General features: G+C 43.6%; 1 protein-coding gene across 3 annotated transcripts; it reads right to left on the bottom strand.

The window, feature by feature from the left end:
- Positions 1–45,133: 45,133 nt before the first annotated feature.
- pdgfab (platelet-derived growth factor alpha polypeptide b) lies at positions 45,134–66,284 on the bottom strand. 3 transcript variants are annotated; one of them, XR_004107332.2, is made up of 7 exons: positions 65,610–66,284; positions 64,222–64,318; positions 59,702–59,836; positions 58,143–58,330; positions 49,283–49,409; positions 48,094–48,218; positions 45,134–47,435 (listed from the first exon to the last, which is right to left on the bottom strand). XR_004107332.2 is itself a non-coding variant. In XM_031312725.2 (6 exons), exons 1-6 carry the CDS (start codon positions 65,670–65,672, stop codon positions 47,422–47,424), a joined length of 627 nt encoding a protein of 208 aa, XP_031168585.1. In that variant the 5' UTR covers positions 65,673–66,278; the 3' UTR covers positions 45,134–47,421. The 3 variants fall into 3 exon arrangements, 1 of the variants encoding a protein (XP_031168585.1); XR_004107331.2 differs by having other exon boundaries at positions 58,143–58,333; positions 65,610–66,279; XM_031312725.2 differs by lacking the exon at positions 48,094–48,218 and having other exon boundaries at positions 58,143–58,333; positions 65,610–66,278.
- Between the last annotated feature and the right edge of the window lie 5,805 nt (positions 66,285–72,089).

Genomic DNA, 72,089 nt, shown 5'->3' with positions numbered 1-72,089 from the left:
GCTGGCTGGCGTCTGAGGCCACATTCACCCAGCTGACAAGAGCGGGCTTGGCTGCTCTCAAGGTGATGGTGCCAGGGTGTCTTGCCTGCTGCTACCCACGGCTACCCTGCTCAGCTGTGAAGTGCTCCACAACCACTACAGTTTAGTCAGGTCAGCATTTCCCATCTTTATCTGTTCATCTTAGAACTAACGTTTGGTCTTTGCAAATCTGGGTCCAACTTTGTTGCATTGCTGTCAGGAAAGGGATTGAAATGTGATGACAGAGGTTACCGTGTGGTTTAGATGAGATTTAAATGTTATCCAGTTTGTCCTGTTATCTACGATTGCACATGTAAACGATATTGGAAAACTGACCTCCCCCTTTAGAGTCCGATAATAGTTTTAGGATTTGACTCTGTCTAAACTCTCTCGCACTCGCCACTCGCCTCCATCTTGTTGAGAGAGAGGGCATCTCTGTTCACTTACGTGCTCTCTTAAACAGTCTAACTCACCCCAATCTCCACTCCAATCCTCTGTATAGGGTCATGCATTTGTTTTGATAACACAGCAGAAAGGTTTTACTGTGCCAGCCTGCCCAGGTGCTGGTGAATAGGGAGCTGCGACAATGGGCCATCAACTGAATGGAGCATCAAAGCCGCCACTGATGATTTGATGATGATTGAAGGTCCCTGCATGAGGGTAGGGCCTCCTGTTTCAGAGAGCTGTTTGTGAACGGAATGCACCATCATACAGGTTCACCCTGCCTTTGATTTGAGTCCTTCGCAAAGTGCCATAGTGGCGCTGATGTCAGCTGCATCTCACTGATCATTCTGCCGCAGGGACAAAGGGTTGTGTTAACCAGGTGTATTGTCCTGATCTTAATGGCAAACACAGGCAAGCGCTGACTGGGGATTTTGGTTGAAATTTTACTGGAGAACAGAAGAGCTGTAGATAAAAGCGAAAAGAATATAAAGCTGGTTTCTTTTTCTTTTTTCTTTCAGTCAGTGAACTAAACACTCAATCCAGGCACATGACTACCGTAGCTTGCCACCTGTTTTGTGGGAAAGCAATGTTCAAGACAAGTTCTCAAATCCGAGGGGGGATAAAGAGAGTAAAGAAATAAAAAAAGAATGGAAAAGCATTTAGTTTGAGCATGCTGGGCGCATACCGAGGCTCAGCTCGCAGATTCCAAAGACAAGCTGATGGAAGAGAGCCAGGCCGCCTCACACGGGAGGGGAGCAGATATGAAAGAGAGGACAGAAGAAGATGGAGTAAGAGGGGAAGAGAGTATGAGAGGCGGTTTGCTGGTTGGAGGCATTAAAGAGCTATTCTCTTTAATCAGGAAACTGCAGGACGCTGATGGACAAGGGACAGTGAGTGATGGAGAGAGAAGGTGAGAGGGTAGGCAGGGGGTGACAAAGATAAAGGGGAGTAGCTTGAAGAACACTACAGATGGAGTACCTCAACACCCCCCACCCCAATAACCCCTACCTGCCTTCTGTTTGCCCCCAACCCCGGAAATAAATGTCTTCTGGCCAACACCCCAATATGTACTGACGGAAAGAAAAAGATGAATGCAGCAGGGATGCTCCATGAATTGTTGACCCCAGCCGTTTACTGACAGAGAGGCTTTAAGAGAGGACAGTGGCCAAGCAGGGCCCTGCAAGAATGAATAGTTCAGGGAGATGCAATGAGACAACCATGCCACAAGTGGTTTGTCATGTTCTCACTACAGTTTCTCCCACCATATCTTTATCCCACACACACACACACACACACATCACAGACCCGACTCCAGGATCCCAGACTCCGAGCTCTTAGACCAGACTCAGTGTATGTGTAGAGAACAAGTGAGCCTCTTTGTTCAATGACACCACCATCCTTCAATCCAGAGATAACTCACTGACAGACTGTTCAGTCGCTATAAGAGAGATGGATGAAGACACTTTGTACCTTGAAGAGAGAGGGAGGGGAAATGGACTGATTTGACCAATAGTGGAAAAGGATTTGTGATTTGTTTCCGATAGTGGAAAAGGATTTGTTATTATCAGTAAAGCGGTAAAAGAACGGAGATAAGGGATAATATCAGAGAAGACAGAGAAGAGAGAGCACAGCAGAAAAGACCCAACATTAATTTGGATTTGTTAAGTTCAGGCCAAAGCAATAGGAGCTGCATCCTCCTGAGACACAGCGGCATCACAGGCCAGATTACTGTCTCCACTGTCTCTCAGCTGGACCTCCCTGACAACCAATCCCCATCCAGGAAGCTTTGTAACCCAGGCCATGAGAGGGTGGGGCAGGGTCAGGGGTTGGGAGTTATAGAGCTGACAGACAAGAGAGATTGATGCCCGTTGACAAAACTTGAGCCCTACTCGGTCTCAGCAGCAGCCCTGCCTGCTCCCCAGGGGCCAGAGGGGGGATCAGAGATACAGATACAATCCCCCATCCCCTTCTCATCCCCATGGAGGGACACACACTTTGACTGCCCCCAACTCGCATACACTTAAATGCTATCCCACTTTCCTGTTCTGTCTTGTTTGATCATGTCCTGAACTGTAAGAGGAAGCAGCCAAAAAGGCCTCAGTAAAAGGAGAGCTCTGACATATATTTTGTTTCATCCAGCCGTGAATTCCTGCGGGGGTGCATGCGGCATTACTTTATGTGTGTCCATCAGCTAGAGGAGAGCATGGTGTTACTGGGAGAAGGTAAGATGGAGCTAGTGGGTGGAGGTGTTGTAGAAGTAAACTAATGCAGCATTAACTGTCAGATAGAGTTACATGGGGGACCAATTCCTTAGACCAAAACAGGCTGTTAAACTCACAAATGGCTTTTCACAGATATTGTTACACACGACAAACTGGCTCAGTGAGGGAAGAGGGGTTGGTAAAAACAAAAAAAAGTAGACAGGTTATGCTTTATTGTTTGTTGTGACGTTAGATTGTTGTAGCACTTCCGCTTGTAGAAAAGAGTCAGCAAGAAGAGCAGAACATGCAACATGGACCCCGGCTGTGTGAGTGCAGATCATTTACTCTCTCCCTCTCTCTCGTCTCCCGTTACATGAAGTCATTCATGAGGAACGTGAATAGCGATGTCCGGCCCTCTGCTCTCTGCGGAGAGAATGTGAGATGCTGGATATATACTGTTAGCAGAATAGGTACGAAGTTGTAAAATTTTATCTGCAGGGGTGACCGAAGAAATAGAGCTGTGTGTGTGTGTGTGTGTGTGTGTGTGTGTGAGTGTGAGTGTGAGTGTGAGTGTGTGTGTGTGTGTGTGTGTGTGTGTGTGTGTGTGTGTGTGTGTGTGTGTGTATTTGTGTGAATGTGTATTTGTGTGCCCTGACACATGGTGAAGATCTGAATGGGAGCCAATAAAGAGTCTGGCTATGCAGTCATAAAGAAATCTGGTATTATGCAACACACATACTTTATTTACACAAACTGAGAATCAAAATAAGATTTTACCTCAGTTGCTTGATTTCCTCACATTAATCACTGTCATCAAACTATTTTTTTTCGGTAAGACTTTATTTGAAGCGGTATGCATAAGACTGACATGATGCTGTCATAACCATGACATGATGCCAGTCATGAACATGAAGGAGTCTGTTTATGACTGTTGTCAATAAGTGTCATTCAATAAATTATTTTAAGCATTGTTTGAGATGTTTTTGTTATGACAACTTTACATTAACAAAGACAATAATAAGTAAAGTGTTTTTCTTATTATATTCTATCGACAGAGCAGTCCACACTTGAACAGTGCTAAAAATATAACATAAACATATACTTTTTAGATTAGCACTCTATGTATTTTGTATATGACAGAAGCTAAAACATAGAATAGTTATAATTATACATAGACATTGTACTTTATATACTTTCTATTCATATATTAAAGGTGCTCTAGGCGATGTCAAGCGTTTTTTAGGATACAACATTTTTTGTCACATACAGCAAACATCTCCTCACTATCCACTAGCTGCCTGTCCCCTGAACACACTGTAAAAAACGTGGACTCTGTAGACAGCTCAGGCTCCACAAACAGCAACAAAAACAAACTGCGCCAACCTGCACCACGAAACATAACAAACAGTGTTCCAGCCAATAACCGACAAGAAGGATTTGGGGGTGGGGGTTGGGGGGTTAGTGTGCGGAAGGGAGGGGGAGGGGACGGGATGAGGAGGAGGGAGGGGCAAGCTAGCCTCCGTTTTGTTTGACAATACTTTGAACGTCAACAAGAAGTGACGTCACCCAACATCGCTTAGAGCACCTTTAAGCATATAATTGCACACATATAATTCTTCTTTATTTTGTATGGGTTGATTAATATAGATTTTTATAATGAGTCAAACAAAATCTTTTTAAATGAAAATGCAGTTATAATATTGAAACAGAGGACTATGAAATATGGAGCAGTATGGGACATGTGAAAATAGATTGTAAAGGTTAGAAGAGCTTAAACACCTAGTTGATTAGTCAACTAGGTTTTCCAAGTAAAAATGACAAACACCCCCCTGTTAAAGCTCCTTAGTAACTGTATGACGATTTTCAGCTTTTTTTTTTAAACTGAATATGTTTTGGTTTCGGATTGCTGGTAGAGGGAAACCTAGAAATTTGATGGCATAACCTTGGGCTTTAGGAAATTTTCTAATAAAATGTCATTTTATTATATTAATCGTGAAAATAATAGGTAAAACCAATCAATAAAGAAAACAATCTTTAGTTGCAACCTTAAAGGATAAGATAAGACATCTAAAGTGTAATGTAATGTAAAGCAGCTCTGAAAATTACATAATACATCATATATTCCACAGTTAAATAAATATATGCTGTGTGCTTAGATGTTTGTTCAGATTTTTATGGCTTTACATGTTTATATATACACATGTGAATGTTTCCAAAAACTGATGTCTGATGTACCAAAAAATAAATTGATTTGCATTTATGACAAGCACAATTAGCTCATCCACCTAGCAAAAGTGTTTGGCAGTTTTGAGAGAAAGCTGCAATTAGATGGATACTTTTTGCAGAATTGTCAGTTTTGAACTAGCTGACCTTTCTCCATCTCTGGCTGTGCTTACCCGATCAGAAGAACAAGGTGAGTACTGGGTGTAAACAGAGAATCACTGGGTGTTTGAAGCCAACCAGGAGTTCATGTTCACGGCCCCGTCCACTTCCCCCCTGTTTCCTCCATTGATTGGAAATGTTTATCACATTAGAGAGAGGTCAAGGAGGGGGTCAAGTCAGAGAGGGGCTAGTGGGCTGTCACCCAGCGGTCTGGCTTTTGATACTGTCCAGAACCTGACCACAGACACGAAAACCTGTTGAGTAGGATTTAGGGGATTTCACTGGTATATTTTCACTGTGATTGATTGAGGTTGATGAAAGATGGTAGGTTTTGAAAAACAAGCAGATGAAGAAAAGCAACAAGAAGCTTATTCAATTTCCATTACCAAGTGATTCCAGTTTTTCTGTCCACTGGCTCACTAAAAACCTATTTACATCTACCTGTAAACATCCTCATTCCACCATTAACCTACCCATTTTCAACTCCTCTGTATCATCGGCCTGGTCTCAGATCAGCCAGACACTCACATGAAGCTTTAATCTCCAGACAGAGGCCTAGTTCAGGGCCTTTCCCTGTGACCTGGGCCTTGCCTTGGCTAAGCCTGGGGCACAAAGACATCCCTTTCATGAATGACAGGGCTGGGACCTCCCCTGCCTCCCTATTTGACCCTCTTGTTGGCCTAATTGTGTGTAATGCCAGGGCCATGCCCCACTCTATCCCAGTAGGCCCCCCCGGGCCGCCGTAGTGAGGCCCAGAGGCTGCGGAGGGCAATTATTTCCTTATTGTTGACACAGACAACCTGACAGTCTCCCTCCCACATAACTTCTGTCCGCTCATGTACTTGTGTGTCTCTGTCTCCCTCTCTTCCCATCTTTTTCAGGACCACCTAGGTGTTTGCAGGGCCTAATGCACAAGGGCCCGGGGTTTTTTTTCATGCTGTGTTGGCAGGATCCTCTCTGTTCTGCTCACGTTCTCTGCATACCAGCAGAGAGAGCCATTAACAATGCCGCCTCAAGGCACAACCGTGACGGGAGGGTGTGAGGGGGTTAAAGGTCACCTGCTGGAGAGCCAAAGTCATTTGTTTATATCTTGACCCAGAAAAGTTTCACTGAGAAAAGTTGAATATATATATAATTAAACTTTAACTAGCAGTAGACAGACAAACACTCATGTCTACATTTAACGATTACAAGCTTTGCTAAGTTAGGGCATTTATCTTCCATTCCATTTTCATCTTCTATTTTCAGTTAATGAGCAATGTCATAAATGATAACCACCAATCACAAAGACACCCAAAATGTCCACAAAGAGACAAAAAACAAACACAAAAAGACTACAAGGAGAGGCACAAAATGACTACAAATAAGTCATTTGTAGTTTTGTGTCTCTTTCTGTCTGGGTGTCTTGCTCCTACGTAGGAGGAATGGGGGACCTTTTATGTTTGTGTCCAGGGGTCTGTTGTCTCAATCTGTCCATGGCTGTATGCTATTTGAATTAAAAACAGCCGCTATTGTATATGTTGATATTATTTCATATTATAATGTTTAAAGTTGTTTATTTGATATTAATTTATCAAATAAAATAAATAGTGTAACTATTAATAATGTACAGTTCAAAAGTTTCTGAAGACAACAGGAATGAAAACACAAGTCCTGCCGTCCTTGCAGCCCTTTTTCATCTTGAGGCCTGCATGGATGCCAGCCAAATTGTGGGCAGAAGACAAGACTATGAGTGAGTGTATTTGTGTGTATGTGAGTTATGATCTGCACCTTTCTGCAAGTTGTCAGGTATGGCACTGGCCAAGGGACAGAAACGAAAGAGAACTTCATGATCACACTTTGATGAGAATGAGGGGGTTTGCTAAGCACCGATGGCCCAGAGGGAGGGTTTGACTGTGTGTGTTTGTGTGAGTGTGTGCACAAAACGTGTAAATGTGAGTGCACAGCTCTTTGAACACATATATACCTGTTATAAACTTCCCTACCAGGTAAGCTGAAGCAGGCCACACCTATACAGTTAACAGCTGTGATCATACCTCAGTCCTCTCCCTCCTTGTCGTGTCTTCTCTCTCCTGTTAAGAGCTTGTGGCAGAGCTTGATGGTATTCGGAGCACAGCGCATCTTAACAAAGCTGCCTTTATGTAGACCCACGCAATGTGGTTTTGACCCGTAACTACCTCTGCTGTCAGTCCAAGATGGAGTGTGCGTGCATATGCCATACGGTGTGGTATTTCGGATTTGATCTCTCTCTCTGTTCTCCAGCCTAAAATGTTCACTCCACTTCTCAGTGTCCACACAATATCCAGTATGTGACAGTTATTGTTCTACTGGGATACAAGTCCCACCAGGTGTGTATGATGTGTGTGACGGACTAGTGATTTAGCACCACAGGTCTGTGCTTTTTAACGAGTTAGAGGAGACTGCACAGACGGATGGATAAGTTGGACCCATGGGAGCCATACAGGCTCCTATAGAGAGGTCCCTGGGCCGCCTGACTCCGCCCCAGAGACAGTGCTGCGACCGGGGTGTCCATCCAGGCTGGTGTGAGCTAGGGCCGGCCTGTGGTGTGACGAATGGGACACCTGAGCCAAACTGTAACACCACCAGCGTGGTGGGTCCCCCTAATCACTCTGGCTGCCCAACTTCCAGCATCGGGTTTCAGATTCCAGGGGGTGTGATGGTAGAGCTCCGGCCCAGTGGGGCTGAGGTGTCTGGTTTGCTTTAACAACAAACATTTACTGACACTCCTGGACTTACCACTCAGTGCCCTTTAATGCTTATACACAAACCCAAAAACACACAGATGAACAAATTAACACATGCTTTCACACATGCAAACAACACATGCACCTCACACCCAAGGCTCATGAGCCATGTAACTGTGATGAAGTTAAAGAGCCAATCACAGCCAACCTGGGTCTTAGATTGGATCAGGATCACAGTTTACAAGCCTAAGTCTCACCCAGCAGATGGCAGACAACTGGAATTTTGTGAAATATGATCACTTATATGCTAGATGATGCCCCTCTAATAAAGTGTAATATTTGGAGAGAATATACCAGCTGTTCATCTCCATTCAAATCTTTTGCCAGGCCACTTTAAAGCCCCCATGCAATAACAACTTTTAGGAAGTAGTATTATTAGTCCCTTGCATACACAGCATTCTCATGATCAAATAAACCTTGGCAGAAAATGAAATGGCCAGTGAATAAACACTTCTCTAAATTTGTCATTGACAGTTCAAGTCGGCCTATTTCGTGGTTTAAAGGGGGGTTTCAGATAGAGGGGGGCAGAACTTGATGCTTGTGATACAGTGCTTTGTTGACATGACAAACTATCAGTTGACCATGTTAATTGAACACCTAATAGCCTACACAGAACAGTTGGCCTGAGGTGAAACATGTCCTCCTCTTTGGGTTTTATTTCTGGATCAGCTGTAGGAGGTGGGGTGAGAAGGAGGCAGAGGACGGTCTCTGTGCCGAGGACTAAAGCCTCCCTGTTTGGGCACACGAGACCCACTCCTCCCCTCATCTTTGTCGACATCCACCACGTCCAAATTTAGGTAAGGGGAAAACTATGCAGGGAGATATTTCAGTAAACTGCGTGTCAATATTGATCTGTGCCAAACCAAACTCCATTTGCACTTGTTTCTCTCCTTAATCGCTCATCTAAACAAGCTTGAGGGTTGGTGGGAAAGGAGGAAGAAGGGCAAGGGAGCGGGAGGTGGAAAGGTGAGGAGGCAAGAAAGAAGGAGTGGACGAGGGTTTGCCAAAATAAATGCATGAATGCTGTCTTTGACTGACTGGCATCTTTGAAGTGAGCTATAATTGCAGGCCTCTTGTCCAGCAGTGGAGCCTGTGGCAAGCCAGGCCCTGGCCAAGCTGAGATGTCTGGCTGCAGCACTGAGGAAACGTCATGGCTTAACAATAAACAAAGTCAAGAGACCTCACTTCAGCGTGATACATGCTTTGGTAGCAGCAAAGTGGAACCACACAAAAGAAATTATTATTGCGGCATTCATTTGTTGAGATTCTGATAAATGTGGCTGTGTATAACCTTCCACTGCAGAATCATTGCACTGATAGGAAACCAGTGTAGTTCCACATTGGGTGTGCCACTCAGAAATCCCCCCTGACTAAGAGATGACGGCATGTATAACGAGGTAAGTACCGAAGCACTATGAGGGCTGAAGAGGATCCTCACAAAGCTCCTTTCACAGCAGCACATATCCAGTCATTTGGTAACACTTGAGTCTTCAGCCCGCTCAGAACAGCGCTACCTGTGTGTACTGTACTATGCTGCTCTCCGAGAACGCACTAAATGTGTAAGCGTGTGTTTATCTGTTTATGCATGTACGTGTACATGGGAATATATGCATCAGAGGGGGTGAACTGGGGGAACTGAGACATGAGAGCCGGACGTGGTGGGGTAAAACTCTTTCTGACCACGCTGATGTTTTTTCCAGCGGGGGGGAAATGTGACAGGGTTACATGGGCTGTGATTAATACACGGCTCCTTGATGTCTTATTTAGAAAATAAACCCACCCAACACTGTGATTATTAGACTGAACTCCCTGAAGAATACCTTACACAATGCACCTTTCAGCTACTCTTTTTGAGCTGATTTTTTTTGCTAAGGGTGTGTTGTCTGGGCTTTTTTTTTTTTTTTTTTAAATGTTCCACTGCAGCACTTGTGAAAGGGGAAAACCCAGCATGCTATTGCCTTACAATACCCCTCGGTGTGTGCACATGTAACTTTGTACTACTTTTTTAAAAGTGGAAAAGTAAATGGTGGAGGGATCAGTTAGGTGTTGCAGGGAGCAAAACTGTACTTGTCAGGGCAGGGCTTAAAATGGCTGCTAGGCCTTTCTTGTCCTTGGTTTCGTTTTCTAATGATGAGGATCCTCGACAGCTCAGCTAGTGTGATATGAAGATGGACAGGATGATCACCTTGATGCAACTATTTGATGTTTTTTCTGAATTTGGGCACCGTGCCAAACACACATTCCAAGTCCTGCACATACAGTGTCCCTCTTTTCACAGCACTGAGTAATGTAAATCTGTTACTATCAAACCTGGTTTAATGAGTAGCCCAGTATCAACACTTTTGGGGCTCAAACAGCACAAAGGTTACAACTATCTTTGATGGTTATTCAACATTCCTGGCCACTCATATAAGTGGTCATCTCTACAGTACATCTGGTCCTTTCTGCAACATGCATCCTCTCTCTGCATATTCCCTTCTTGCATGCAAACCCTGCTGCTGACTGGAGGAATCCAGGCCCCAGGTGGGGGGTTGGCGAGTGAACCTGGCAACCATCCAAAGGCTAACCCTCCCACCACCACCATCAGTCACACACACAGCCCCTTTTCTCAGAGTACACACACCTGTGCCTGGGTCTGGGCCTCTTGGTTGCCAGTCTGAACCCCAGGAACCCCAGAGTTATTCTGCTGTTTGATCCAACAATATCTGAGGTTTTTTCTCACCTTCAGGTGTCACACAAAACACACACCTGCACTAATGGTTAAACATAAATGCACCCATACATACATTAATATATTGTGCATTCATGTTGGGAATTCATTCACACCACAGATGGCGACTTGAATCTGCGCGCTGCACTAAAGTTGCCTAAACACTGATGCTGAACTTGATTTGGACTCTGTAACTGACGAAACTATAGTTATTTGTGTGTGTGTGTGTGCCACCACCTGTTCTCCTCTCGGTCATCAAGAAAACAATATATGATATGAAGTAATCTGCTACGAGGCATTTTAAAGAAGCTAGTCATCCAATTGCAGGTGGTGACGATCAAAAACTACTAAGATTAGAATCCAAATTTTCTATATGAGAACACTATACCCAGACGGTCTTTACGAGGAACTGTCTTTAACTTGTTTTCTGTTGTCCATCTAGTGAATTACGCTGCTGCCTTTAGTTCAAATGTCTTATTATGGGGACATATTGGTGTATGCAGAAAACATCAACTACAACCAGGTCGCTCTTACCTCACTTCTCCTGATTGGTTATTGCTGTAAATCAGACAGCTTATTTATGTCTCTAGGATTACATGGTCTGTAAATTGTTGCAAATGGTCCTTTAACTGAAGCTTTTTGTCACATTTTTTTTAACATTGTGTTACCTTTTGGGCATGGAAATAATTGATTGATTTTGCATCTTAAGAGACTCTTCTACTTTTTCTGTCAGTGTTCAGGCAATTTTTCTATTAAATGACTATTGATTTAGGATTCTGGATTCAAGAGTGCAAACCCTTTCACTATTCTTTGAGGCTACAGTATTACATTAAAATGTCAGTGGAGAACATCTGCAAATTGCAGTACACGCAGAGGAATACAAAGAATGCTGGACCACTGGTTTAAAACTTGTTTTTGTGTCTAGAAATATATACACATACATGACATGCATGCCAGTGCTGCATGCAGGACAGAAACATGGACTCAGGCACACTGCAGACATAAATATAGCTGATGTGCTCTGCACTCTCAGCACCCATGTTTCACGCCTTGTTCGATGCAAACCACATTCTGCGGGTGTCGGCGGGGTGGGGTGAAGTTAAGGATTAGCGATGTGGTCTCAAAGCATAACAAAAAGTAATGAATGCCCCTTCTCATCTCTATCCCTCCCCTTATCACAGAACCAGGCTCACCTTCCCACTCCCACTGGCCGACTCTGATGGAAAGGCTGAAATTACAGCAGTGCAGGCTCCAAATCTCCATTCTCCACACATGCCAGACAGAGGGGAGGAAAGAAAAACAGGCTTTACTGCCTTTTGCCTTTCTCCCTGCCCAGGCCTATGGCTTAGCCTCACCAACAGATAATCATTACAGCTCCAAAAGACATAGAGGAAAGGAGGCAAATGTAAAGGGAGGAAGACAAAAATACTGCACTGAGTTGAAGATGGGAGGACAGAAACAAGGAACTGTAAGCAGAAAAATTATGTAGGGCAGAAGTAGGAGTCTGAAAATGAAAACAAGTTGAAAGGTTGAGGAGAAAATCAGGAGAAATTGCAGCATAAAAAGCTAAGATAGATGTAGTTTATTGAAAAGAAAAGAACACCCACAACTGATTATGACCAGAAAAAATTAAAGAAGGATGAAGAAAGATAACTGTAGAGAGGAATAACAGAGGAACCAATACAAGTAAGATATGAGAGACTGCAGTGGAGATATGGAATAAAAATACAGGCTGACTAACATATCAAACACAGGAATAAAAGCAGAAAATGTTGACAGAAGACAGACCTGGATCATATCCAAGTCAAATGAAAAACACACTTAAGCTGCATGCTGATCCCACACACCTAGTGCGTCTCTCTGGGTCTCTTTCATCTGCAGCTCTGAAGAAACAGCCAGCACACATGAAAATTGTTCAGGTAATATAAGTGTGGAGGGGTAGTCCCCCAAGTCATCCTCAGCCCGCAGACAGTGTGCAGACAGATATAGAGCCTGCGTGTGCAGGGCGAAGATGTCATACCTGGATGGAAAGCGAGTGGAGACAGGATGAGAAGAAAATGAAAAAAGTAAAGCAAAGGACCCATGACAGAAGAACATATTGGGTTAGGAAAGCACAGAGTTTATTCAAGATTAATGAGCACATCAATCTGTCCTGACATAGAAGAAAGACATGTCAGGGTAAATGAGGTTTTCTAACCTACACAATATAACTCCTACTAATGCAGAATATAACTCATAAAAATGCATACAAAGTTTTTACCATGATCCCTCTCAAATGTTGACATGTCATGCTGTGCCCCATTTTTTAAGTGTACCTAAACCAATTTTTTTTTCAATACTTAGTTGTGGATAGCACTAGCATTACTGCAATATAAAAAATACTCCATTACAATCCTGCATTAGTATTGTTTAGAAAAAAGGAATTCAACAGTATCTACAGTAAAAGTACTTATGATGCAGAAGTATTCTCTGCGAGTCTCTGTACTATTAAATATTATATTGTTGGATTATTATTAGTGTTGTATTCATTTATAATTTTCATTTTACTGCTGTAGTTAGTTGAGATGGAGCTTATTTAAACTAAATCACATACTGTTGTGTTGGGTAGTTGAATCTATAACAGTGCATCATGTTTTATAAGCTTATCATATACTTTTGTATGTCAAATTATTATTTGTATACTAAGTAGTAAAATAAAATTAAGTGTATAAAGTGCAATATTTCCCCTCTGGGTTATAGTGGAGTAAAAATAAAGTAGCAGTTGTTCTTTGGTATAGTACTGTCTAAATGTACTTAGTTACATTCCATCACTGGAGATTCTCGATATTTTTTCAAAATATTTTTGCATCCACACACACACCAGGACAAAGACACCTTTTAGCCTCCGGTTTGCTGTCATCACAAAACAACATCAATCTCATTTTTGAAGTATGATGCACTACCTGCAGTAATCTCCAACAGGCTTATCTAATGTCTACAGCAGCACTTTTGTACTTGTGCGATGACACAGACATAGAGAGAGAGAGAGAGAGACATAGAGAGAGAGAGAGAGAGAGAGAGAGAGAGAGAGAGAGAGAGAGAGAGAGAGAGAGAGAGAGAGAGAGAGAGAGACAGTATCCGTGAGTGGAGAGGTGGCTCAAGGCTGTAGCGTGAGTCCAGAGATGTGTTTTGCTGATGTTATCTCGAGAGCTGTAAACAATTCTTACTCAGAACAGAGTGGCAGAGACACTGCTACACGCTGATTGTAAACTAAAACATACTACGAGCCTGAAAAAACCTGGCAGACACACACACTCTTTATCTGCCTTTTAATACTTTTGTTTTGGTGATTTGGTCCACACTGTTATTTTTATCTGCCCTCTATCCTCTACCTCTCTCTTGCATTCTCTGTCATCGTCATCCCTTTTTCTCAATTTGTTACACACTTCTCGTATCTGCTGTGGATGTTATCGCACCTATCGCATTCCCTCTTCTTCTTGTCTTTCTCCTTTTTTCAGCTTGTCTTTCTGTGTTGGTCACAGCTTATTGCCACTCCATCACACGCACTCCCATCATACCTCTGTCCCTGCTGTCTTTTTGGTGAAAATATACCATGCTTTTGCCTGGTCTCATCCATTCTCAAATGTCAGCAAGAAACTCCAGTAGTGAAACCTAACCGCAGCCACAACATACAATCCACTGCAAATAGCATTTTGATTTTTATTGCAGGGCTGGTAGGTGCATTGGAAACCACCAAAGTCTTGTCACACACCATAGTGCATCCATAGCAGTCTTATGGCTCTTGGATTAATCTATGGATTGCATTGAGGAAGCTCTGTCCATCTATCCTAACCAGACCCTGGATGTGTAAGCCTTGTGTTTCTTGAAGGACTTCTGTTTCAAAAAGTCACAAAACTTACTTTTCTACTTATGTGTTGTCTATAATGATCTATAAAGACTCTTCTAAACACACACTTAAGGGAGCAACAATTTTCTTCTATTAGTTATAAGTTATTTCTTCTATTCACAATGTTTATGTCTATTAGCAGATGGCTTAACTAACAACACATCTGCACAGGTCTGCCATCTGAATTCAATCAGTGATTCAGACAATTAATATTCCTACCCAGACATTTACAATGAGTAATTTATGGAAATGTCCTCCTCAACCTTGTGTGTGTGTGTGTGTGTGTGTGTGTGTGTGTGTGTGTGTGTGTGTGTGTGTGTGTGTGTGTGTGTGTGTGTGTGTGTGGATCCATCTGTACAGTATCTGTGTTCTTGCAATTGATAGGTGTTGACTAATATCTTGGAGCGGATTAGGATGCGTTAGCAGGTTTCTGCACAGTACCGACATTCCTCAGTGTGTCTGTGTTCCTCCTGTGTCATATAGTTTGTTCAGAGTAGGTCAGCATGTTTGCCTCACTGTAGGCTAGCCTGAATCAGAAAAGCTTTATTGCCAAGTATGTTTTTTTTTCACATACAAGGAATTTGTTTTTGTGTTGTAGGTGCATGTCACACATTCTCTAAAATAAGAGGTTAAACAGAACAAAACAATATATATATATATATATATATATATATATATATACATACATACACACACACACATACACACACACACACACACACACACACACACATATACATACATATACAGTATGTATTAAAAATAAGAGAATATGTAGAGCCAGAGGTGGAGTGTGGAGAGAGTCAGGGTGGGTTCCGGGCCTTGTTAATAAGGCTAGTGGCGGATAGGAAAAAACTGTTCTTGTGGCGTGTGGTTTTGGTCCTGATGGACCTCAGCCTCTTGCCAGAAGGCGGGTACTCTGTTGAAGTTTAAAACTATTGGATCTGCCCAGAGCCACTCTGGATTTGCCATAACCAATTGCTAATGTTTGGTCATGACGTCGGCTTAGCATCGCTAGCGTTCACCTTAGCCACTCCTTCACCACTAACGGAGCAAGCTGGAAAATCAAACTTTTCCCGAACCCCGTGGGGAGGAGGGCCACAACATCATGGCCACCAACAAAACTCAGCAAAGATTGTTCTTGCTCGGGCTTTAACTTCTGGATATTTGGCAGCGTTGCCACAACGGACCAAATGGCTTTTGCTTCGCTCGCATCTATCTCCGCCGCCATGATGGAACTACAACTCAAACTAACACACAGCCTCAACATCATCGTTCTCAGCCACTCCCTCTGTTTGCTGATTGGACCGCCAAAAATTTAGAATATACCGCAAACCCAGACATAGTACTGAAGGCAAATGAAAATTGAGCGTAAGCACGTAGGAGGGCGGAGCCAGGCTAACTGTAGGCCTACAGTTTTCCTTTCAAACTGGAGCAATGAGCTACCAAAACAAAAGACGGGAGATACTCCTGAATATTGCAAGCATTTGTCATTCAGAAGAGGAAGAAAACACTTATTTGAGCACCTGGAAACAATGACTGCAGTGTGGTGAATATATTATATTGTCACTGTCAGGCAGAAACCTTTTATCTCCATATATCAATCAATGCTATTGGTCATCCTTTACGTCTGGCTGTGGGTTTTTACAAATATTTAAACAGTGACAAGCCAGTTTTTATCGTAGTTTGTCGAAGGTAAATAGCTCATTATAATGTTTTCAAATTAGCATTTTTTATTTCCTGAAATGGAATGGTTTTGGACATACAAGGTTTTTGCCCGACAGCAACCATATTCATGAGAGTGCAAGTTAAACCAACATTGGGTTTCAGTAGTTCCTGACTGGGACCATGTTCAATAATCACAGCACATAGACATGAATGGAGAGAGCAGCATAAGTCAAAGCAGCAAATAGCAAGTGAGGGAGGGAGAGAATATCATGTAATGTGACTGGTAAAGTGATAAAAGAAGAGAGTGTGGGAGGAAGCAGAGGCATGGGAAGAGAAGAGAGAAGGGAGGTGTAGAGGAGGGTGTGTGTATGGTTGTTCTGCTTGCGGATGTTGTAGACGGTAATATTATACCTCCTCTGTGTTTTGACATTTAAAGACTAATGGAATAGTTTCATACCAACAAAAAGCCAGACGTTTATTAGGCCTCTTTTCTAGACAAAAATAAAGAGCGCAGAGGCCTCATTTTCCCATGGAGACACTGGTGCCTTTGTACCTGATATCCCTGGCTATTTATTCAGATTATTATCACGAATATCTTTATAATTGTTTCATTTATACTTTTGTTCCTCCATTGCATCCTCGTGTGGTATAAAAGTAAGAAAAACAACTCTGTGGTGCAGCATGAGAGGGAAATCTTCAGTGTTTGGTCCAAATAAGAAACAGATAGATAGACATTGAGTTGTTCCTTAGAGGAAACGCTGTCTGCATAATTTGGATGGGATCCATATGGGATAGAGAGAGGGCTGGGAGTTTGTGGGATGGGAATGTGAAAAACATATCCAACCATTCACATCATCAATAATGTGTTATGCTGTGAGTGTGACCTTAAGTGATCCTGAGATGGATCAGGTAATACCCCAAGTGTAAAAAATGTACTTCTGCACAAAATTGTGTGTTCATGAAGAACATCATTCACTTTGTTGTAAAACAGGTTCTCAGTGCTTTAAAAAGGTAATGGTCATTTTTAAATCCTCCAAACTACAAAACAATAAACATAATTTTACTTCCAAAATGAGCCATATGACCAATCTCTAATCTGCCACCTCTTTGGTTTAAAGGGGCTGCAGATATACAGAACAGTAATATAGCAGTAATACTTTGCTATGTAAAGATATAGTGGGATAATGGCATCCTGAGCAGAGAATTAAGTCACATTTCCTCTGTGTGTGTTGTAATCTGAGCTTCTCTGTTCTTTGTTTTGGTAGCCAGTCTGGCCACACGTGCATGTTAGTGCATTTGAGTCCCTCCCATTGGCATTGGTATTTGACAGGGATTGAGAACAGGTTTCTTGAAACTGTTGGCCTCTCCCTTCGTGCTTATGTCAATCGGCAATAGTGCTCCCACTGCAGCTTTGCATTGTGCGCTGTCTGGGCCAGGCTGCTGCGGGAGATCGCTGCTTATGCAGACGTTGCACACTGATAACACCAGCGTTGGGAAGGTTGGCGATACCACTGATTAGCACCGCTCTCCCATGGAAACCAGGTCACCCCGGTGAGCGTGAGCTAAATATGGATCTAAATTATAATCTGTTTGCCCTGTAGCTGTTAGCGCTTAACGCCAGCCAGCTCCATCTTTGATTGTCAGAGGAAAGAGCCGTGTGCAGACATTCCTGGCCCAGACTCTGAATGTCAATCAAACTCTGACATGTGCGGGTCAGTGATTTGATATGATGATCAAAATTTATGTTATTATCAAATATAACACCAAGATTTCTCAGTTTGGACTGTACCGCTGAAGAAAGGGACCCCAAGAGCTGAGTAACCTTGGAAGCTGTAGTGTCCGGAGCAACAATAAGGACTTCAGTCTTATCTTCATTGAGCTGTAGGAAGTTGTTTGACAGCCAATCCTTGATGGAAGTCAAACAAATGAGCAGTTCCAACACATTGTCAGTCTCACCCGGGTTATAAGACACATATAGCTGGATGTTATCTGCATATAAGTGGTAGCGGATATCTCCAAATTGGCTAATTATATGTCCTAGGGGAAGCATATACAATGCAAATAAAAGTTGGACCTAACACAGAACTCTGAGGCACCCCACAGGAAAGGGCAGCAGTTCCTGAACAATAGGGATCAAGTGACACAGAAAAACATCTATCTGAAAGATAAGAGGTGAACCAATCCAGGGCGCTCCCTGAGATACCAACCCAGTGCTTAAGTCTATGAAGCAAGATGTTATGATCCACTGTATCAAAAGCTGCGCTTAGGTCCAGCAGCACCAAAACCGAGCATTCACCCATGTCAGAGGACATTAATAAATCATTGGACACTCTAAAAAGAGCGGTTCCGGTTGAGTGTTTCTGACGGAAGCCAGATCGAAATTTGTCTAAAATGTTGTGTGTATTCAAGACAGCAGTGAGCTGTTTAGCAACAACTTTTTCTAAAATTTTGTAAATAAAAGGCATCTTGGAAATGGGCCTATAATTTGCGGGAATTGATGTATCCAGGTTGGTTTTCTTCAGTGGCTGAACATCTCAACTGCATGTTTAAAATACGAAGGGACACCAGATTGCAGAGAGCTGTTGAGTATAGAGAGAACCCAAGTACTCACAGACCCAAGAACATTTTTTTAAAAAGAAGTTGGTATAATATCTACTGGGCTCGAGGAAGATTTCATACTGCTAACCAGATCAGTGAGTTCTTGTAGCGAAATCTGAGCAAAACAGTTCAAGATTGGAGGCCAGATCGAGTGAACCAAATAGGGAGTAGAAGAGGGGATAATGCCATTTCTGACATCACTAATTTTATTTACAAAGAAATTGAGAAAGTCACTGCAGTCCTTATTTGAAAACACCGGCATTTCAGGAGGAGCAGGATTGACAATATTGTTGATGGTTTCAAAAAGGACTTAGGGTTACGTTTACTGGAAGAAATGAGGTTAGCAAAGTAAGATGTCCTCGCCTCCTTAACCATGTTGTTGTATTCTGTCAAAAGGTCTTTGTAATACAGCCGGTGAACATGAAGCTTGGAGGATTCCGCCCTCTGACATGTACGCTGGAAACAGCGAATTACGTTATTTAGCCATGGGGATGAGTTGACGGAGGAAACACGTCGCATTTTACTTGGAACCACTTTATCCAAAATTGATAAGCAATATGTGTTGAATGAGTAGATCAGACAATTAATATCAGCATAAGAAGGCAGCACTGCGCTTTGGTCAAAAGCTGCAGAAAACTTCTCAGCTGAGAAGCGATTTAAAATGCGAGAACATCTTACATGTTTACTGGGCAGTAAATCTAAAGGAAAAAAAACAGGTTGAACAAAACGCAGTCATGGTCAGTAATATGCAGCTCCTCAGAGCAAACAATGTCAAGATTAAGAGTAAAAACAAGGTCCAAAGTATGACCCCTGACGTGTGTGGGACCAGACACATGTTGGATAAAATTAAAAGACTCAAGAAGAAGAAAATCAGCAGCAAAAGTGCAAAACATGTTATCGATGTCAATATTAAAATCTCCGACCATAACCACTTTATCCAACCTAATAATAGATGATAAATGGAATCATTGAATTCAGACAAAAAAGAACTGTTTGAACCAGGAGGTCGGTAGATTAAAATACAATAAAACGGATTAGAACTACCAATTTTGGTCACCTGCAGTTCAAATGTGGAAAAAACCCCAAGCTCAGATTCCCGACGTGCCATGTCGTTGTTGCCCACATGGACTATCACCCGAGTTATGTTACGTTGTGGCCAGCACGAAAATGTGAAGTAATGTATTTCAATGGGAAGCATATTTCGTGACCACAGCACGAAAATGGTAGGGAGTAATATAAAAAGCCGAAAATCCGCGTAGGGAGGTTGGTTGGGGTGGTGGATGGGACAAACAACACAGGACTTTCACCCGGGGATAGTGGCGCTTTGTTTCCCGGGAAAACTTACTTGTGGCGCGTCCCCCGTGCCCCGTGGCCGTCTTCCGGCGTGTAAGGCGCCCTTTCCCTGTAAGGTTTTTCCTAAACCCAACCTCCGCCACCCCGTTAGTGTGGCGCGTCCCCAGCGGCCGTCTCCCGGCGTTTAAGACGCCCTTTCCCCGTAAGGTTTTTCCTAAACCCAACCTCCGCCATCCCGTTATTGTGGCGCGTCCCCAGCGGGCCGCCTCGCGGGCAATTCCCGCCTTATGGAACGTCCTTTTCGGCCGTTTCCCGGCCGCCTCATCCAGGCGCGTCCCCAGCAGGCCGCCTCGCGGGCGCCTCCCGGCTTATGGAGCGTCCTTTTCGGCGCCTCCTGGCGTCCTTTCCCCGTGAAAATAACGTGACATTTACACGTAAAAAACAAGAAAAACGTCTCCGTGAACATGTATCAATAGATTAAGAATAATGTGACATTTACACGAACTGCCGTGAGACTGTGTTGGGTTTTCACCAGCTCAAGCTAAAGCAGCATAGCGATTGGAGAGTGTAAGGAGAGGTGGAGAGACGGTCCCATCAGAGCCCTTCTTGCGACTACGGACCACCATGTTTACCCAAGCAAAGCGAGACTAAGGTCAGGCTAACTCAAAGCTCCCCTAACCCAAGTAAAGTCATTTTACCACAAAATAAGATGTTTTCCCTATCCTAATCAAGTTGTTTTGTGCCTAAACCTAACCAAACATTAACCATTATGTTGTCACATCATAAAACTGATTTGTACTACTTTTTAACAGTTTTGGAAGACACAGACAAATCATGTCATCCTGCCAATAGAGGCGAACCCACTTCTATGTGTCTCTCTAGAGGGCACAGACAAACAATGTATTTTGTCGTTTACTTTGGAGGACTCGTGGGGAAAGATCATGTTTATGGTCAAAAGGAACTAACGTTGATGGACTCACACGCTTTGTTGACCCATCCTCTCTAAATTTTGCGGCGTTAGGACTAGAGCTGTCAATCGTCCTCTATAATACCATTCGAATTCCATTTGATATTTTTTTTATATTCGAATAATATTCGGATATGTAATGCTCAATTGCAGCCTGTAAAATAATATGTACTTCACTACTCAGGCTTATGCATTGTCGATGGCATTACAAGCATTGTCACAGGTTCTGTCCACTAGAGGGGCTTCCAACATTAGCCTGGCCTTGAGGGGACCTGCACACAAATTAGTTTACATTCATTTTCCACCATGCACACAGCGACAAACACAAATCAACAGAGAACTCTGTAATGAAACATTATCAACAAGTGTAGTGAAGCGGCTCTGTTGTAAAGGCTAACAGTGCTCGGTTAGCACAATGACATCATGTTAGAAAGCACAGCCGAAACGTTTTGTCATAAACTAGCTAGGTAAGTAACAAACGATGCTAACAGCATTAATAACTAAGCCAAACTGTGCTGTCACTACTATTTTAGTGATTTATAAGCAACCTGTTTCTTGCAGATTGTCACGTTACTGAGAATACAGCTATTAGAAAGTAATACATAAGTAGATGCTAACTCTGACAGCTGTAGGGCAGTTAACATTATCTTTAGCTGTCTTCGTAAAGCTCCCAGCTACGCTAACGTTATTATACCTCGCGACGCAGTTAGAAAACAAGAACAAGCTAACTAATGTTAAAAAAGCACTTTGGCTCGGTGGAAGTCGATTTTAAAGTCATGTTAAAACTATTTCCCGTCCTTACGATTTCCAGCCGCAGCCTGTCACTCCCCCGTGTACTAACGTTACTCGGTACGTAACGCTAGCTCCTTGACTAGATCTTTGACAGGTAAACATAATACAGGTTGTATTGTCTAACGTCATATTTCTTTTGTTGATCCAAGTTTGAACCAGACAGTAATTCAGTTTTCCTAAGAACTCTGTATCATTGCCTGTGGTATTCATCTTTTGGTAATATTTTGAAGGGTTATTAGAGGTTAAGGAACTGTCTATCGTCCTTAAAGCTGTTGGTATTGCACAGCATCATCCTCTCAATCTTGTTCACTTTGTAGCACACAAAGATGCCTTTTGTGCTCCTCCTTAAATGGGCTGTAACACCTTAACACTATCCACAAACCAGGCGGCTACAATCTCTCTGTCAAGTGTGATATCATTCATCTTGGGCTGATAATGTCTTGGAGTCCAATGCCATCTTCCAGATGTGGTTGCTGTGGTCGTTGCTTGACGACGTCTCTGTTGTGTTCATGTTTGGGAGATAAACCAGGTAGTATCTTGTTTGTGTAGTCTTCGGAATAGGTGATAGAGTGTGACTTCATGGTTGAGCTGTCTTGTTATTTCGGGGTCTCGTTACAACTCACCCAGCCATTACATTGCTACTTTCTGAGCTCAGCCGCTTATACATAAGGGTAATGTCAAGAATGGTTTAGCTTCATGAAATTTAATTTAACAGTTTGTTTATTTTATTCAGGTCACAATCCTATCACCATAGCAGTGCCTGCTCTTCCTGGGATCATGGGCTGAACATTAAATGCCAGAATAGAAAGGTCCATCCTCAGATTTACGTCTCAATTAACCTCCACACTTTCCAACCTCTTTTTTTCCCTCATTCCGTGTGACCTTCTCACCTCTCTCTCTGTTTTTATATCCCTGCCCCCCTCTTCCAAACACAGGAAACCTGTGCTGGAAAACCCAGCTTGTGTGTCACTCCACTTTAAAGTGAGAGTATCAAGCAGGAAAATAAATACGGGATGGAGAAAGTAGCAGCAGAACAAAGTAAAACAAAATAGTCGGGTTCTGGCTGATGTCCATGTTGATAAAGCGGCTTAAGCCTAGGCTGGTGTTTCAAAAAAGCCGCCGCTGATGCTATCACATGCTATCGCTGTGCTATTAGACTGCCAGGTTTATGATTGTTGCTTTGATTACACTGCACAGAGTGTAAAGCAGCACTCTTGTATTTCTTATCCCTAACTAAGTAATCGCTTGGAAAGCCCAAAAGATGAGCGTGTGCCCACAAAGGCAACAATTGTGCGCCCCACTGTGGATGTCAAACGCTGATCTCTCACCTGACTAATCCAGCCATGTTGACGCAATAATTTGTCTGACAGAGATGTACTTATCCCTAGAGCTCTGTAACTGTATCTTCATTGCCTACAAGGAGGGCACCAACAGATCAAAAAGCACAGGCAGGATAATAATGTTTTAAAATCTTCTCTCACAAGTAATGCATTGTGGGATGCAGGCTGTCAAATGCTGGAGCTGATTCAACAAAGTTGTACATCAGTTCTTTAATCCCACATCAAAAACTCATCATTGTCATGACGACAGGCTGGTCCGTCCCATCTTGTACACTTCAAAGAGGTGGAAAAATCTCACACTGTCACACAAGTATCTCTCACTTTGTCTCTACACATTAACCAACACATACAGGCAATTTAAGTGGCTCATATCAACAACGCAAATATACTTCAGTGCGTAAAATGATATCAGTATGAACAACTTAAAACACCACACATAGGTGGGCAAGCGTCTAGATGAAAGTGGGAGATTTCCCCACAAGTCTTAACGGCTTTGTTCTAGAAAGATCCTGAGTGGAGATTTATCTGGAGGAATGTGGGGGGGGGGGGGAATCACAGCCTGCATATTAAGCAGCCTGGCAAGGGGAAAATACGATACAGAGGACAGATATGTTTAGGTGGTGGGGGGCGTTAAACATTCCTATAAAGTTGCTGTGGGGACAGGCAAGGCTGTGTTCCACAACCGTGTCCACATGTTGACAGCTTTACGCCTGTGGTCCTGTACTTTAACTGCTGCCTTGGATAAACCCAAAAGCCATCGACGCTCACCGCTTACTGTATAAACTGAAAGAAAATCTGGCCTGGAATGAAGCTCAGTTATGAACACTTTCAGAGAAGGAAGAAAACTGCAGATGAGAATAGGAAGATATACTTTTGTTTGAATAATGTCAATACATTTCTAATTGTCTCCGCCCTCAACAGGTGCTCTGTCTTAAATCCAAACAACAACCTCAGAGAGCAGACTTCAGATGGTCACGCTGGTTGAGTTCATCGACCTATGAACCTCCTTCCTCACCCCTGTTAAAAAAGCACACAGCTTGTCTTTCCTCAGTCCTCCTCTCAGCTCTTAATCACAGAAGAGGAAACATTGTTGGTGTGGGGTTCACAGAAAAACATCTCACAGAGTTTATAAGGTTAAAGGGTCAATTCACCCACATTACAATGAAACATATATTCTCACTTACCCCCAGTGGTATGAAGCCATGCTGCAGGTAGTTTTGTTTGGTTTGCCCAAGTTTTGAGATATTGCTCTCTGAGGATATTTATTGGAACAACTAAATAATCCTAATGAAAACTGTTCACAGTAAGTTGTGAGTACCGGGAGAGGAATTTGCTGCTGATTCCCCCCCTATTTGATTAATTGGAATTTTGCACAGAGACTCATTTCCCCCAGAGAATAAAGCCTAATGATCCCCTGATTTCCCCATTAGTGCCACCTTGAGGTTAACATTTTTGTTTTTATTGGATGGATTTCTTTGAAATGTCCTCTGGTTCCATTCCGGTTGAAGACCTTTTTTGCAAGACAGTTAACTGAAGAAAACAGGGCTGGAAAATGTATAGTATACAGCACTTCAAGGCATTTAGGATCACTGTGTTGCAATGTAAAATAAGTCTACCATCCATGTAAGATAGGACTTTGAATAATAATAGACGAATATGTTGGTAGTAGTTTAGTATTGCGTAAAGGTGTAAATACACCATAGAAAGGCATGTACAGTAATCCGACCAACAAAACGCATGTTGGCTTACAGGCTTACTTTTTTGGGGGGGGGAGGGGGCATTTAATGTGCTGAGCTTTCTGGTCCACACAGTCCTCAACCAACTTCTCCACACCACTCCCTCTGTCCATTACCACCTCTCATCCCTCTTACACAGTGTCTCAGTGAAACCATCCAACCCCAGCACCCACTTTGATGACAGTATTAAGTGTTCTAAGTGTAGCTCTCATAAGTGTAGCTCCCTGTTTGCCTTGATCCTTTTGATATACAGCAATAGTGGTGGCATTCTGCTGGTGTCAATTTTATATATGTGAAGTAGCTTTTAAACATGATCATGGTCATAAGGTATGGATTGAAAAACATGCATAAACCAAAGACAAATATACAAGTGCACTGAATCTATGTTTTTCCAAGGGCCAGCTGATGAACTAATATACATTTGGTGTATATGAGCGGGCTACTTTTAGGCTGAGGAGAAAAACATCCTCGAGGTCCTCCTATATGGTGTGAACAATATTTAGTGGACTACTAAACAGTGTTGTTTTTGATGAGGCTAAAGTGCACACTTCATGTGAGATGTGCCTGAATTAGCTGAAACCAGGCAAACAAATTGTCTTTCAGTCAGTTTCAGCACAGCACACCCTCCCTCCCTCTCTCCAATCTTTTCACCAGAGCTTCTCGAAGCAGGAGAGCTGCACAGTGAGTGGATTTCAAAAGCGGCAGTCTGATGGGGCTCTTTATATGAAAGAAATGGCTCCAGTGTTCCCTTGATGGATGTTTTTTTCAATGAGCACTTCTCAGAATACCCTCCCTTGACTTTCCTTTCCACTTTGTGATAATGGTACATTCTGTCCTTATTATCCAAAAAGTGTTTAATTCCGCTTCTGTAAGATGAACGAAGAGGTAAGTTTGTGAACATAGAAATTCTTTAGCCATAAGTAATGGTGATAAAATGGAAAGTTAACAAAATATTTTTGATAAAGAAAATAAAGCAATAAAGTGTGCCTTTATCAGAAAATGCCTTTATTTGAGAATAACAAATATTGACATTGTACCTCAAATGCGTTGTGTACTTATGCAACAAATGTGCGAGAGAGAGTTTTTAATCACCCACTGACTTCCTGTAATGCTACCATGTGAGAAGAGTGTTTCCTTATATTTTCACAGAGAACAATGGTCTGGTTGCATGCTGTACTGGTATCAATGCAGGGCTCAGATATTTGAGTATAAATAGCGTGAAAAGAGGAGTTGTGCCAGACAGGAATGTCCTCCTCAAGGGCATCTGTTGGACGATGCCCAGCATGCCATGATGGGTGTTAAAATTTGCTGGAGAGCAGCCAAAAGCAGGAGGAAAAAAAGAGGCACTGAAAGAGAGAAATGGAGTGAGAGAAATTCCTCCGAGGAGACTTTGTTCGTTTCTTTTCCCCGCTCTATTTAAGAGCAAAAGAAAACAAGACAAAGAGAGGAAGACATGATTGGCATATCTATGAGGCAACAGGTTAATACAGAAATAATTTAACTCAAAAGAAAGGGAATGGAAATTGAAAAACTGCATAAAAACGAAAAAAAGGGAGCAAAGATTGTGAGGCCATCGGAGGATATGAGGGAGGAAACAAGCAGAGAGGATATCTGATTGGCTGGAGGCAAAGAGGCAGAAAGGGGACAGAAGAGGTGAGAGAAACAGAAGAAGTTATTTCACACTTCTTGTTAGCATGATACTCTTCCTTCACAGTGACCCATTAGTCCTCTGTGAGATACACTGACGATCACTATACGCACAAAGATGCGCTCACTTCCCTTTTTTGTACCATTACCCCATCCTGAATGTTCATACATATTCCTGTATCTCTTCTCTTTTAGATTAACAGACTGTTTTGTTCTACATGATAAAAACAACGGGGCAACTGGCAGCTATTCTGAGCTGCCGTCACCTGGATATCGGAGACATAAAAACGCACCGCTCAGGAATGGAATCTAAGCAAATGACCTTATAAAATAACATGCCAGACGAGCTTTCAACAGCTCCTTCTCACTTCTCAAAGAGAAACCCTGCTATGCCACAGCAGAGCATAAAGCGATTAAGCAGGTATGACAGGTATTGTGGAGTGATTTTGTGTATGTGTGACAGTGAGTAAGCCCTGTGTGTCGGCACAGCTGTGTATCTATATGAATGTTAGTGAGCTGTATGCAGCCACAGTCGCCTTGTTGCCTTGTTTGTAGCAACAGGAGCCGCTGTCAGTCGCACAGTGACCCCGCTCTTTTGCAGGGGTCAGAGGTGAGAGGTCAATGAGGTGACGCTGGGATTGTTGGGAGATGTGTGAGTGGACCGGCCCGGCTCCCCATCACAGCCCTGACATGAAAACAAAGGCTGTGACCTCGTCCCCTGGGAAGCTTTTAGATACAAGTAAATCTGCTGATTTGAATGTTTAAATCAATAGTTAGAAAAGACTTGAGCTATAACTCATTAAGCTCCTGGGGAGCTGAGAGAGACACTGAAGATATGCGGTCATTTGGCCACCTCGGTGAAAAGCAGACCACAAAGCAGAGTCATCGGTGAATTCCAGTGCGACGGGATATGAATCACAATGCTGACAGTGTGTTGACACCCTGCAACTCCTGTAAATGATATTACAATGAAGAACAAGAAGTTGATGCCCGCAATTGTGGAAATTTCTGATTTTGTGACATCAGAGAGGTCACTGGCTGGTTGATGGTGGTGGCACAGTCCATTGCGCTTGAGATTTCGCAGCAGCAGTGAATTCCAGGGCTTCGGTTTGTCACAGTGAGATTTGTTTCATATGGCAACACAAAGGCAGCGCTGGCTGCACACAGGCCCCCGGCACCAAACAGCCAGTCTTGCTGGAAGGGCCACGCACTTGCACAATGGCACCTCTGTAACTCCAATGAGCCAGAAGTTTGCTTTTGATCTCTCATCACGCGAAGTCACACTCCAGAATAGAAATAAGAAAAAAACCTTGCATCTTCCTTGGACTATCTGGCATCTGCTTCCTCTGTTGTTGTTTTTGATCTTGTTGTCAAGGGCTATTTGCAGAGAGAGAAGCTTCAATTTTGATCTCCACCCATTGAATGCATCTCTTGATCTGACAACTTCGAAGAAAATTAGTAAACCTGGAATACTGGTGTAAAAATGGAAAAGACAGAATGAATGAAGCCAGACAGAGAAAGAAAAATATCTTTGTCCCCCTCCCATGCTATTAGCGACAGAACAGTTCAGAGAGGCCTATTTTAAAAAGGAGCATTTAACAGTGCGGTGACCTGCAACAATAACAGGTGTCCAACAACAATACTTGACTCTCTGTCTGTCTCTGCCCCCAAAACTGTTGACCTTCTCTCCTTTAAGGCCCCCATCTGTTACCTCCTTAATCCTCCAGGCTCTTTTCACCACGGCGGTTATCCCTCTTTAGATGCACATGAATCCTCATGAGACAACAGACCAGAAAATGTATGTCAAACAAAGCCTCACTGCCATACCTGAAGCAAACATGAAATAATGTTGGTTTTAACCCAACATTTCTGATATTGGACTGATTATTATTATCATTTTTTAAAGCTAAAACCCTAAAAAAAAAATAATATTTGGAGTATATTTTGAAGTGTATCTTTCTTTCAGTCTCACAAATCCCCATATACCAGCACGAAGTAATCAGTGCAGCGACCCCATTGTGTAGAAGCTCTGAGGTTAACCAGAAGACTTACGTGACTCCTCCACACATTAGACCATGCGATGCCACCTTGTAGCACCAAACCGCAGTTTAACACAGCTGTTCAAAAAGAGCATGCCACCCGTACTTAGGCCTGGCACTCACAACCAGACGCTTGTGCCTCACCAGAGCCTGATGAGACCATTTGTTCTCAGTCTGGGAACAAGAGATGAAAACAGACAGAAGAACGGAAAGGAAGAAGAGATTGTTGCCGCTGCTGCCAGTAATTCATGGACTGATATTTGTGTGTTGTTATCACAGGCGGAGATCAACATGAAGGGAGAAAAAAAAAAGAGAAAAGACAAAAAAGAGAGAGAGCAGTGTGGACATGTCTATCTCTCTTCTCCATCAACTCTGCAGCAACTCACCCAACAACAGAAGGACAGCTTTCCACTGAACCAAGGCCACACACACACACACACACACACACACACACACACACACACACACACACACACACACGATTGATCTGATTGAATGAATACAGCAGTCTTATTAAACTGCATACCTGAAATACAGTGCATGCCAGTCGCATGTATCTCTACACCGAATCTCCTTATTCTCCCTCCTGCTACCCTCTTTTCTTTATCATCTTCTTCACCCTCTTTGGTTTCCTCTCTTCCACTTTCTCTCTCTCACACTCTCTCACTTAACCTCTATCTCATCCTGCTCTCCTCTCTTCTTACATATCATTACACATTTACTGTACATAAGAGGTTCAGTGAAAAGCTCTGTCATAAAAATAGAGTCATTGTCCTAATTTGCTGTAAGACGAATGTCTCAAGCCTGTAATATCATCAAATTATCAAACACTAACATTTTCCTGTTGCGGTATTGGTTTCCCTGGTGCAAACATACTAGCATTGTCATTCCCTGACTCTCACATACACACGAGCCCTTCAGCATTCAATGTCTCGGATGAACTTAGAGCTGAAATGCACACTTGCGCTACTGGCATAAGAGCAACAAAGGTCTACACAGGCCCTGTTGTCCTGGGACAGTAAGGTAGTTATCTGTGCCACAGTGGGAACATAAAGCAGTCAATAGATGAATGCTATCTTTATATCTACTGCACCAGAGGTGATTTGAAACACTGCCACTGGACGTCATAGAGCCCCTCTCTGAAACACAGCCTTTGAAGCACTGACAGCGCCGACAGAATCAGGCCAGCTCTTTGATACGGGTGGTGGGGAAAGGAAAACTTGAGTGTAAAAGGGAGCATTATGTATTTTAATCTCCATTAAAAAAATTGAACTTTGAGAATGATTGGAGGAATAAAACACATCAGTTGGCCAGAAAAGTGTAGAGAAAGTGGTTTTGGACCCAACTGGAATTGATGTTCACTTTAAGAGGACAGAGTAAATAAGTTAGGATATTTGCAGGTAAGCAAACATGTGCAGTATATCATTATTTTTGGTACTGTTTCATATCCTACATTTACATTTTGTGCTAATGGAGGTTAAATCTTTTAAGTAAACACAATTACTGAATACCACACGAGCACAGTAATCACTAAAGCAATCCTAAATTGGGAACTTGCGGTGTTATTCTTTGTTTAATCAAAAAGGCCTCCGCTACAATGAAGTCCCTTGTTGGATCTGTGTGGGCTTGAGGGAATTTAGCTATCTACCCAAAATTCTGTTTATTTTACTTCAACTTCCTGTTTTCCTATCACACATCATCTAAATGCTCTTTTTCACTTCCTGCCCGCGGGACTGAAGGTAAACCAAAACATTACATCAGTGAGGAACTCGCGTCTCACCGCTTTGGGCCCTGGAGGGCTTTTTTTTTTTTTTTTTTTTTTTTAAAGGAGAACGATAAACACAATGGCTGGCAGTGGGAGAGGGAGTTAATTACTAAAGCCGATTCACTCGCTAATGACTGTTTCACTTCTGCGGGGTGTTTTTAATGGGATTCAGGAGTCAGGCTGAGCAACAGCACAATCTGTTTTTAATGGGACTTTGAACGGGTAGAGTTGACGCTGTTGCGCACAGACACAAATCCACTGCTTTTACTTGTGGTGCAGAGTGAACTCATTAAAGGCTTGGTAATAAAAGAATACTGGAGTAATTGGATCAGGAGGAATATAGAAGAAAAAAACTTAATTACATTATCAACAACAGTCTCACACTACTCAGAGCACACCCCAAGGCATTTCTTTCACCACAACCACACTTAATCCCCGTTGTTGCGCTATTCCAACATAAACTTTCACTGCAGCTCTGATTCAGACTAACGAAATTGGGCAAAAAAGAAAATACTGCAGATACGGAACATAGTAGAAAGCATTTATAAGGATGCTTACTTCCTAAAGGTTGTGTTTGCTGCTACACATGGGCTGTAGCCTAAAAATGAGCATGTGGAGGCTAGTGAGGTGGTGTTAAGGGCCCAGGTGAGGTCTTCTACAATGTGTATGCCACATTCATTTATTCTTTTACTTATTTAGAAACATCACTCCACCTCCTCTCATTATTGCGGATTCATTCGTCACTTTTGTGTCATGAGCCCACTTTAGGACGTAGGAGCTTTATTTGAACAGCTATTAAAATCAATCTTTTTCAAGGTTTATTGATAAATGAATGACACTTGAATTGACTAAGAGCACCTTTACGTCCGAGCACTCCAGATCCTTTTTACATGTATGTTTTCTTCATAACACACAGTGTCTGACGACATTATCGCAGCACAACACTACTCTAGGGCAAGTACGAATACGAAAAACTTTATTGTTCACATGTGAAAATTTGTCTTCGGTTTCACTGTAATCAATTACTCATTACTCACTGAAAAAAATACATTACTTACTAATTACGTCACAACAGAAGTAATTGGTTACACTACTAATTACTTTACTTACTCAGTACCACTCCGTCAAAAAGATGCCTTTAAACACCACCAAAGCCTCCACATCCTTGTCACATATTCATACATTATGGTTTAATGTTTTGACCATCAACAGCTAACTTAACATGAGTGGCCCTGTTGAGAAGTTCCAACAGCACAATTCAATTCAATACAAATAACTTTATTTATCCCCTGTGGGGGGGATTTAAAAGCCCTAACTGTAATATAACTGTAACATAATTACCGACTTTGACATTGCAACACCTTACACTACTCATGGCTGTAATATCTTACTAAATGGTGTTACTGCTCAACACTAAATACACTATCTCAGTTTAAATGACTGAAGTTCCATCTGACAGCAATGCATTCAACATCTTAAGCGCCTGCAGGCCTCAGAAAGGAGCTCAGTTGAGAAAACGTGAAGAGGTGATTAGCAGTGTAACAATAGAGAATGATGACAAAGCATTGTGTGTCTCACCGAGTGTGAGTGTCCACGGCTATAGAGAGAATGGCAGAAAAAAAGAGGCTCGAGTCATAGGGCTTTCACCCTAGAGTTATCGCCTCAGCCCCCTGCTGCACAGCCAGGGATTACTGAGCGCTTTATAGAGACCATTTCCCTCCACGGCCCCACAGACCCCTCACTGCCCAGCACTTGTTCATAGCATCAGACAACATACATGCTCGGCAAAATACACACATGGTCACACATGCACATATCTGCTCAAACAGACTTGCTCATCTACCTCCTATTGTCTGCTGTCAGCTCCACGCGACAGTGCTTTCTCTAGGTGTGAGTGTGTATATAAAACCCATTTGATCTGGCAACTTCAAAGTAGAAGAATAAATCATTATATATTTACCCCAACTTCTATGATTGCATAGCTTAATTGTGCACTTTCATTTGGGGGGTTTTAGTATGTTTTCTTTGAAGTAATGTGTTGTGTGTAGAAATCAACATCTGGGTAAGAATCAGAAACTGGCCAGCTGTGGAGCCGAGCCATTTGCAGTCAGTCAAGACGTTTCATGTAATTTGTGTTTGTTTTATTTGTGCACTTTATTTTAACTTTAAATTTTAGCAATAAAACATGAAAACAATCATATTGCACAGGTAAAAAAACGATAAAACCAGCAGCCAACAGTAGATCAAGTGTGATGTTATTATAGGGCAGGGATCTTCAACAGGGGGTCCAGGACCCCTAGGGGGTCCTCAGAGTCAATGCAGGGGGCCCTCCAAATTATAAGTTTTTTCAGAAATTAAAAGTCTTAACATGAATCCAACAACATTATAAGCAAAATATAAATCCCCACTGCTTACTGGCCTAGCTGGTCACTAATTCAATCCACAGATACATATAATCCTAAGGATTCACTTTGCCACATGTATGTTTTAACATTAAAACATGATTTATGAACCATGCCAACAATTATTAGGCTTTTTTAAATAGCTTAGTATTCTATGCAAAAAAGGTATGTATAAAGGCTTTAAGCCGCCCTACACGTTATTGTAGACTTCATTTACATGTACGTCATGTATGTCATTTACATTTTCATGTACAACTTCATTTTATACAGTATATGTAGTAGGGGGTCCCTGCTCCAGCTCTCTTTCAGTTAAGGGGTCCTTGGCTTAAAAAACGTTGAAGACCCCTGTTATAGGGTATAGGCTATTCTATAGCGATGGGTTTTGGAAGTGTCCAGGTGAGTACAGTCACAACCAATGCTTTTCTCATTTCTCACTATAAACTTTTTGGCTTTACAAACATTAGCACTCAAATTACTTTGATGATTTTCTGACGTTTCCACCAGCGCCATCATAAGTTGAAAATCTCAATTTGTCCAATACTTTGGTTTATGACCAAATAGGCCTACCTGCAAAATTGTTGACATTATTGTTACGAACGCTCTAAACTAACCGGGCTCGTTAAAACCCCAAAGACCACCGCTACTAAAATTTAGTCTAGCTGGCAACAAAAAAAACCTCTGCCTCCTTTTCCCTACGTGTTGCGTTCAGCGTGAGTGTGAGACTAACCAGACCGGATAGGTGCAACACTTTACCTACATCTGGAGGGGTTTGCGTGGTGTTACTGACTCACCTCAGATTCTGCATAGTTCACACCTTCAGGTACGTATGACACACCTTCAGGTACGTATGACTTCCGGTTGACTTCCTGTTTCCTGTTGTAGACAACGGCAGCTGCAGACTGCTTAACGCTTAACGTCCTGCGATTTAAGTCCTCTACAGTGAAATACAGTCTCTCTTTGCATCGTCTAGCTGTATATTAACCGGACCTGTCTGGCCGCAGTTTCTCCGTTGTTTGTAAAACTCTCCTCCGCTCCGTTAACCAACGTCTAGCTATTTGTTGTACTAACGGCTAGTTAGCCTGTCTGCTAGCGGGGAGGTGACGCGGACCCCTTAGGATGTTTGCCTCCTTGGAATTCTTTTCTATATTTTGGCAGTAGTAACGGAGTATCCACAGCTTGCTAACACAAGCAGGAGCATCCGCAAGTGTTGACTTGTGAACTGCAAGTGAAGAGGGATCGGTTTTGGAGAGGGCCTCCGTCAACGTTGCTACTAGCTAAACTAGCAAGCTACACGATGCCCCCCCTCAGCTGTACACCTGGCTGCGACTCGTGCCTCCTGTTCAGCCAGAAGATAGTGGAACTTGAAGCCAGAATAGCGACTCTCCACCAGATCAAGGTGAATGAACAGTTCCTTGACACCATTATCATTGGAAGTTCCCCTCACACACACACTAATGTCGGATGTTTTGATTCCACTCTGCCCTGCACTACTCTTACCCCACCACGCACTAATACAACCTCTGTCCCTGTCGTCTCTCCTCGGCTTCTGCCGAGAACCAAGTCAGCTCTGCTGACCAGCTCCACTCCACACCAGCCTGAGCCATGGCGTATAAGCAAGCACCACAGCAGGCGGTCAGGACAACGCTCAGGCCCAGCCCAACCTATACGACTAGAAAATCGCTACACCATTCTGATGAACGATGAGGAGTTCCCTCTGCTCTGCGGAAACCCTTCTCTGCCACGTCCCCACGGCGCTCATCCTGGCCCATCCACACAGTCGGCGCGCCCCCCTTCAGACCCAACAACTTCCACGCTGGTCATCGGAAGCTCCATGGTCAGGGACCTCTACATTCCCCCTACACCTAGCGGTCCGTCCAAGGTCTACTGCTTCCCTGGTGCCAAGGTCCGTGACATCCAGCACAAACTTCCCAGCATCCTCGCCTGCCACGCTAAGGTCGACAACATCATCGTGCATGTGGGCACAAACGACATCAGAGAGAGACGGTCGACAGCACTTCGAAAAGACTTCACCACTCTCATCACCACCCTGATGGGCACAGGAAAACGGATCGTCATTTCTGGGCCTCTACCTACCTACAGAAAGGGTGCTGAAAGATGGTCCAGACTGTTCGGGCTCCACACCTGGCTGAAACCCCACTGCGCTTCCCTGGGCATTCCCTATGTCAACAACTTCAACTTGTTCTGGGAGAGGCCCAGCCTGCTGAAACATGATGGTCTCCACCCAAACCAACATGGAGCCAGGCTGCTATCTGACAACATAACGACCACACTGAAAGTTAAGTATTGACATTCTGTTGAAAATATCACAGATTCATGCCCCCCAGGTATTGATCCTAATGGCACTTTACAAGTGAATGAATCTGAAAATGTTTTCTGCAGGGTAACATGTAGTACTAGTACTATTCCAGTTATAATCAACAATAGACCATACAAAGTGTTGAATCCCCTAAGTAATAAGAAGTTGACTGCAAACATAGTCAATTTAGCATCCAGTTCACGTCAGCCACAGGTAACCAAAAAAGGGGCAATACTTAACAACCTAATTGGAATTACAACTACCACTGCAATGATAGAACAGGATAGGAAAATTAGATGCGGTCTACTAAATATCAGATCTCTGTCTTCTAAAGCAATACTAGTAAACGAATTGATATCCGATAATCAAATTGATCTATTCTGTCTAACTGAAACCTGGCTGGGCCATGAAGATTATGTCAGTCTAAATGAAGCCACTCCTCCCACTCATATTAATACTCAAATTCCTAGAGGCTCAGGCCGAGGAGGGGGAGTTGCAGCCATATTTGACTCAAACCTGTTAATTAATCCTAAACCTAAACTAAATTATAACTCTTTTGAAAATCTCGTTCTTAACCTTCAGCATCCAACATGGAAAACAGTACAGCCAATTATATTTGTTGTTGTCTACCGAGCACCAGGTCCATATTCTGAATTTTTATCGGAATTCTCTGAGTTTTTATCATGTGTAGTCAATAGTATCGAATGCAGCACTAAGATCTAATAATCTTAGTGCTGCATTCGATACTATTGACCATACCATCCTCTTACAGAGACTGGATCATTTAGTTGGCATTAAAGGAATCGCACTAAACTGGTTTAAGTCCTACTTCTCTGATCGATCGCAATTTGTTAATGTTAACAATAAACCCAACAATTACGCTAAAATTAACCATGGCGTTCCTCAAGGCTCAGTGCTTGGACCAATTCTATTCTCCTTATATATGCTTCCTCTAGGCAATATTATTAGGAAACACTCAATTAACTTTCACTGTTATGCGGATGACACCCAATTATATCTGTCAATCAAGCCAGACGAAACCAGCCAGCTAGCTAAACTTCAAGCTTGCATTAAAGATATAAAATCATGAATGGCCTACAATTTCCTGATGTTAAACTCAAACAAAACCGAAGTTATTGTGCTGGGCTCCAAACCCCTACGAACCTCATTAGCCGAAGATATAATTACTCTGGATGGCATTACCCTGGCCTCCAGTACTACTGTCAGAAATCTAGGAGTTATTTTTGATCAGGATTTATCCTTTAACGCCCATCTAAAACAAACCTCTAGAACAGCCTTTTTTTCACCTTCGTAACATTGCTAAAATTAGGAACATCCTATCTCAAAACGATCCAGAAAAACTAGTCCATGCATTCGTTACTTCCAGGCTGGATTACTGTAATTCCTTATTATCAGGATGCTCAAATAAGTCCGTTAGGACTCTCCAGCTGATCCAGAATGCTGCAGCGCGTGTTCTGACAAGAACTAAGAAAAGAGATCATATTTCTCCTGTATTAGCTTCTCTCCATTGGCTTCCTGTAAAATCCAGGATTGAATTTAAAATCCTTCTTCTGACCTATAAAGCTCTAAATGGTCAAGCTCCTTCATATCTTGAGGACCTCTTAGTACCTTATTGTCCCACTAGAGCACTACGCTCCCAGAATGCAAAGTTACTTGTGGTTCCTAGAGTCTCTAAAAGTAGAATGGGAGGCAGAGCCTTCAGCTATCAGGCTCCTCTCCTGTGGAACCAGCTCCCAATCTGGGTTCGGGGGGCAGACACCGTCGCTACATTTAAGACTAAACTGAAAACTCTCCTCTTTGATAAAGCTTATAGTTAGGGAGTGAGGAGTTGCAGTGAACGCCTAGACCGGCGGGGCAGGGTGTATATCTGCAGACACAGCACCACTGCTTTTCTCTGCTTCTCTTTACAGTCATCAGATTTACCTATCGTATAATCAATAATATAGTGCCTCTCCTAGTTATGCTGTTATAATTCTAGACTGCCGAGGAAGTTCCTTCTTATGACACGCTCTTTTCTTTTGTTTCCTTTTATGCACATCCTGTCTCAGAAGTGCTTGTTACTCACCTAGCTCTGGGGAGTTTACTCCCCAGAGTCCTTATGTTTCTTCTTCGCCCAGAACATCGCCTCAGATTAGGGCGACACCAAGACCTGGGTCTTGGGTGCAGCTGTGGCTATGGACCTGCTACACCCTGCTACGCTCTGCGATTCCCTGCAATGCCCGGCTACGTCCTGCTGCGTCCACCGCGTCCACCCATGCTCTGCTGTGCCACGCTACATCCTGTACCGTCATAACCCCAACCGTCAGACACCGCCCACCAAGAGTCTGGGTCTGCCGAGGTTTCTTCCTAAAAGGGAGTTTTTCCTCGCCACTGTCGCAATAGCCACTGCTAATGCTTGCTCTTGGGGGAACTATTGGAATTGTTGGGGCTTTATAGAGTGTGGTCTAGACCTACTCTATCTGTAAAGTGTCTCGAGATAACTCTTGTTATGATTTGATACTATAAATAAAATTGAATTGAATTGAATTGAATAGTTTGCGTTTGGAAGATGACGACGCAGCGCTTAATTGGCTCCGTTACGTCTACGTCCTAGCCGGCCGGCCCAGCTTCTCCTTGATTGTAGCAGTTCAGATTTTAAAAGGTGTACAAAAGTTTGTAGTGTTGGAAACAAAAGTCTTTCAGTCCTTTGTCTTCCGTAGTGTTCTTCAGCTAGTGACATGTGCAACACAGCCGTTTGCTTGAGGCCCAACCTTTTCCAGGTCCAATCTTTTTCAACTCACCTCCAGCTGGAAGCAACCTTCTCCAAAACCCGCAAGCATCTCACACACCTGTAACTGTCCAGGTTAAATCAGCATACAACCAATCCCCCCTCATGTCACTTCAGTCTGACCCTTCCCACTACCTGAAAACCATGGGTTAATATCATAACATATATATATATATATATATATATATATATATATATACAGTTATCCTCAGCTCACCTCAACATTACCTGGTGAACATCAGCATGTTAGTATGCTGGCATTAGCATTTAGCTCAAAGCACTGCTGTGCCCAAGTACAGCCCCACAGAGCAGCAAGCAGGACACACACTTTAGCACCACAGCATCTTTCCTGAGCAGCTACTGAACAATCTACAAAGACGTTGATAGCTGTGTGTCTGCTGTTGTGTAGAGCTTAAATAAGGAAGGGGGAGTGAAAGATAAATTCCTGGATGCTGAGCACATGTTCTGTTTTGCCCTGTTTTCTCCGTTAGCGAGTTGGAGGTGTCAGTCATTTGTTTGAGTGTACACACACGGCAGCCTCACGCAGTGGCCCACAATGATTTACACATCCAGCTCTGCACGACAATGAGTATGTCATATAAAATAGCAGGTGTTCACATGCTGCTTAGCTCATGGAAAGCGAGTTAGAGGGAGAGAGAGGGAAAGACAGAGGGGTGTGTGTGAGGGGAAGGAAAAAGGGGTATGACTGAACCTGAATTAAACTCATAAATGGTGCAGTGAAACTGGCATGCAGGTCACTGAGTTTCCCGACCACTGCTGGGCCTGTTTCTCATCCTGCGACAATAACTTTGCCAGGCAACTTCCAGCAGCACGGGTAGCAGTTATCCTGTTGCTGTTATTAGCTTTGGTGTAAGTCATGTCAGAGATATTCAGGTCAGTCTAAAACCACTGAATATAAAGCATTGGGGTTAGTGGGGAACTGTGCATGCATTTGTCTGCCCACTCTTCCAATGACATCATCTTACAGATCAAAGAGAAATGTGTTTTCATCTGTGTTCAGATGAAAACAGACAAACTGTGAAGATGTCAAAATACTACAAAAGCAGCACTACTCAGGAGAAAAAAGGAGCAGGAGGGTGAGAACAAGAGTCTGAAACAGAGATGCAAAGAGCAACATGAAGTTAGAAGGTTATACAGAGAGCTTCATGTCGCATAAAAAGAAAGATAAAAGGAGAAGAGCATAGATGAGAGGGTTATAGAGAAACGTTTGCGACAAACAGAACAAATGGGGTGCTGTGAAGTTTGTGATGTTAACGGGCTGTCAGAGATCCCTTCACAGTCTTTCCTCTCCCCCGCCGTCCCTCCATCTCTCACTCCCTCCTCCACTGCTGTCGTGACCTTCCCTCAGAAGCCACTCCGTTGAACCGGCTTCCACTTAGACTCCTGCCTCTCAGCCTCACCTCCCATCAAAGACAGTCGTGTGGGGGGTTTCGTCAGTAAATACTTCCACAGAAACACACACACAGCCTTAAGTGGATGAAACAGGAAGTCTGCAGCCAGTAGCCAGTAGTTCAAGAAAGTTTTTACACCAAACCACAGATGCTGAGGTTGTCAGAGGGTTAAAACGCTGATACAGTAAAGCTATGGTCTTCCTGAAAGATTGCTTTGAATAATAATAAAATGTGAATTTTACTTACTGTAATATTTTTTCCCTCAAGGAATATCTCAGTGATATCTTCTTCTGGAGAATGGAAGGATTCACTGTGTTGCTCATTGCTCACCGTCCTGACAAACACACACCAACAGACCACACAGCATATTCATATGGCTATAATTTTGAAAGTGTTGGAGGAACTAAGATAAGTAAAATATTTACTTTCCACAATTTGAAAGATAACTTTACAACTAAATTACAAATGTATTTTGATAATTTTACCTTAAAGGATTTGGGGGATTTTCCTCAACTGATCATAATTAAAAATGTAGGCCACTATTACCCATATGTCTACAAACATTTTTGATGTAAACAAACTGTTAGCCATTAGTCTGGCTATCACCAGACCAAGCTCAATCTTTAAAGATTGAACATTAGTCTGGGGAGTCTGCTCTGTATTTTCTACTGCACAAGAGGCGTGATCAACGGGCATAGTTCAAATGACTCTGTACGCTATTGGATAGTCCTTCAACCAATCAAACCAACGATCCGGGTGACGTAGCAGCGACAGCGGCATCAACGGGTTGCTGCCTGCGCTTCGGTGGCCGTCATGTTGAACGTAAACAAAAAGCTGCTTGGTCGCTTCTCTATCATCATCGTGTTAAACCCGCCAATAGCACGGCAGGTGGATAAGCCAGTTTGTGATTGGTCCCCGCAAATTTGTAACGGAAGCAGGATAGAATAATGTACAGGTTTCCAGCCTGAGCTGCAGGGCGAAATCAAATCGCCGGCAGATCGGGCTGGTTTTACCCAGTCTAGTTAGCCATATCAGAAAAAAGTAAAAGTTACTATTACAGTTCTTCTGAGTGCTAAACGACAGTGGGCACAACTGGAGCCACATGTGCTAAACTCTAACTACAGTCTGCAGAGCAGCAGTTCATGTGGACCAAACTCTAGTTCGTTTTTCATTGCTTGAACACAGTTTTCAAAACTCTACACACTTATCCCATGGCTTTAACCACAACCTACAAAACACAGGTGTCAAATGCTAACGCAATGCTGTCAAAACTCTTAACCACACAGTTGTGACCCTGTCACACCTGTACAAGACAAAAAGTCTATAGCACTACCTTAACCATACCACATACATGCATTATACATCTTCTCCTTGTGTGTGTGTGTGTGTGTGTGTGTGTGTGTGTGTGTGTGTGTGTGTGTGTGTGTGTGTGTGTGTGTGTGTGTGTGTTTGCAGCCACTCTTCAGTACCAGGTGCGTCTGCCACCTGCCAGCCGGTGTGAACAGTGTGAGGCCTGTTCTGTGATGCTCTCATCATACCCCCATCAGACAGATAGGTGTGTGGCCGCTTCTTCAGTCTTTCCCACACTCTGAATGTAAACTGCATGAACACACACACACACACACACACACACACACACACCAAGGTCCAGAGTCCTACATTAATGTAGTTCATGGCATTTCTTTTTCTTTCTGTCAGCACAAGAAAGTCTTTGTGTGTATGTCAATTGACTTTAAAGATAAGACAGCCGTGTGTTCAACACCAAAAAAATCTCCACTCTGCGCGTGTGTGTGTGTGTGTGTGCGTGTGCGTGTGCGTGTGCGTGTGCGTGTGTGTGTGCGTGTGTGTGTGTGTGTGTGTGTGTGTGTGTGTGTGTGTTTCCTCACAAGTGTTATAGTAAGGTTGTAAAACTAGGTGGTCTTATCGCACTATTGAATTATGGGATGTAGGAGAGCGCTAAGCCCTCTGTGTTTGGCTCACTTCAGAGAGAGTTCAACAGCTTTAATCCAAAGAAGCGGGGACTGTGTTGAATGCACACACACACACACACACACACACACACACACACACACACAAACACACTTCTCATTCCACTTCCACATCACTTAGTCAGCATCTTAATGACACCTCCTTTTTGGCTAGCCAGTCCTTCTTGTATTGAAAATAATGAGGTAAATAACATCCTGAACATCATCGTGATAAAGACAAGAATTGCTGAGAGGAAAAATAGAAAGAGGCAGGGTTCAGCTGAGTCCATTACTCCTCTGATGGTGGTTGGATCAAAGTAAACACTGATAATGGTTCCACTGCAGTTAATAATACTGCTGCCCAAGAATGCTGGCTGGGCCGGCTACTCCCGACCACACACAAACGGGCACACACACACGCATGCACCCATGCACGGATGCACGCACACACACACACACACACACACACACACACACACACACACACACACATACACACACAAACACACTTCTCATTCCTCAATAGCAGTGACACATTCCAAGCTTTCTTCCTCTCTTCCCACAAACCAAACACTGCTCACTCCTTCTTTCTAATTGTAGACTTTTGATTTATTTGATGTGCAAAGGGAAACTGGCTTCCCTAGCTGTGCTCCCATCGGAAAACATGTATGCTCACACACTCTACCTCTCTTTCTCTCTCTCACACACACACACACACACACACACACACACGCACACACACACACACACGCACACACACACACACACACACACGCGCGCACACACACACACGCACACACACACACACACACGCACACACACACACACACACACACACACATACACACACACACACACACACACACACACAGTAGAGGCAATGACTCCATGCATCTCCCTTTGTAATTACAACACATACAAACTTCAGCCCCCATTAGAACCTGACTTATCTCCCTCCAGAGACCTCTACACTCATAGTAGTTCTTCTGCCACACCCTCCTTAACTCACTGCTTCTTCCCATTGAACCAGACCTGACAGAGGCCCTGCCAAGCTCACTTCAGTCACAAAGTACAAGTTACAGTAAGTACTTATGGATCAGTCTGTGAAGATTTCCAGGTTGCTTTTTTCACTAATTCTTACCAGTAAAGCCTATTTGCACTGGGTTGAATGGATTAGTGGTCATTGCTGTGTGTTTTCGCCAACTTGTGGTGAATGAAGTTTATCACATGAGAGTCACAAATGGCAGTGAGAGAAAACTAAATAAATACCTATGATGAGATTAAGTAAGAGACTATATGTGATGCAGAAACAGAGGGTTGGTGCTGAATTGGAGAGAGGGGGCCTGTATCAGCATGGGAACCTGCTGAACGGCCGAGCAGGCTGCTGCCCATCTCAGGTTTATCAGAAGCATCAGTCAGCCCCTTGACCTGGGGGATCCAAAGCAAAAATGATCAGATTTCAGAGCAGTTTATATGGAGGGCTGCTCACAACGGGACAGCCCCATCCTTTGCTGTGGCCCAGACACGTGACAGGTGATGGAACTTAGCATTTTGACAATGGAAAAGGGGGGCGGGAGTAACGAGGGGTGGAAATTGGGGATGAGCCTAGAATCCTACAATGCCTTGCATCTCATAAAGAAATTACGAGGGACCAACTTCGAGCCACATAACATTGTGTTGAGCGGGTTGTTTGTTAGCAATGAGGAAGTGGTTTTAAATTGACCCCAGAAAGGTTGGAAGCAGGACTTCACACTTTGGATTTCTAAGGGTGTTCTAAGCAGAAAAGAAGATCATGAAGAGAGAAGATTAGTGAGTATTTATGTGCTGTATCATCTCTCCTGTGTTGCTAATAAACTATTACCTGTGTAAGGTGAGATGTGTGTGTACATGAGAGAAATGTTTCTGAGGGACTGCCACCCAGGGGTGAAACCAGAGACCAGAACTCAGAAGCACAGGCGACCTGCTTACCTACCCGAGTGCCAAACCCCACCACCACCACCTCCTCCAGCCCTCTCCTCAATCAACCCTCGTTGCCCTAATCCAGTGTTTACATAAAATGCTGGGCAGTAATGATAGCCATGAGACCATGGACCACCCTACGTCCCTGCACACCCTCTTCTTCCCAACCACCCCACCACCATCCACCACTAACCCAAAGCTGTTTTCACAGGAGCCAAATACCTTAAATACATAATTAGTGGGGTCATTTGTGCAATGGGGGCCCCAGCGAGGGCATAAGCATGTCCGTGTGAGTTTGTGGGGGGCAGAGGGAGGATGAGGAGTGTAGTGGGGGCAGGATATAAAGACGTGAGAGAACAGCAGACAAAGACGTGCATTCATGGCTGTGGCCCCGGACAAACTTGGCTGTCGCCATCTTCAAAGGCGTCCTCTGCCTTTCCTCAAAACCCAGAGGCCACAGGTTGGGGCAGAGAGGAGAAACATAACAGGGCGACATGGAGGAAAAGAGGAAAGGGGAGGACAGGAGAGGGAAGAGAGGGGTGTAAGTAATGAAGCAAAGGTTACAAGATCTGTAATCTGGGAAGGAAGTAGTCAAGGCTGATTCTAAGGGGGTTGAGGCTGTAAAGCTGTGAAGCTTTTGTCAATTAGACCAAGTTGTATATCCAATAATGGAGAAAAAAAAATATTTCATTATTTCGGTTACTAAAATCAATATTTTGATTTCAAAAGTAGAATGTATTTACTGTAAACATGGAAAATGGAGGGAGATGATTAAAGCTTTACAATGCATCCGTTACTCTGCACCACCAGCAACATCCCCCATACGACCCCTGAACCCTGAACTCTGACCCTGTGCATTGTGGGTAGTGAAATCACAGTTTGCCCTCCGCAAGAGCCCAAAATTCCAATCGTCCATGTTTCACACTGGGAGACCTCCTTTGCATTGTTCAACTGCACACATACACAGAGCCCATTCAGCAGCCCTCTTCACACCTTGTCTGCCCCTTCGTCCCCCTCTGGCATTGTTTATGAAAGCATGTCCACTTAGTGCTGCCCTGTCTGCCCCCTCTTGCTATGGTGCCGATTACCCACATCCTGAGTCTCACTTCATTCCCCTTTTTCTTCATTTTTTTCCCCTCTCTATACATCCCCTTGCACTCTCACTCCTCAGTGTATTCTCGACCCTCTCTCCTGTGCTTCATCCTCCTCCTCCCTCTTTCCCCACCATGACATATTGTTTTCTTTTTCCTGAATACACTGCACACGCTATACTGACTCCTCAGTCCACACTTCAGCCCCCCCTTCATCCTTATGAATGAAGCTGTGAATGTCTGATAAAAACAATAAAATCAATCAAGCCTCTGCTTTTCCTTTTATCTTTACTTTATTCACTTTATCCCCTGTTCCAGTGGCTCGCAGAGCTGCTGTCTCTCTGATTCTTTCTCTCTTTCATGTTTTGCCTTTCTTCAGAGGAGGGAGACTTTCATGTCTCTTAGCCCTGGGATTAGGGTGAGCTGCTCAGGGAAAAGTAATAAAGCCCCTAGCACCTACCGTCTGCTGCTGGTGGATCCTGGAGTAAAGCCCAGCTCCTGCTCAGCCTTCAATCTTGCAAAAGCTCACATTTCCTGTATACACCACCCTCACATCCAGCTTCTGTCTGCCTCCTGCGGCAGCAACAACACATGTGGACTCAACTCTTTTGAGCTCACATACTCTACAGTAAATACATGTTTGCATATTATACAGTTATTTGGATAAAACTTGTTATAAAGTCTATCACTACAGTAATAAGGGAGTTGTTCTGGTGCAGGGTGGCCTCTCTAACCTCTAGGCTTCTTTTCTTCTTTCCTCTGCTGTACTGTTATACAGCTTAATATTACTCATTCACTTACAGTAAATCTTACTTTCCATTACCTCACTTTGTTCCCATTAGACTGTCTCTGTCTTTAGTGCTGCATGACATCTCGTTCTACATTTATCCTCAAATACCATCATTAAGACACAATACAAACAAAGTATGGGACTCAACATTCAGCGAACAATTTCATAAGCAGAAATATATTTATTGTTGAAAACATAAATATATAAATTATGATTATTGCTGTCTTTATCCAATGGAAGGCCCCAAGAAAAGCAATAAAGGCTTAGTGATAGTGTAATGGCATTTTCATTAATCAAATAGCTCTAAGCGTGGTCCCTGGTTTACCGAGAACACTAGCTTTACATCGATGTATATGTGAACAGTGATGAACCATCAGCCTTTTACATATAGCACCAGTCAACTGAGGATTAGTTCATTCACAAGTGGGCTGTGTGTGTGTGTGTGTGTGTGTGTGTGTGTGTGTGTGTGTGTGTGTGTGTGTGTGTGTGTGTGTGTGCGTGTGTGTTTTGCCATTTGACTTTCACTTGACTCACTTCACAATGCAGTGACTCACTCTTTCGCCTTTGACTTCCTCATTTGAATGCTGGGTGGAAGATGACCGTTGTTTTTGTATTGTGTTGGCCGAGTTACACATTCATCACCGTTACAGAAACCAGTAAGAAAGTAATTGATTGTTCCATCGGGGCACGGGTTCAGGCCAGCGCTGTACTGTTTTCAGTCCACATCAGAGCACTCATCATCATCTATCTTGATGGTATGTGGCTGCAAAAGGTGTGAGTACCTTCACAGGGGCCATCAGAGATTTGTTCTCCTGTCAACAGAGGAGTAAAACCTGGCCAGACAAGGAGCCCATTCATGCACTTTTCGATTTGCTTTGCTCGCTCATTCACTCTTTAAGGTGGACTTTGCTCATTGCAGGCACAACATGTGTGCTTGTGAAGCATAACGGGCGGGCATCTTCCTTATCAATGTTAAGAGTGATATGGGTGAAAAATAGCCTCATGTAAGAGAGAAATTGTGTGAGTGAGCGCACACACCCTGTCTATTCTGCCTCATTCAGGTACACATGCACACTAGAGTTGCTCTTACATGTTTTGTGTGATTGGCATGAACACACTTCAATGTGCTGTATGCATGTTTTAGTTAAATTCCACTTGTTACATAAAGGATAAGGCAGTCCTTATATGGCTGTACATTAGAATAAGCTACGGTACAGCCACTCACTATGAAGTTGCCATGTTCTCTACCCCTCCCCGTCTTCACAGCACGGGCAGACTTTTCTCACTCGTCTATTCCACCCCCTGCCCACATTTTTGCATCTTTTCCAATGGATTAAATACAGGCATTCAACCACATCAAAAGAAATAAAGATAATTCCTGCTCAGATATAAGTAAGCTTAATATATTTCATAACAAAAATAAAGCATCTTCCTGTACTGACTCTCACATCTCCTCCTTGCACACATATATCCAAACCATATACAAGACTTGACATCATTCAGATATACTGTAATATAATAAGAAACATGGATGACAACAATAACATTGACTAAAAAAATGACGTTGAGATTGTGATACTGATGGTTACAAAGAACCGGACCACACAGAGCTTTTGCATGTCTCCAAAATCATTAAAACATATTTTTGTTCTTTCTTTTGTATTGGAAGAGACAGAAAGCAAACGTCCACACATATAAATAGTTTGTAAGTAGCGGTGCATCTTCCTTTTCAACTTTAACTGTACATAGCAAGTGGGCAAAGTCACAGACCACCAGGGGTCTCAGAGAAGATTTCCTCTTTACTCAGAGCAAACATCCAAAACTTTAAATGTTTGATACTCCATAGTCTTTTGGAAGAAAAAAAACATCTCCATTTGTCTCTCTCTTTATCTCTTTCCATTGTTTTGCCTATATCTCTTTCTTTTTTCCTGTGTATGCAAGAGTCATTTAAACAGGACAGGGCACTTTTATGTTGCCCAGCTGGAGGTCATCCACCGCTGTTTTGGAGTCTGAGCACCAGATTCCCACGAAAGCTTGATTCAACTGTTTCATAGCAGTTTCTTTTTGTGCGTCTTGTTTAAACAAAGTCTCAAAATGTTCAACACAAATTGCTTTCATCATCTCCCTTCGGCCTCTTTCTGCCCTGCCCGAGCTACAGCATCTTTCTCTTTTCTTCTTATTCAGCGGCATTGGGTCAGTTGTCTGGGTAGGTGACGTACCACAGAGGAAGTCGTCATCCCTGGTTACTGTTTTTAAAAAAGCACCTTTGGCATCTTATTTATTTTTGTCTGTTGGCTATTTTCAGTCTCTCGTCTTAACAGAAAAGTTTGTCTTTTTAAAACGAAGGTTGCATGGCAGTGGGGAAAAGGACAGAGCAGGTCTCCTGTTGGTGGCATCCTCTATTTAGGTCCCTCCCATGCTGAATTCCCTTGTTCTGATTGGCCTCACCTCACGTCCACTGTGGGAGAGAGAGAGAGAGCTGAGATTAGTATCACACTTTTGCAAACACAACACATGGGTTTCATCATGACAAGAAATACAAATCTACTTAGATTTTTGCATTTTGTGCCCAATTGCATTTTTTTCTCATGCGTTTCTCCAGATTTCAAAGCCAACGATCAGACCAGACATCATGTCCAGTCAAAATATGTGTATGTCATTTTTTGTGTAAAAGACAGAGAGCTGAAAAAACACATTTTGACAAAAAGACTCTCTTGTTTAGTTATGGACAAAGAGAGAGAGAGAGAGAGAGAGAGAGAGAGAGAGAATAAACATTGGTGATGATAAGTTGATGGAGGAAAAACATAAGGGTGTCTTTTAAGCAGTGAAACAAACAGTGACATACAGTGGGTGTAACACAACAAAAACAGTGCACACAACCACACGCAAGCACAACACTGTGACACAAAGCAAATGTATGCAGTGTGCATGCTCAGCAGGCCACAAAATCAGCATGCAGCATTCGGGCACAGAGCGTGGTACTCCTTAGCCCTCCCTCTTCTCACACTGATTGGCTGTGATGTGATTGGTGATGGTGATTGGCAGGCCCCTTGTGCCCTGATTGAGGCCATTGCAGTGCCAAAAGGTGAGAGGACGCTGCGGTGCTAAAGTCCTACCTGTTCCCTTCACAGCTCTCCAGTGGACTTTGGGTAATGAGTGCAACTTTATTATGTCGCCAATAAATCCTTGCTGGGCCTTAGCTTTTTAGGTTTCCTTTTTTTACCTTTAGCCCTATGGTGGCCTGAAAACACAAAGTTGGGGAGGGTGGATAGGAAGGAGGGTTAAAAGCAAGAAGCAGGGTTTATGATACAGAGAGAGGTACAACAGCCCTGGGACAGAAGCAGACTGTGCAAAGATATGACACACTATAAATACTTCAGATGCCTTATCAGCACAAATCAGCCCTTATCTGCTCCCAGGGAGAGAAAGGCTTCAGATCAAGGCACTGGCGGATTTACCTGTTGTCATGCCAAGCAGCCTTTGGACACACACACACACACACACACACACACAACCGCAACTTGCACTAACTGTATATTGACTCTTCACTACACTTTAGCATTTATCTAGAATGTCTATTCATATATATATATATATATATATATATATATATATATATATATTGTGTTATAACTGATCTACTTCACCAACTAGACCACTATACTAACTGTTTATTGACTCATTACACCATTGACTCTTTACACCATCTCAGCAGTGTATTGACTCTCTGTTCATGTATTGCATATCCATCGACTTACACCTCACTACGTACCGGCATTTGTAATGCCCACTTAATCTGCACTTTATGTAGCGTATTGTATTCTGTATCCTTGTACTGTATTGAATGTGAAACCATATCTTGTCTTGCACGCCTATGCTTTTCTTGGCCAGGTCACCGTTGCAAATGAGAACCTGTTCTCAACGGCCTACCTGGTTAAATAAAGGTTAAATAAAAAAATAAAAAACACACACACACACACACACACACACACATCCTCGTCTCACAAGGCACAACACACAAGCTTTACAGTTTTGCAATAGCAGGCCACCGAATAGGTGTTTGTCTGTTTGGAAGCACAAAAAAAGGTCATCCAGTGCAAAGCCAAAGAGCCAGAAAGAGAGTGAGACCATCAGACAGACATGAGGAAAGAGAAGCACCACGATGCATGATGACGTAGGGATGAGGGAGGGACTCACACATCATCAATTCAGCCTCAGAGTGATTTTTCTGCAAAAAGGCAATGCTGGGACACTTAATATGATTATGTAACAATATATATAAAAACTTTGGATGGTCACAATTACCTGTTTCTGCATCTGAGTGCTCCACCACATTATGCTGTGATGTGCACACACATTCCAGGTGGTCTTCTAATCGCACAAAGACCTCTTTCAGCTTGGGTCTCCTCTTCGCGTACTCCACCTTTGCTACCTGAAGAGAGGAAGAGAGAAAAGGTTAGCTACAGAGCCAGCTCCAGCGCCATCATCACTCTTCGCCATGCCTGTGTGTTGTCAATGAATGCACACTCTCTTTGCCCATCCGCTAGCATCAAGAGGCGTAGCGCTGTGACTGATGACTCTTTCATAAACCGATTCATTAAAAAAACGCCACCCGTCGCTTCAACTCGTTGTGTTTGAAGTGTCACGGCAGCATTCCTCTGAGCCTGATGCATTGGGTTCCACTCGCTGTGTACTCTATGGGCTGTTGATCAGGTGTGTAAATACTAGATGGAGTGTATGACCATGTCCAAGCAAGCTCAAACAATGGGAAATGAGAGATGGAGGGTAGGGGGGAGCAGTATACGCCCTAAGGCCCAGGGAAGGTTTACCCTGGCAGGAGAAGAGAGGCTGGGAGAGCCCCCCTGCTTCAGGCCTGGAGCATCCACATCCAGACAGACACACACCTAAACTCTCTTGCCTTGTTCCAACATGTAGGCTGGTTTTAAAGCACATTAATACTTCTTCATGGGTTAGGGAAAGTGTTGCTTAACATGTGCATGCAAGAAATACAGCGTACATGGTCTAATCTAAGCAGTAGAACCCCAGAAAGCCGCCATTTCAATCTAACAAACACAAAAGCAATGCCGGAATTCCTATCGTTCAGTCCAGCTAACACCCTCTCAGTTTAACATAACAGGGCTGACCTCCACTTCCCACCCGACAGCTAGTAATGAAAAGGACCAATCCTCAGAGGGTTATGAATAGGCTATGTTGATTAAAGCTTAGATGAAAGCTGAATAGAGAAGGTTGCATGGAGGTTATGATGATCTTGTTGTGTAACTCAGGGGAGGTGGCTACATGCTTTTCCTTCTCTGATGTGAGTGCCAAGGGCAGGTAACCTTCTCATCCACCACTGAGGGCCCCGAGGGCCACATGGAAACAATATCCCCTGCCTCACCCATCTTCCTGGTCACTGCACGAGAGAGGATATTGGCCGACAATCTCCCAACGCTCTCTGGTGTTATGAACAACACGTTTTTGCAGTCAGCATGAGGCTCACACATGCACAGACGGAGGGCCAAAACCGACTTTATCTTCTGTTCTTCTATCCTGTGACGGCATACCGCCAAGGCTGGCTCTCAGTGGTGAATTAGTCATGCAGACAAACGAACATACCAATCCCTGTCTGATAAAACAAGGTATGATGTTGACATTCACACAGTTAAAGCTGCCTCATGTCAGTGCTGTAACAACGGCTGGAGGGTCATCTGGGGAGGCTAAAACTGAAATCAGAGTCCGGCGGTTTCACCAGCCGCTCCTTTGCAACAGTTTCTTTCCATGGAGAGAAGAGAAAGAAGAGAGGGAGTGAAAAGAGGGTAAGCAAGCAGATGAGGTATGCAGTGAGCAAACAGAGGACAATGGTGTCTGGGTTGCTGTTATCGGGCCCTGACAGAAAGAGAGAGCGAGCGGGTGAAAGGGCCAGAGCAGGGAAGAACTGAGAGCAGGAAGGACCATCACTCTCATTAGGGTGTGTGTGTGTGTGTGTGTGTGTGTGTGTGTGTGTGTGTGTGTGTGCGTGCGTGCGTGCGTGCGTGCGTGCGTGCGTGCGTGCGTGCGTGCGTGCGTGTGTGTCTGTGTGCAAACAGAGGGGGTTATTTAAGGAAGGGGGCGGAGGGACTGACCATGATCATGACTAGCATTAGATGACATTTATGTGTTACCTATTAACATTTTGTTCAGATCAGAAGCACCCAACGGAAAGCCAAAAAGAGTCAGCCATGTCTGACACTTACTACTGAGGCTCATCCTTATGACTAACAGACACACACAGAAACCCCAACTCTTCTGGCCAAACAAACAGCTATTGACAGACAGATAAAGCGATGGGCCCCCTTGATGAGAGGCCCAGCAGTAGGCTTGTCTCCTTGCCCCTTACACAGCAGGGCAAAAAACACTCCCTGCAGGACATACACAAAAGCACACACAAACTCAAACTTTCTTATTTGTCTGTGAATGTGTATAACTGTGCTATGATACTGCTCTGCCCACTTTGTCAACACTCCCTCTTTCGCTTCCTGTCTTGTTTTTCTGTTTCTTGTGTTATGAGAAAGTGTTGACGCTACAGGAATGGCAGCCTTGACTTCTACAATTTTTCCACTTTACATCCATTTTTTAATTCTTCCGTCCTCCATTTTTAGCAATGTCTTCACCACACAAAGAACACCGGCTTCCTATCCGGCACAGAGTCAATGACTTCCCACATAAAACATACATCAGAAAGAGACCCCATGCTATGTCGGGGGCCCCCGCACTCTCTTTGTATAAATCAAACTGCTCTAAACTCCCTAGAAATCCGGGGCCCTGAGAAAGAGTCCCCCCGAGCGGCTGTGGAATGATATCCGATCCAGAGGGTTGGGGTGAGGCAGGGGGCTCTGGGAAGTGCACCCCCTCGGTTTGTCCTCAGTGTCTCCGTGGTCCTCCATGTGGAGCCGATTGTCCCGGTCGGGCTAATTGGGAATTCCCTGAGCATGAAGCACTGATGAGAGCATGATGGAGGGGAAAGTTTTACTCCTGCTTTCCAAGGAAAACACAACAGGGTTGTGAATGTGCACCGCGGGCCATCGTGAACTAGAACAGTGACAGAATCCAGCAAAAACAAATGAGAATGTATGTGTGTATAGAGAATGATGGGGTGATAAGAAGCAGTGAAAATGTATTTATTAGTAGGAAGACACTCAGAACTTGTGTCCCAGAAACAAAGAGCGTTTGTTTAGATGCAACTGTGAGCAAGTGGGGAGAGGTATGGGGAGGAGGAACCTAAAGAAACTCTCTGATTCTCTGTCTTCTGAAATCAACCTTTAAAAAAAAAATGACACTCAGAAGAAAGGCAAGATGATCTGCAGAGGGAGAGAGAGCAAGTCACAGAAGACGCAGACTGAACATCAGCGGAGACAGCTGAGACAACCTGCTGCTTCCCTCTGATTCAACCCCACACAGCACTAACACACACTCGGGTGGAAGGGGTTATCGCAGGCGGTGTGTGGAGAAGAGAGGAAGTAAGGAGAGCATTTATCACATCACTCACAGGTCTGCAATGCCAAAAAGGCACTTCATGGCACACCACTATCCTACATCTCTCTCTCTCTCTCTCTCTCTCTCTGTCTCTCTGTCTCTCTCTCTCATACACACACACACACACACACACACACACATTAATGTATCACCGGATGTGAATATCTATCTACCCCTGACCACATTGTGTGCCGTGCTTTCCCTTCCCTTCCCCCACGAGACCGAAAGAACCATCATGCAATATCAAATATCAAAGATGTGTAATCTTTCCATTTACTTTTCCCTCCTGCCTATGTCTTTATAGAACATTTGCAGATGAGAAAGGAATTACACTGAGCACTTAAAAGATGAAATAAGATTTTAATGAAAGAGAGCAAAAAAGATACAGTAAATGGCAAAGACTGGCAGACGGGTAGAATTAGAGAGTGGGAGACGGCTCTGTTGCAGGAGTGAGACTGAAAGAGTGAGAAGGGAGTGAACAACTATTTCACACAACAGACAATCAGACTCCAAGACTGAGTGGAGAAGAGAGGTGGAGGGGGAGGATGAAGTCAGAGGGGAAGAGCGAACGGGAGGACAGGAGAGGAGGAGTGAAGGAAAATACAGAAATGAAGTAAAATATGATTAAAATACGCCTACTACTTTTCAAGCTCAAGCTGATGCATTCCAGCCGGTGCGGCAGTGGTCAGGACGCTCCCATGGTCTCTGACCCGCCCGGCAACCCCCGCTGTGCACACCACACACACATTTACACACAAACTCCCTCACCCTTCTCCATCTATTAGAAGAGCTGAGCGAATCAAAGGGGGAATAATTCACAGCTGCAAGGGACTTCAAACATGGGGGCCCCTCATTCCCATCTAACCTTGCCCTAACGTAATCCACAGGACCCCTCAGACGATCATAAATCATGCTCACTGTATCACCACCACACTGTCTTTTATTTATTAAACACCCCGTAAGTCAGGGTCCCACACAACCGCTGGGCTACAGCTACTGCTTCCCCCAACGCGCGGATCTGATCCACTGTCGCTGAGGTAACTGTCAGTTTGTGTGATTGTGTATGTGTGAAGGGGTCGGGGCCAGGGCCAATGCACGGAGATGTGTGGACCCCCACACTCAGCACTGTAGCTATATCCGCCTGGCCTCTGTCAGTCTCCACTTTGATCCAGCAGCCATCAACACTTCATTACTCTGTGGCCCGTCTTCCTCTTGCTGCCGCTTCACACAAATGGCCTTGTCCCTGCGCTGTGGTGGGTGAGTTTACGTAGCATAACATAGAGCGCTCCCTCTCTCTCTCACATACACACACACAAACAATCTCCTTCTTGGGTTTACACAGATGTGCTCTGACGACCCTCTCTGACCTTTGCAAAATACTTAATACATATGCTTCAAGCACCATCAAACGTTTCCAGCTACTAAACCAAACCAAATGAAAAACACTGAGCTTTATTATTGGCATATTATGCCATACTGATTAGATTAAGTCACCTCATGAAGTCAATGAAAAGGTTTAGTTTTCATGTTTGGCTTCCATTTTTGTTAACTGTTTTAATTTTGAAAATTAGAAAATGTAAATACCATTTACAGTACAAAAACTGTAATTTACCCATTTTTCTTTACTTACTTTGTGGGACTCAAGGGTGTAATTAGCAGCTCATGTATGCTTTCTCCCTATTTTACTTTCTACTTTCCATAATGTCAAGCACTCTCCACGCTGTCCTTGACACAAAGAGAGGACCTCATTTACTATCAACTGTGTATTCGTGCAGCAGAAAACACAAGAAGACTTTTGGATTTCCTGAATTACTTTACTTGTAGTACAAATGTAATCTTAAATATCACGTGAAGTCATTTCTGTGTTTGCTCATGTGGGTTTGTAAATGAGGAAGAGAAATATAATGAACTTAGAGACCAAATGTACGGCAGAGGCCTTAAGAGTTAATGAGAGAGAGGATGAGTGACAGTTCCGTTCTTTGCCTGTGTCATGTGCTGATTAAACAATCAGCCCCATAGGAAGAACAAACAGAGAGGCATTTAGATCCACATGCAGAGACTCACACACATTCATACGTACAAAGACTAATGTGCAAAAGAACGCTGCCTAACTCTTTCTACCCCACACAGACCTTGTATACTAGTCTCTTCAGTCCTGGCTGTCCAAAATCACCAGTTGTTTTATGAGTTTGTTTAGCAAGCCTCGGAGCCAAAAGCACTGAAAAAAAAACAGCAAAAATACTGGACACAGCTTTAGCTGTCAGCACACAGAGAGGAAGATGCTAAGAACAGAATAGAAGGAATACAGGAGAAGGTGAAAAAAGACAGGAGAGAGTATGAGAGAGGAAGGATGACAGATTAACAACCAAAGGAGACAGAGAGATTGAGAGAATTAGACTTGTGCCATCAAAACACCAATAATATACTAATTCTGGTATTTATTTTCATGTCATTTCACATATTTAGATTGTAAAAACTTGAAGAACAGAAAGACAAGACAAAGAGACAAAAAAACACTGGCAAAATGGCCACAATGTTCTGCCAGCCTTCTGTGATGAACCACCAAAAGGAAAAAAGAAATTAGAGGAAATGTAGAGAACTCAATTTGAAGAAAGGGGAGAGCCAAGATGCTGGGATAGGGGTGAATGTGGTGTCATTGAAAGTGCAAACGGAGGTGGGATGGGGGTGAAGGAGGACTTAAAGGAATGCTGGGATGATAGAGTCTGAATACATAAAAACTCATTAAGAATTCTGTTTGCCTCTCTCCTTTTCCCCAACTTTCTGTTTCTCTTTTTAATCTCTGCATCTCTCTCCATTCTATGAAGACTGAACCCTCTCTAAAGGGCTCTTATTTACTCCCTTCTCATTTACAGTGTCCTTGCTATGCCAAGGCATGCTGATATTACAAAAACAACAACCTGAATGGAACCTGCAGTCACACAAATAAAGTGCAAAATAAGTTGAAGAGAAGTGCAAAAGAATGAAAGGAGGGGAAAAGGGAGGCTAAGAAAAAGGAGAGTGACTTCAAGATCTGCTCATTCTTCTCCCTCGGGCTGGTCCTATTTAAAGTTGCCTTTTTTATTACCCCACCACTGAACAGGACAGGCTTGTACAGTACAGGGCCTGCATAGACCTGTTCTCTTTTTTTGGGATCTATAGCATAAAAAAAGGAAAGAGAGAGAAACAGAAGCAAGGGAGAGAGATAAAGAGGGAATACATAAATAAAGGTGCATTTGGACAAATGCATAGTGGCATGAGATGGAAAGAAACACATTGAATGTGTTCTTTTCCCATCCTTGCCCAGCAGAAGGAAAACAATTCAGGCCCAGTGCAGACGGGCAACATTTTTAGCTTTCTAATAAACGGAGGGAGAAGCACAAACTGAACCCCTTTCAGAGTAACTGCTGAGAGGACAGACCGAAAAAAAAACTTGGCATTAGACAATGTTTCTTACACACAATGTGGTGAATGTCTCATGACCGGAGCAAGCCCTGACGGATGACCTTTCCAGGGATACGATGCCTCTCGGCCCCCCTCGCCCACGGCTGGAACCACATGGAAAAACGGCCCCTGTGAATCCCTGCACACCACGCCTGAGGGCCCCTCTCTGGTCTGTGTGCTCATTTTGTCCTCAGTGTCATGAAGGGGACACGGACAGAGTTGTATGGATCACGACATTCCAGGAATAGCTGAATCTAGCTTTACTGTCTTGTCCGCCATCGTCACTGTCTCTCCATCTGTCCTCGTCACTGTGATAACAGACAGAGCTCCCATTAAGGGACTGTCTGGCCGACGGAGAGACAGACAGACACGCTTGCATGCAGACAGAAGGACACACAGGGTTGTGCTGTATATCAGAACTCTTACCGCACTGTGAGTCAGCATCTCTGACCACAAACCCTGTGCCCTGGATGCAGTGCCCTGGGCCCTACAATGGCCTTCTTGTGAATGCAGCCTTACAGTACTGTCTCTACTCTACGACTTAAAGAGGAGATGTCCTCCCGTCCATACTGAAATCACCCTGACCTGTGCCAGTATGCCAAGGGGAAGGAGGCAGGTGGGGTTGCTATTTGTTTTATTACTCTTCTGGTCTATTGAGGCGGCATTTTTAAAACTCTGCATGATGTCCCAGTGCCCATGGCTGGGCAAGATCACAATGATTAAAGAGACACCACAGTCCAGAGATAGACTCAAAGAGAAACACAAACACAGTCAGAGTGTTCCAGGCTATCCTGTTTATTCCCCGGTTGTCTCTTACTCTTACAGAACAGAGCACATAACTCCCAAACAGAGCCATGCACCGGCTAACAGTCTGTATTGTAAATAGAGCAGAAATATGACTATGCTCCAGCCACGGTGTCTCCTCTGATCCTGAACAGAAGGAAATATTTTCAAGCTACCAATGCCAAAGAGCCTCTGAGAACAGTGCAACCCCCTTCAATCCCTCGCTTACTCTTTGTCACCTCGTCTCTTCCAGGATCCATGCTTCCAGAAAAGACAAAAGGCCAAACAAACAGAGTGGAGGAATGGCTGTGCAGTAGTCGATGGCACTCAGACATTCTCAGGGTAAAGGAAACTGTTTCTCACCCCCTCTCTCTCTCTCTCTCTCGCTCTCTCTCTCGCTCTCTCTCTCTCTCTCTCTCTCTCTCTCTCTCTCTCTCTCTCTGTCTGTCTTATATCTGGCAGGTGCATGACTCTCTGGTCAACCCTTCAACAGATGTCCTGGCTTAAGGTGCCAACAACCCTCCCTCCCTGTCCTCTCTCTCTCCTTCTTTTCCTCCCTCCCGCTGTCCTGGCACAGCCGCCCTGGCCGCTCGCCAAACATGGGATAGAGTGATGAGGAGAGAGGGTGGTGATCGGCTGAAATGAAAGGAGAGAGAGGGGAGGGGGCAGTGGAGGTAAGGTGGCCAGTATTTGGGTACGGGCCAAGGAGGCTCAGAGGAGAGGGGTAGATGAAATGAAGAGGAGCTGTGGAGGAAAGGAGCGTGAAAGAACCCAACTTTACCTCTCATATGATTAACTTACCTGTTGAGAGGAAAAGTGGTGGAGATTTGTGAGTGGAAGTGGGTGTGTTTGTGGAATAAATGCGGTGACTATGTTATTATTGTGTGTTTAACCCTTGTGTTGTCCTTGGGTCGAATTTGCCCCGTTTTCAAAGTTTTTTATATCAGGCATTCTTTCAACTAAATTGCCTAAAAAATAACATGGATGCATGGATGTACGTTGTATTGAAATCTAACTATTAATCAAAATAACACATCATTTCTGCTTTTTTTAAACTGAAAAATTAGGTATAATGCCATATGAATTAGGTTTATTAAACAGGAATATAAAAAGCGTTGACATAAGTGACAAAAATGTTTAAAAACAGCGCCAAAAGCATCGAAAAAAGCGACATAAACGTCGGAAAGAGCACCAAAAATTCAACTTTGATCCAGAAGGACACAGGGTTAACCTTGCAATGCAGTAATGATTTGGAGTGATTGTAAAGACTTGTAAAAACTTTTCAGCAAGTCAATCACACATGCACAATCTTACCTGTAGGTGTTTGTGTGTGTGTGTGTGTGTGTGTGTGTGTGTGTGTGTGTGTGTGTGTGTGTGTGTGTGTGTGTGTGTGTGTGTGTGTGTGTGTGTGTGTGTGTGTGTGTCTTACCTTAACGGTGCGGTGGTGCTTGCGGGAAGGATGACAGCGCATGTTGCTCGTGTTGCAGCAGCCCGTGCAGCGCATCACCTCCACACATGGCGGCCATATCAAGAAGTTGGCAGACGTGGGATCCACCTGGCTCCTGGGAATCTCGTAGATCACCGTCCGTGTCTTACACACCGCCGGGACCGCCTCCTCTACTGGAAGATAGAGGAGAAGAAGGAGGAGTCCGGTTAATATGTTTGGTCTGCACAAGTATTTGGTGTCACATGTTCTAAATGCAAGCGCATGCTGATGTATTGTTGTAATCTGTCCTTTTCACTCCCAGCTGCATTCATGCATTCCTTCACTGCTCAATATTTGATGACTCACTTGATGTGGGAGCTGTTCGTCTGACCTCAGATCACATCCAACCTCCTTTAAGGCTGTTAAGAAGACAAGCTATCCAAAAAGCTGATCTCATATCAGCTAAGGAGCTTTGGGATCAAGTCGGTGAGACAGAAAGAGACTGCTTCTTTGTTCAGAGGCCTGACTGCGGTTAATGCAGCGTGACTAGGCCAGACAACCTTTATGTCCGCCTGTGGGAAATCTAATAATGGCCTTTGACCCTGTTGGTCATAGTGCAAAGAGGAAGGCAGTAAGCATTCATTTCAGATTTAATGCTCTGACAAGCACTCAAACCTAAAGACGTGACAGAGAGTGTACAGTAAGATACCATTATGTCGTAAAGACGAGCATGTACATAATGGGAATTACTGGAATTGTTGGGTCTTTGTAAATTATGGAGTGTGGTCTAGACCTACTCTATCTGTAAAGTGTCTTGAGATAACCCTTGTTATGATTTGATACTATAAATAAAATTGAATTGAATGTTAGGGCTTTTGTGGACAGCTGCCAAAATGGTATACTGTATCATACACTTATGATATGGTGCACATACATGAAATACAACCAGTCACTTAATCCTGCGTTGCTTTAGATGCCGCACTGCTGGGAGGGATGTGGGACATGCAGCCAGTCTTAACACATACATCGCACACTACATGATATTCTCCACACTTCGATCAGATATCGTACCGCATGGCGTTTTATGAAGAAATCTGACTGAGAGCCCAGGCGAGCTGCAACTTGAGCCCTGAATGCCTGGAATTTCCACGCTCAAGGATATATTTCTCTCCTGACTCATGTGTCTTAGATCTGCAAGCCTCTGTTCAATTAAAAGGCTTCATGTCCGATGTGCTCGTCAACCTCACATACCAGTCTCGTTTTTCATGATTCCTTGATTGCCATAAATACTGGGTAGACATCTTCATTAGGGTTCCTTTTATCCACAAAAAGGCTGTATAAAAGCCACTAACTATTAGCTTTGTTTGAAATTAGTGTAAAGTGATCGGTTTCATCTCCTGGGAACTCATGTGTCAGGGGGGGTATTTAAGATAGAGGTTATTTTTAGGGCATTATGACACTGTAATAAGTTGTGCCAAGTTGTGATCTATATAGTGCCAAATGTCATCATGATGCAACCTCTGAGCAGCACAGTAAAGCATATAATATTCATTCAGTCTTACCGATGCTCCTCTTGCGTCGGCTGTGGAGCTGAGAGCTCTTCAGGTCATTGTAGTAACCATGCTGGCGGGAGTAGTTCTTATGGTGGTTGTGGTGCTTGTGGTGCTTGGGCTCCTCAATAACATTGTTTCCCGTACCTCGTCAAAACAGAAGGCAGCCACATTAATGATGTCACACAGAGAGGAAGCAAACACAAAAAACGTATTCAACCAATAAACGAAAGATGGGTCGGTTGATCACGGCTGCAGCTTTAACAGTGTTGACTGTGGTGGGTGGCTTGCTAGACCTAACCAGAAAGGCTGGATATGATCCGCTATTGATGTTTTATATACCCCTTCCACAACTAACAATGTGTTGGTTAGTCACACAACCATAATGAGATGGTACTTTCCTGCTAGCTTCTTGTGCTGTGTGTAACACATGCTTTGATTCCCTGAAGGGCTCAGGGTTCCCTTCAATGTGCTGGCTGGCTGGCAGGGCGACTGCTGATGATGTCACAAATTGAGGTAAATAGTGCCAAGTACACACGGTACAGGCATGAGGCACGTATTACACAGAACTCTGTGTAATTGCAAGCTTTGTGTGTCAGCCTTACTTACTCATTTGGCTGAACTTTCCCAGCAGGAAAAAGTATCTAGACGTAGGTGAGTCAGCATGCTCCTTCAAAAACAACCCGCATTCACAGATGCAGAGCAGACTAAAGTGGTCATTTGACAGGTGGTACTCAGCCACCATTATCCCTGCACCTAATTAGTGGTTTTGTGTCTCTCATTTACCTGAAAATGTTTGCTTTTTTAATCATTCAGCGGCTTGGAAAAGTACATGTTTTGTTATGCTGCAGTGGTAACTCCTTAAGGCTCCCTTACTCCAGTCTAATATAGCCAGCTCAGCTTATTCACAGTCATGGTCATCTGATAAAGCTTGCTTGTTTTTGTCCCCACCCAGAATATGAGGTGGATTACAGAAGAGTGCCAGAGCAGCTATAAAGCGATAAAGCTTGTTCGCAGGATACTGCCCTTTCCCAAAGAGCAGAGTCTGAGAGTGTTTGCTAAGTGGGTGGGTCTACCTGTCTGTAGGTACAGCACACCCACCCACCTGGCTGACACAATCCTACATCTGTACACTTAACATAAAGACACACTTACAACTACACAAACTCCTCTCATTATCCTCCATAACATGTTAAAATCCAATGTACACCAGCACAACAAAGCTTAGCCACAGGCAAACACATTCCACTCATCCAGTTCCTTTGTGCTCTGACCAGAGTCATCTGAAGGGATTCCATTTGCCTATACATGATCCACTTCTGGGATTAGTTGTTTATTTGCTTTTGGATGCTTTCTTTTTTCAGGTCTGCCCCTTGATGAGAGCAGAGGGAATTTGCTTCTAGCCTTTCATGCCGTCAGTCATACAGTGACCCAGAACCAAAGGTCCACAGAAAGGAAGTGTTGCCTGCAGCTGAGGCCTGGAGTTAAGTAAAGGGCTGAGCTATGTTTTATGTATTTCTTCACAGCTATCAATCTGACAGGCCTGTTTACAGACATGCGTGAACATACCATATACTGTATATGTCGCACACACTCTCCATATATACGTGCAAATACACACCTACGCTATCTGCACTGTCATTGTGACAGCTGATTTTCCTACCTGACAACCTTTTAACACTGCGGGTCACTGACACAACTCCCACTGTGCCTGCTCTCTCCCTACCAATCCCTCTCTTCATCTCCTCCTGTCAGAGGAAGATGGGAGTGAGGGAGGGTGTCACACCAGTGACCACCCGGAGACAGTTTGTGTCAGAGCTGACAGGAGAAAGGGAGGAAGGGCATAAAGAAGTCCTTTATGACTACAGAGTCCTTTTCTCAGCACAATAAAAGGACCTTTCTGTGGATGTTTTCTTGACGCAAAAATAATGAACATAGGGAAAGAAGGCAATTAGGCAGCAAGATGCAGAAGAAAAATAGGTAAGAAGAGAAATAAAGAGAGGCAGAAATGGAAAGAGTGAGGAGCTGGCTCATCTGTTGGTTCCAAGTGACTAAGAAGTAATAACACGCCAGGATCGTCGTCAAACTGGGACAAGAGAAAAGAGGACAGAGGACAGGGCACAGGCTATTGCCATGAATTAGGCATTCATGACTCGCAAATTACTCCCTCCATTAGCTGAGGGCCTCAGCTCCCTCCCTTTACTCCTCCTCCACGCTTTCTTTCTTTCTTCCTCTACTTGTACAATAAGCCAACATGTTGTTAACTTCTTGAAATAAGTGCCTCCATAATTCTCTCTCTGTTTCTTCATTGTCAACATTTACATGGCTGATATAACAAAGTATTACTTTAAGGGCAAATGGTCCTCCCCCTGGTTGTAAAAGAAGGTAGGAAGCACAATAACTTTGTTTTTGAGGCGCTGTAGGTTCATAGGAACTTCTGCCAACTGTACCAAAGGTAAACACACTGTCAGCTTGTCAGAAACAAAGCAGATTGCACAAATACTTGTGGCATTTCTGAGTGAAGTCTAGCAGGAATACAGCCTCCAGAATCCTCCTGCTCCCTCCTCCACCTCTGCCCCATGCCAAGAGTCAGGTTCCCTTTTCTGTCAAAGTCCTTCACTGAGAGAGATAAGAGCCGGCAGGCCGAGGGGGGCGCCTAAAGAGGGAGATGAGGATAAAGCAAGGAGAGGAGCACCTCAGGGGCCAGACAGCCATCTGCAGACTTCAGCAGGGTCATCTCATCTGTCAGTCAAAGCTGAAGACACCATCCTCGCTGGACGTGTGCACATACTGTAGACACGCACTGAGCGTAAAATAATGAAGGATTTCCTGGGTGTGACCTCCAAAACACAACATTAGCCCATGTTCGATCTTCCAGGTGCCAATGTTCAAAGGTTTGAACCAACACCTCATATAAGCTTTTCCTTTCTACTTCAATGGTTGACATGCTATGCCGTGTAGAGTCCAGTCTATACTGGTAGCTTTACTGTCCTGGCTATCTGCAACAAAAGCTCTGAAAATACCCCTCTGGCTGGCGTCAAAGGTCTTTTAATGGGCTGTCCTGGGCCGCCAAGCTGGCTGTCAGACAGATTTATGTCCTCGTAATAATAATCAGCCTACTACTGTTACCCTGCAAAACATTCCTCTGTTTGAAGAAAGACATGTTAATTCAATTATAAACACCTCTTCTCATGCTAGAGGCACTCCGGGGATCTATTCTGGGCTCAGCATAAAGTGTGGTGATCACTGTTGTGGAGTACAGGTTGGTCTGATTGTGAATTAATAAATTAAACACACTAATGATGGGCTATTACCAGTCCTAATTGATTCATCGATCAGAAAAGCAATCAGGTGGTTACACAGAAGAATATTTGAGCGAAAGACCGGTCCTAATGTTTCTTTGCTGAATATATATTTTAAGGCTACTAATGAGCTATGACCAGTGAGGTAGCTGACATCATTTGGGACTGTTAAAGCAAATTTAGTAATTACCTATTTCCATCAACAAATCCTTAGGGGAGAGCCTTAAATTTGATATATGGTCAGAGCCTGTGTAAATAGAGGCTCATGTGAAGGCAAACAGCTTCTTGCAGCGCACCCGTGTAACCTAATCTAAGACAGCCTGAGACAGACCGGTCCCCCACTACAGAAGAAGCAGCACCTCCAAAAACCTGAAGCTGAAGAAATCCGCCAGACTTGAGAGCCACTGTCTCTGTTTACAGGGCAACATTTGTGGTTGCTATGAAGCCAGTTTATTGCAGCAGCTGAAAGAATATGCACACAAAAAAATGCCTGCCAGTGAAAGTCCATCTTTGTCACATGTACAGCAGACGCGCCTATCACGGTTACTGCTTTATCACGCACGCCAGGGCTGCACTTGGCAGCTCCCCTGGTGCACAGAGCCCTCCTGTACAGTGGTCTAGTCATGGGCATGTCTTTGGAGCTTGATTTCAGGAGTCATAACTTCACTGATTCCCCACTGAATGTAATTTGCAGAATGTGCCAAAACAACAGGTATTCTTGTTTTTTCACTAAATCCACTAAACCTGCAGGATTGGCAAAGTCTGCCATCTTATCTAATCAAGTGTCACTCAAAATCAGCTTCCTGAATACTGACTTTAACATATTATCAGTGTTTTTTTTTGTGATCCACCTATCCATCCAGCAAAGGTACTGAACTTGCCTAAGGACCACAAGGGCTCAAGGCTTCCCAGTTATGATCATTTTAGATATCACTTTTGTATACATTTATGTTATAGTTAGTTTTATGGAAAGTCCCTATAGGCTACCAGGTAATATTGAGGTGTCCTACCAAAAAGGCTAGTTTTAAAAGTGGTTTCACAATAGAGCATAAGTATACAAGTATACAGCTAATAAAGGCATACTGCTTATGTAATCTTGCAGCAACACCACCCTTTACTACGTGCTGTCCCATAAACAATATCAGTGTCACATGTGAACAACATATCTGGCATCAGGATTAAAAATGTAACTGGGGTCTGTTGATGAAAGTATCAAGAGGCAGAATTTACCTACGGAGTCAATGTCCAGTAGCCGCTGGAGGTCGCTGATGCTGTGGATTTCACTGTGGGACAGTCTGTCTATCAGCTCCTGGGGAAACTCCACTTCCTAGGGGGCGGGGGGCAAACAAAATAAACAAGAGATGAAGGTTAGAGATGTGTCGAGTCAGTGGCGAAACGTGTGTGTAATTGTTTGTCTGTATAAGTAAACGTGCTGGGTTTAAACAGCAACCAGTAAAAACACTGCTAGAACAATTTTGCAACTATGTGCCAACGACAGCTAGCAGATCTGCCCCACTCATACATTGAGAGAAGCTGGCGCCGAACCCTCTTAAAACATTATTCAATTTAAGTAAGCGATGCTCTGCAAGCGAGCAAAGCTGCATGACTGGAGGATAATAAATCAGATATTTTTATTAGGGTCTTCTGGTTAGTTCGGCACTCAGATAATTCTAAAATGTGCACTATTTCCTTTAAATATACCCAACCAGGCATGCAGGACTGATTGTGGGAAGCCGATCATACAAAAATGAAAATGTGTTATTAAAACTACTGCTTTCAGTATTAATTGGAGGCTGAATTAATAATTAGATGCCAATGAGTCCCACAACGTCTTCAGTAGTTTCACTAATCCTGTTCTTCTGCGGATAAGTTTAACAACATTAAACCGTCTGTTTTCTAAAGGAATTTGGAACCGTACCACAGATCGGAGCGACGTCTGCCCGTGTGAACGGCAGCTCACCAAACTTTGCACTTGTTGCGGTCTTGCAAGCACCTCAAGTTGAGCAAACCGCTTACAGGAACAGTGGCTATTTATATCGCCCGGAGCGGTTCCCATGAAAGCGCTTAGCCCAACCAAAACGTTTGCCCAGTTGGCTCGGGCTACAAACAGATTTGGCACAAAAGCCAAAAATAACTGTGATATGCGTCTAAGTGCAGACGCGATGTTGGTTCTCAAAAGCGCATAGTCACTGACCCTCATGGTAACTGGAGCTGATATGCTGTTTGCTCATTTTCGAAACATAAATTCATATATTCACTCTGTTCTTATAATAGCCTCTTAATCTAAACTACCCTTTTTATTATCTTAAAAAACAGTTTTGATCTGTAATTCAAATGAATAATTGATTTAAATGATGTGGGCTCATAGCCTACTCTTATCTTCAAGCCTAATTACAGGCTTTAATTAAAAACTTAGAGTTATTGCTCTGTAGTTCTCCTTTTCACTGGCCATCAAGTTGCGGTGTGGTGTGTAGCTGTTGCAGAAATGCGCGCTTTGTGGGAACTTTGCACCCTCACTGGAATAAAACCCCGCACCACTGTGTGTGACATGGGACCAAAGGGACACAGTCTGTCCGGCCCCGCACTTCTCTGGCTGTGCGGAGTCCTGGTAACTTTACCTCAGAGGTGGCCAGCAGCAGGTACGTCGTCCACAGCAGGAAGTAACAAAGTGCGGCTCTCATCTCCCTTTAATTTCGATTTAACCCCGAACAAGAAAAAGGTGCTATTCTGTAGGAGCCGCAGAATCGCTCCTGGCCCCACAGGATCCACAACCATCCCCTCGGGGAGAGAAACCGGGGTGTCTGAGCTGCTCAGCGGACTCAGTCAGACTCCGTGCTGCACTTGCTTGTAACTATGAAAAGCTGAAGAGGCTGGAAGTTGATTCTTGTTATTCACACTGGACTGCGTCCTCTTGAACAAAATCTGTGCGGCAGCTCGACATACTGTAGCTCCTCAGGCGCAAGTGGGACAATCCCAAGAGACAAGTCTGAAGCGCATTGCACTTGTTCTTCACCCTCTAAAAAACAGGCTTCAAACTTCAGCCCAGCTTACTAATATATCAAACAAGAAGCGTAGCTGTTACAATTAAACAGAATTAAGACGCACGACTTTTTCTATAATAGTATTTAATAGTCCTAGAAGAATATAATCCCAACGAACAGATCCTCTTAGAATATCACAAGTGAGAAAGTTGTCCGTGTTGTGCTATTCAGAGCCTGTCTTGCAGCCGTCTGCACAGGTCCTTGACTGTGTAGGACTCTGGAGTGAATGAAAGTCAGAGCGCCTCTGAGCCGCTGGATATAGAGAGCCAGCAGCTCCGTGCTCGTTGCGCCTCCCCTCGCGTTTCGGTGATCGTGCATCTATTCAGCGAGGGGAGCTGGTTGGCTGGTTGGATGACTTAAGACTCAAGAGCATGTCCCCATCCCCCTTTAGCCCGTGTGTGTGTGTGTGTGTGTGTGTGTGTGTGTGTGTGTGTGTGTGTGTGTGTGTGTGTGCGTGTGCGTGTGCGTGTGCGTGTGCGTGTGTGTGTGTGTGTGTGTGTGTGTGTGCGTGTGCGTGCGTGCGTGCGTGTGTGCCCTTCAGCACAGAGCCCATTCAGAGATTCAATCTGTAATTGATATTGATTATCACTGATTGAAAAGTATGTAAAACCAATAATTATGGAAAAAAATGGAAAAAAATTGAGACAAAAAGGATGAGGATGCTGATGAGAATGAGACACTGTCACATTCCACATGGTTAACAATTAGCTTTGATTGAATAGCAAATTAGGGGCAGAGGAAGTCAGTAATTACATTTATATTAAATCACTCAGGATGTTTTTCAGGATGTAATCGAATTTGGACCAAGTAAACAAAAATGTGAAACGATGATGATCATTATCATGGAAGTGATGATGGTGGTGACTCATGATGTCTAGTGATAATGAGATACTACAAGCTCTCTTTGTGTATGTGTATGTATGTATCAGGTCTGGACATTTAGTATATATTAGTACAAATAAATGTGTGTCATGTCTGTTAATGTATGTTAAGATGACATAGATGATGACCATTACACACCTGTGTGTGTGTGTGTGTGTGTGTGTGTGTGTGTGTGTGTGTGCGTGTGTGTGTGTGTGTGTGTGTGTGTGTGTGTGTGTGTGTGTGTGTGTGTGTGTGTGTGTGGGAATGATTTTGGGACACAGGAAGCAACTAGTTAACAGCAGGTTAAAACAGTCTGGTCTTAAATTGTTGTGAGGAAGCTGTAGGCTGTGCTGTGCTGGGAGGTCTGGGAGGAGAGCCTGAGGGCCTGATAAACGAGGCATACCAACAGGAGCAGAGACTCAGACAGAGACAGCGTGCACGCACATTATCAGCCAGAGGTGACAATCAGCAGGGAGCCATAGGTCATGCAACCAGGTGGTCTGCCCTCCACCTTGTCCATTCAAATGGATCGCAAAGCACGAGGCCAGCCTGGGGGCGTTGAAACACTGCATGGAGAACGCACTCCAGCAGCTGGTGGAGTAATTAATGTAACTATTTTAATAGGTCTGTAAAGTTCATTTTAGGATGGTACCAGTGCTGTAAAATGAATGTAATATTTTATAACAAATGTCCCTCTGCTAAAGCCATTTATGTGACACGTTGTTCCTATTGAAACCTGTCTTTTTTTTTACTGCATTGCACTAATCGTTTATTAATCAATTGCACTGTGTGCAATAAAGTATATGATGATATGGCAAAAATGACTAACACTGGCCGGTGACAGGCAGGTTCATCATGACCTGCAGTGCCGTCATGGTTACATCACAGGTCAGCCTCCCTGCCTGGATGTGCACCCTCACTGAAATGCATGAATCATGTGTCTTGTAGGTGTACACATTGCATCATGGTGGGGAGTCAGAGGAAGAGGTGAGAGAGCAGGCCTCACAGTAGGAGAGAGTGATGTTTTTCTTTCATTTCAATGTGTCTTTTGTATTTTGATGATTGTACTTATAAACCATGCTTTAAGACAGATTAATTGGAGGAAAACTTAAAACTTGAGCTTGAGACAGAAGAGTGATGCACATGTACTGTAAGATGGAGAGGTAGAGGTGGATAAAAGAAAACATTCGCACAAAGGGCGGAAACAAACTGAACTGAGCAAAAGAGAGGAAAGAATCATTGGACTATTTTAAGGGGAGAAGAAGAATAAAACAACGCCAGGCAACCATTCTCTCTCCCCCCTTCTTTTTTTTGCATAAACTATTAGGCAACATGTTTACTGGCAACTGAGCTCTGTGTACCTAACAACATTAACCCCATTAACTGGTTTTATAGATGCTGGTGCACAGTAAATCTAGCCATAAAGACTCTGTGGAGAGGACGTTCTCCGAGTGAGGTGATGACTCCCGTTCCCCCCTTGAGGCCACACATATTTCCCAGTGAGAGAAGCTTAGGAAAAAGGGGGGAATTTTTTTTTAAGAATGTGGTGGATATGAGTTGCATTGCCTTTGGGGTATTGGAGTGGGCCGCCTAGTCTGTCTGTTCTTATCATCTATTTCCAAGAAGGTAGTGATCATTTCACGAGTCTTGACCTTGTGAGTCCAAATATCTTTAAGATGGAGCAGTTTTATTTTGGGGTAAATTGTAGTTGAGTGAAGTTTCAGAACAGTTTTACAGTCATAATAAGCTAATGAAGATGGGTTTTAGAGATGACTTTAAAAAAAGATGGTTTTATGTCGGTTAGCCTAATAGCTGGTTTGATTTGCATTGAGAGATGATCTTATGGAAAGTTACATCATGCCAATCTCTAGGTATGGTGAAGGGTATGTGATGATGTGGGGCTATTTTAATTCCAAAGGCCAAGGGAACCTTATCAGGATGCATAGTATCCTGGATCCATGAAATAACTGGCCTTTAAAAATAAAACTCTGCCTGCCTCTATGGGAATTTAACATAGGGGTGTACTCACTTTTGTTGCCAGCAGTTTAGACATTAATGGCTGTGTGTTGAGTTATTTTGAGGGGACAGCACATTTACACTGTTAAACAAGCTGTACACTTAATACTTTATAATTTCTTCAGTGTTGTCCCATTAAAAGATATCATGAAATATTTACTAAAATGTGAGGGGTGTAATCACTTTTGTGAGATACTGTACTATACATACCAAACCTAGGGATAAATAATAAATAAAATAAATATAATATATTAATAATAGAAAACAATAAAGGCTCAGACCTATTTCCATCATTGTCCCTAGCCTGGTTCAACCTTTAACAAGATAGATAAGGGCATTTAATCATGATCCCTGACCAAATGAAAAACCTGTGAGGTCAGATCCAGTGAAATTAAGTCCTTAAATATACCCTTTGTCTTGCTCTGCCTAAATGTGCTTGAAAATTGTCTCTTTTCTGTGATATTCTTTTATTATCCATAATATGAATCACACCTATTGGATCAAAGCAAAATACCTGGTATAGCACCTTCCAGGCACGTCCAGCTGGGAGGAGGCCTCTGGGAAGACCCAGGACTAGGTGGAGGGATTATATCTCCAACCTGGCCTGGTAACGCCTCGGGATTCCCCAGTCGGAGCTGGTTAATCGGGCTTGGGAAAGGGAAGTTTGGGGTCCCCTGCTGGAGCTGCTGCCCCCGCGACCCGACCTCGGATAAGCGGACAAAGATGGATGGATGGATGGAAGTGTTATAACACACACATTATCATCCATAACCTAATCTAAACTTGATCCCATTGCAGCTGAACTCTGACCCTGAAACGAAAGCAAAGAATCTCACACTTCAGTGTGCTTGGGAACCATAAAAAGATAGCAGGGCTGACAATAGAAACTCAATATAATGATTGCAGCATATTCACAGTTATGATACCTGCAACTGTTATATTTCCTTTCCAATGAAAGCTATTACATATTTTCCACTGGGCATCTCTGTTCTATGACACCTCATAATATCAAATACCAAGTGGATTACAGAGTGGATTGCCTTGCAACAGAGAAACAAACATAGATCTTAACCTGGTGTCTCCCCCAGCGCCGCCCAGCCATATCATGAGCATGCATGAGTCACGGACACAAGGAGCAGGTCCTTTGCAGACTACCGAGTGATCTCCTCCCTCCTCCTCAGGGTAGTATTTAGGCTTTGCTAACTAAAGCCCTAACTAGCTCATCAGTTTCTATGATGACAAAGTTGATTCCATTAGTGGGTTGTGGGTTGATGTTTTTAGTATGGAGCTGTGTGTCATTTGACACAAGCTTGTGTCTTTAATAGGCCCATTAGAAACAGTGGTAACATTTATGGTTGGGTTGCTCATGTACACACATACACACGGCTAAGTTATTCTGGTGAAATTTCCCAGGAGCAAAGGTACATTCCAGAGGCTGGTAGCGATATAGATTGGACTTGGAAATTATCCAGAGCAGAGTGCATATCCAGGGCAACCTCTACACGCATAAACAAACAGCTGCAAATAGACAAATTCACTCTGAGATAGACTCAAACACACTCTTACTGCTTGTTCACCTGAATATTAAGCAGTGAAGGGTGGCCAAATACAGCGCCATACTTACAACTAGACGCAGCTGCTCTTTTATAGGGACGATTACTGGCAGCCATTTACAGGCCTTCATCTCTTTAACATGCACAGCAATCTGAATGAAGTGGTCTGTGGGGCCTCCCAGCACCCCTCTGGACCCCTTTTCATTTCAGGCACTATAGGTGTGCAGGCATTCAGGGGGCACAATGCCCAAACTGCTCTTTCATGAGTCACAACTGTGTAGTCAAGTCCACCTCCGGGATCAAAAATTACGCCACATGCACACATAAATGCACAAAGCTGGTGGTACAAGGTATGCAAGGCAAACTTCCAGCTGCAACACATTATACATTACAGCAGCACACTTCAGTTGTTAAGGGATCGCGGCATCCTTTCTGTGTGATCTCCAGATCTGTCAAACTGCGGTCTGCTCTTGTCATAACTCTGCCTTGACTTTTTCACTCTGTACTCATCCATGAAAGCCATCCTTAGAGAGCTAGAAATAGGTGTTCGGTGTGAAGAAGAAATGACACCAAAGAGAGAAAATACTTTGAACACTGGAAGAAATTTGAGTGTTTGTTTGTATGTGTGTGTTTTTGCACATTCCTTGCAACCTCAGCATCCAGTTCCTGCAGGCTCCAAGGTCTGACCCCGTCATTTAGGTCAGAGATGGACTCCTGACCGCAGCCTCCGAACACAACAGTACGGGAGGATGAAGCAAACAGCAAGCCTCAGCTCTAGATGTTGAATGGAAATTTCATTTTGAAACACAAAATTAGACTTGCAGCTCAGGTATGAACAGACCCACATATGTATTCTCTCAAACACTCACACATACACTGTATATGTGGGAATATACACTGAACAGACACATTTATGCACTAACACTTACACACCTGCACTCTCTCATGTCCATTCTCCAATTTCCACAGATGGAAAGACATACATGAAGCAATTCAGGCACAAGTCCTTACATGCAGTTCCCCCCTGTCCCAGCTCCTTTTCCCCTTAAAACACTGCCTCTTTATTCTCTATGAACAAAAAAAAACACTCTCTCTTTCTGCACATACACACACACAGAAAACGGGGGACTTCCAGCCACTGAGAAACAGCAGCGTAATTGCCGGTGCACTGTTGTCTATCAAGACCTGACCTTTTCAACATGTGTGCGCCGTGTTGGGAGCGGTGGGAACCAACGAGGAGGAAGACAGGGGTCTCCCCTGCTCTGTGGTGGTCTGACCCAACCTCCCCCCTGCCTTACTCCACTTCAACTCCCCGAAAACACTGGGAACTCCCACTGCGTCCCCATGTTCTGTGGGTTTGGAGGCTAGGAGGGGAGGACACAGCTAACGCACAAATCAGACTCTTGGCAGGGGGACATCAAAGGCGGAACAGGACGATGTGGAAAGGACAGGGGGAGACAGAGCTGCCCTGTCTCACTGCGGTCCCAAGGGGATGAAGGAAAATCCGAGGTCTATGTGTAGAGCCTAGACATTATAGTGGCACAAATGTACGCTTTCTGTTGGTGCCAATGGGAAAATAGCTGACTGGTATTGCCTTACATGAATCTGGCCTTGAAAAAAGGTC

The sequence above is a fragment of the Sander lucioperca genome, chromosome 21 (assembly GCF_008315115.2).
Source record: "Sander lucioperca isolate FBNREF2018 chromosome 21, SLUC_FBN_1.2, whole genome shotgun sequence".
NCBI lineage: Eukaryota > Metazoa > Chordata > Actinopteri > Perciformes > Percidae > Sander > Sander lucioperca.
The sequence above is the reverse complement of the archived record's forward strand: the minus strand, read 5'-3'. Positions and strand labels throughout refer to the sequence as shown.

Coding starts and splice junctions, on each gene's coding strand:
- pdgfab (XM_031312725.2), bottom strand. CDS start 65,672: ATGAGAGCCGCACTTTGTTACTTCCTGCTGTGGACGACGTACCTGCTG. Junction 64,319..65,609: donor TGCTGCTGGCCACCTCTGAG/GTAAAGTTACCA, acceptor CCCGCCCCCTAG/GAAGTGGAGTTTCCCCAGGA. Junction 49,410..58,142: donor AGCACCACCGCACCGTTAAG/GTAAGACACACA, acceptor TCCTCTCTTCAG/GTAGCAAAGGTGGAGTACGC.